This window comes from Engystomops pustulosus, chromosome 5, assembly GCF_040894005.1.
Source record: "Engystomops pustulosus chromosome 5, aEngPut4.maternal, whole genome shotgun sequence".
Classification (NCBI taxonomy): Eukaryota; Metazoa; Chordata; class Amphibia; order Anura; family Leptodactylidae; genus Engystomops; species Engystomops pustulosus.
Genome location: NC_092415.1, coordinates 169,630,313 through 169,698,261, shown reverse-complemented (window position 1 = coordinate 169,698,261; position 67,949 = coordinate 169,630,313). Strand labels below are relative to the sequence as shown.

At 41.5% G+C, this 67,949-nt stretch overlaps 1 protein-coding gene across 2 annotated transcripts; it reads left to right on the top strand.

Moving 5' to 3' along the window:
* Positions 1-36,947: 36,947 nt before the first annotated feature.
* On the top strand, positions 36,948-55,627 carry NPY (neuropeptide Y). 2 transcript variants are annotated; one of them, XM_072153772.1, is made up of 4 exons: positions 36,948-37,106; positions 37,653-37,840; positions 40,854-40,934; positions 55,121-55,627. In XM_072153772.1, exons 2-4 carry the CDS (start codon positions 37,653-37,655, stop codon positions 55,143-55,145), a joined length of 294 nt encoding a protein of 97 aa, XP_072009873.1. In that variant the 5' UTR covers positions 36,948-37,106; the 3' UTR covers positions 55,146-55,627. The 2 variants fall into 2 exon arrangements, with proteins under 2 accessions (XP_072009873.1, XP_072009874.1); XM_072153773.1 differs by lacking the exon at positions 55,121-55,627 and having other exon boundaries at positions 40,854-40,938.
* The last annotated feature ends 12,322 nt before the right edge of the window (positions 55,628-67,949 follow it).

Sequence of the window (67,949 nt, the reverse complement as noted above, 5' to 3'; positions counted from 1 at the left end):
CCACCCGAGAGCACGGCCATGATTTGTTTTAAATCGCCCGTGCCCCTGGACCTTGTGGGCCCCATAGCGACCGCTACAGCTGCTATGGCGGTAGTTACGCCACTGGATAGGGCCTAACTTGCTGATCAGTGGGGTCCCAGTGATGGGACCCTCAACAGAACACTAGAATGGGGGTCCAATGTACACATCTTGTAGCACGACCGAGGCGGAGCAGCACCACCGAGGCGAGCCCCATTCATATCTATGGAGCTGATGAAGATTCCCGAGCGCCATACTCCATCAGCTTCATAGAGATGAATGGGACACTCCGGCCATGTGTGACTGGCTACTTCAGCCCTCTCGGTGGAGCTACAAGGGGTGCAACGGGGGATAATTCTTTTTATATTCAGAATGGTCATTTTAATATATGGGGTTATTCATTGTAATGTACATTATATGGCTTTTAATTAAAAAAACCTTTTATTTTTAGTTCCCCTCAGGTGTTTAAACCCTATGGGGTCTGATCTCTCATACAATACAGTTGCGTTGCAGTACATTTCTAATATATTATCTCAGCCAGCCTGTTACAGTCACACTCAAAACTATCATAGCAAACAATCAGCATCACAGATAACATCACAGAGGGTGAGGATTGGGGCGAGATGAGGGCACCCATGCGCTGCCACTGTCTGTGGTAAATTTAACACCTGTTTCTTTTATGCCTGCACTGATTGGAAGTGTTAATGGTAGGTGTCTGCTGTACAAAACATCAGACACCTGCTCTGTATGGAGAGGGTTGTATCCCTGTTCTAAACCTTTTTCTAATATTTACCTGCAATGATGAGAGTAAGAAGGAGCTGATACTAGCGATATCACTAGTAGATATTAGCGCTAATACAACTAATAGCATAATAATAGTTCTGACACAATATTGACCCAACTATCCATGTGAAATGATCTGAAAATGCTAATAATACATATTTCAATTTTGCATGTATAATTGTAGCCCCACAACAGCTAGATTTCATGAAATATACGATTACATGAAAAGTTGCCTTGGGCGAGTACCGCAATAAGCTAATGAGCCCCTGGATATTTATAAATCAGGCATCATAATAGAAAATAGTACATCAAAATTCATGAAATGTAAACTAACATCTGCTCCTGAAGATACTTACTGCTTGGCCTTTAGGCTACTTCTTCTGAAGAAATTCATGTGATTACCTATGTATAACACAGGTAATCATAATCTCAGGCAAGTAATAAGGAAGAGAGTATAGTGTTATCAGGTGTGTGAAGGAATCATATTGCTCCCATGACGAGTAAAATGATACATGTATACTGTAATATCTAGTTATTCTAATGGAAGCCTTGTGTCCATTCAGTCTCACAATTTGATTGTTTATGTAATTAATTTTGTGCCCTTTTTGCATTTAAATAACAGAATTAAGTTTACTCACCTTGTGTAACTCCCAATTGTGGTGCTATCAAACAGTTACCAAACAGTAGCGTTGCTGGAGCTGTATTGCTGGATCGCCAGGATGAAATCAATGTAAGTACGACTTACTGGGGCACGCCCTAGTGGACTAAGAGTCCGCGGACCGCATTTTCGTTGGGTTACCTGACTTTTTACGCTTTGCGCCGCATTTAACTGGGGTTTTTGGTGCACGCAATGACACAAATCGGGGGGCATGTCTGTCGGACAATCCGACTGATTTGGACTAAGCGCGGGATTTAACATTCAAAATTGTGTCGCAAGCCGTGCACATGGAAGAAGAAGGTGAACTCCGATGGACCTGAGCAGGGAAGCGACACATGCAGGAAATTGGACGCACAATCTTAATGAATCACGGCAGCTCCGAATCCTCGTCAGACAACGCACCTCAGGGATCGCGACAGGACGGGTAAGTAAATGTGCCCCCATAGTTATAAAATCACTCAATGACAAGCCTATTTTGGGCCTTAACTCCTAAAGAGAGCAGAATAGTTTTGGCTTAAAAAATAGTTTTTCCATTTTTTCACTGTTAGTTTCAAAGAGCCATAAGTAGAGATGAGCGAACATACTCGTCCGAGCTTGATGCTCGTTCGAGCATTAGCGTACTCGAAACTGCTCGTTGCTCGGACGAATACTTCGCCCGCTCGAGAAAATGGCATCTCCCGCCGTTTTGCTTTTTGGCGGCCAGAAACAGAGCCAATCACAAGCCAGGAGACTCTGCACTCCACCCAGCATGACGTTGTACCCTTACACGTCGATAGCAGTGGTTGGCTGGCCAGATCAGGTGACCCTGGAATAGACTAGCCCCTGCCCGCGCTGCTCGGATCATTCTGTGTCTGGATGCCGCTAGGGAGAGAGCTGCTGCTGGTCAGGGAAAGCGTTAGGGTGTTCTATTAGAATAGTGTTAGCCCTTCTTAGGGCTACAATAACGTTATACATTTTTTTTTTTATTATTTGCTTGTGGCTGGGCTTGCTGGCACTAGTAGTGCAGCTAGTACCATATTGTGAGGAATTTGCAGGGGGACTTGCAACCGTTGTGTTTAGCTCTTAGTGACACACATATCCACCTCAAACACCAAAGTGGGACAATTTATTAGGGGTTTGATTAGAATTAGGCAGAGTCTGCTGATTTTTTTTTTTACCTTTATTTCATTTTATAGCTCAAACTCATCTTGCAAAGCAGTGTGCTTTCAGTGTAGGCTACAAAATAGCCATAGGAGAACCCCAACGGCTTACTTAGGCCTACAATACCGTTATATTTTCCTTTTTTTTGTTTGCTTGTGGCTGGGCTTGCTGGCATTAGTAGTGCAGCTAGTACCATATTGTGAGGAATTTGCTGGGAGACCTGCGACCGTTGTGTTTAGCTCTTAGTGACACGCATATCCACCTCAAACACCAAAGTGGGACAATTTATTAGGGGTTTGATTAGAATTAGGCAGAGTCTGCTGATTTATTTTTATTTTTTTACCTTTATTTCATTTTATAGCTCAAACTCATCTTGCAAAGCAGTGTGCTTTCATTGTAGGCTACAAAATAGCCATAGGAGAACCCCAACGGCTTACTTAGGCCTACAATACCGTTATATTTTCCTTTTTTTTGTTTGCTTGTGCTGGGCTTGCTGGCATTAGTAGTGCAGCTAGTACCATATTGTGAGGAATTTGCTGGGAGACCTGCGACCGTTGTGTTTAGCTCTTAGTGACACGCATATCCACCTCAAACACCAAAGTGGGACAATTTATTAGGGGTTTGATTAGAATTAGGCAGAGTCTGCTGATTTATTTTTATTTTTTTACCTTTATTTCATTTTATAGCTCAAACTCATCTTGCAAAGCAGTGTGCTTTCATTGTAGGCTACAAAATAGCCATAGGAGAACCCCAACGGCTTACTTAGGCCTACAATAGCGTTATATTTTCCTTTTTTTTGTTTGCTTGTGCTGGGCTTGCTGGCATTAGTAGTGCAGCTAGTACCATATTATGAGGAATTTGCTGGGAGACCTGCGACCGTTGTGTTTAGCTCTTAGTGACACGCATATCCACCTCAAGCACCGAAGTGGGACAATTTATTAGGGGTTTGATTAGAATTAGGCAGAGTCTGCTGATTTATTTTTTTTTTACCTTTATTTCATTTTATAGCTCAAACTCATCTTGCAAAGCAGTGTGCTTTCATTGTAGGCTACAAAATAGCCATAGGAGAACCCCAACGGCTTACTTAGGCCTACAATAGCGTTATATTTTCCTTTTTTTTGTTTGCTTGTGGCTGGGCTTGCTGGCATTAGTAGTGCAGCTAGTACCATATTGTGAGGAATTTGCTGGGAGACCTGCGACCGTTGTGTTTAGCTCTTAGTGACACGCATATTTATTAGGGGTTTAGTGGGACAATTTATTAGGGGTTTGATTAGAATTAGGCAGAGTCTGCTGATTTATTTTTTTTTTACCTTTATTTCATTTTATAGCTCAAAGTCATCAGGCACAGCACAAAATCCAGTTGTGTGCTGTCAGTGTAGGTTAGAAACGAGCCATAGCAATAGGATAGCATCGTTTTGTTAAAAAAAATAAATAAATAAAAAAAAAAAAATAAACACACAAAAAAAAAAAAAATTAAAAGTTTACACTTTAATTTGGAAAATGTTTAACCCGAGGGCTAGGGGTAGAGGACGAGGACGTGGGTGTCCAACTACTGCAGGGGTCAGAGGCCGTGGTCCTGGGCGGGGTGAGACACCACCTGCTGATGAGGGAGCAGGGGAACACCGCAGAGCTACACTCCCTAGGTTCATCATGTCTCAAGTTACTGGGACTCGTGGTTACTGGGACTGTTCTGAGGCCAGAACAGTGCGAAGAGGTGATGTCATGGATTGCGGACAATGCTTCTAGCCATTTGTCCACCAGTCAGTCTTCCACGCAGTCCACCCATGTCACCGAAATCAGCACTCCTCCAGCTCCTCCACCTCAGCCTCCTTCCCCCCAGTCTGCCCCCTCCCAGCAAAATTTGGCATTTGAACCGGCATACTCTGAGGAACTGTTTTCTGGACCCTTCCCACAGTCACAAACCACTTGTCCGGTTGCTGCTGAGCAATTTTCCGATGCCCAGGTTTTCCACCAGTCGCAGTCTGTGGGTGATGATGACATTATTGACGTAGTGGAAGAAGTGTGTAAAGAGGTGTCGGACGATGAGGAGACACGGTTGTCAGACAGTGGTGAAGTTGTTGTCAGGGCAGGAAGTCCGAGGGGGGAGCAGACTGAGGGATCGGAGGATGATGAGGTGACAGACCCAAGCTGGGTTGATAGGCCGGGTGAACACAGTGCTTCTGAGATGGAGGCGAGTCCTATAGCAGAACAGGTTGGAAGAGGCAGTGCTGGTGCATCAGCGCCAAATGTTGCCCGTAGTCAAGCTCCCGTGGCGAGGGCTAGATTTTCAGAAGTCTGGAGGTTCTTTAAAGAAACACTGGATGACCGACGGACTGTGGTGTGCAACCTTGCCAAACCAGGATCAGCAGGGGTTCCACCACTACTAGCTTAACTACCACCAGTATGCGCAGGCATATGAATGCTAAACACCCCACTCAATGGCACCAAGCCCGTTCACCTCCGGCCGGGCACACCACTGCTCCTTCCCCTGTGTCATCTGCTAGTCAGCCCCCTGCCCAGGACCACGGCCCAAACACCTCCCGTGCGAAAACCCGATCTTCGCCTCCACGATCATCCACAGCATCCACCAGCATTCAGCTCTCCATAACCCAGACGCTGGAGCGCAAAAGGAAGTATAGCGCAACCCACCCACACACCCAAGCCTTCAACGTCCACATCTCCAAGTTGCTTAGCCTGGAGATGCTGCCCTATAGGCTGGTAGAGACCGAGGCCTTTCGAAACCTCAAGGCGGCGGCCGCCCCTCGGTATTCGGTCCCCAGACGCCACTACTTTTCCCGATGTGCCGTCCCAGCCCTGCACAAGCACGTGTCAGAGAACATCATCCGTGCCCTGACCAACGCCGTTTCTGACAAGGTCCACCTGACCACGGACACGTGGACGAGTGCTGCTGGGCCGGGCCACTATATATCGCTGACGGCACATTGGTTTAACTTGCTGGAGGCTGGGACCGAGTCTGACCCTGGGGCTGCTCATATACTGCCGACGCCGAGGATTGCGGGGCCTACCTCGGTCCAGGTCTCAAAGGCCTACTATGCCTCCTCCTCCTCCCACCCCTCCTCCACCTCTTCCTCCTCCGAATTACCATCCGTGGGCATGGCACCATCAGTCGGTAGCTCTAGGCACAGCAGCAGTGCCATCGCTAAGCGACAGCAGGCGGTGCTCAAACTGCTGAGCCTAGGCGATAAAAGGCACACCGCCCAAGAGCTATTACAGGGCATCACGGCGCAGACTGATCTGTGGCTGGCACCGCTGAACCTGAAGCCAGGCATGGTTGTGTGTGACAACGGCCGTAACCTGGTGGCGGCTCTGCAACTTGGCAGACTGACACATGTGCCATGCCTGGCCCATGTGTTAAATCTCATAGTGCAGCGTTTCCTCAAGACATACCCCAATCTGTCTGATTTGCTCACGAAGGTGCTGCCACTCTGAGGGCAGCACAGCGCCGCCTCCAACTGCCCGCTCACCGACTGTTGTGCGACGTGCCCACGAGGTGGAATTCAACATTAACCATGTTATCCAGAGTTTACCAGCAGCGCAGAGCGATTGTAGACTGCCAGATGTCAACTTCCACCAGAACTGGTAGTCAGGTCAGTCAGCTTCCTCAAGTCTACAATGAGGAGTGGACGTGGATGTCTGATATCTGTCAGGTGCTGAGTAACTTTGAGGAGTCAACACAGATGGTCAGTGGCGATGCCGCCATCATCAGCCTCACCATCCCGCTGCTTGGCCTGTTGAAAAACTCTCTGGTCAGCATGAAGTCGGAAGCTTTGCGCTCGTCACAAGAGACGGGGGAAGAAGATTCCCTTGTTGATAGCCAAAGCACCCTTAGGTCTGTTTCTCAGCGCATATCGGAGGAGGTGAAGGAGGATGAGGAGGAAGAGGAGGAGAATGTTGGCGAGACAGAAGAGGGGACCATTGTTCAGTCCTTCACTGTTCAGCGTGTATGGGCAGAAGAAGAGGAGTTGGAGGAGTTGGAGGAGGAGGAAATGGGCAGTCAGGCCAGTGAGGGGAGTGAATTCTTGCAGGTTGGGACTCTGGCACATATGGCAGATTTCATGCTAGGCTGCCTATCCCGTGACCCTCGCATTCAAAGAATTTATTCCAGCACCGATTACTGGTCACTCTCCTGGACCCACGGTACAAGCAAAATCTTTCCACTCTCATCCCTGGAGAGGAAAGGAGTGTGAGAATGCATGAATACCAGCAGGCCCTGGTGCACAAGCTGAAACAGTATTTCCCTTCTGACAGCACTAGCGGCAGAGGGCGTACTTCTTCGGGACAAGTAGCGAGGGAGAGTAGGCAAGCAGGCAGCTTTTCCAGCACTGGCAGGGGTACGCTTTACAAGGCCTTTGCCAGTTTTATGTCACCCCAGCAAGACACTGTCACCTGTCCCCAGTCTCGGCAGAGTAGGGCTGATCTTTACAGAAAGATGGTGAGGGAGTACGTAGCTGACCATACCATCGTCCTAAATGATCACACAGCTCCCTACAACTACTGGGTTTCAAAGCTGGACATGTGGCACGAACTGGCGCTGTACGCCTTGGAGGTTCTTGCCTGCCCTGCCGCTAGCGTGTTGTCCGAGCGGGTTTTCAGTGCAACTGGTGGCATCATCACCGATAAGCGTACACGCCTGTCGACTGACAGCGCTGATAGGCTGACGCTTATCAAGATGAATAAAGCCTGGATTTCTCCGGATTTTCATTCTCCACCAGGTGAAAGAAGCTCAACCTAAATAATGTATGCACTCCTCCTCCTCATTGTCCTCCTTCTCCTCCTCTTTGTACACTAAAGCATAGGAAACTGGCTATTTTTTGCCAGGGCCAACTGGCTCTAGCTATAGTACTCTATGTATTTAATTTTTCTGGAGGGCCACCTACCCGGTCCTCTGTTTTAAGCAATTTTTGGGAGTGCCACATACAGGCACTCAATCTATTTAATTTTTCTGGAGGACCACCTACCTGCTCCTCTGGTTTGAAAACTTTTTTGGACTGCCACATACAGGCACTCAATTTATTTAACTTTTCTGGAGGACCACCTACCTGCTCCTCTGGTTTGAAAACTTTTTTGGACTGCCACATACAGGCACTATCCAAATTAAATTGTCTCCATAGCAGCCTCCACATGTCGTCTTTTTAGCTGGCTCCACACGTTGTCTCCATTGCTACCTCCACACGTCATCGCCATAGCTGCCTCCAAAAGTCGTCCATATAGCTGCCTCCATACATTGTCTCCTTATCAAACGAACTGTGTCAGGCAGAATTTTGGGTTGTTTTCATGGATTCCACATAAAACTTGTTAACTTTGTCGCCACCCTGCTGTGTAATCCACAAAATATACTGGCAAACTTTTATCATTTACCGATATTATTTCAGCGCTTCTTGCGCATCTGTTAACATTCCCCTCACCCGCCATATCCCAAACTTATAAGAACGCTACTACACTTGATCTTATACAAAAGGTTCTTAGAAGTGCTGTTTGGGGAGTAACCTAGAGACAGGGGCTTGGATTGGCGAAAGCTCGCCTGGCAGCGGAGCGCCAGCTCCATCTCAAGATCCAACTAACATAGTTTTAACTGCAGCACCTTTAATCTACTACTAGTTCACTGCCTCCATACATCGTCCCCTTATCAAACGAGCTGTGTCGGGCAGAATTTTGGGTTGTTTTCATGGCTTCCACATCAAACTTGTTAACTTTGTCGCCACCCTGCTGTGTAATCTACAAAATATACTGGCAAACTTTTATCATTTACCGATATTATTTCAGCGCTTCTTGCGCATCTGTTTACATTCCCCTCACCCGCCATATCCCAAACTTATAAGAACGCTACTACACTTGATCTTATACAAAAGGTTCTTAGAAGTGCTGTTTGGGGAGTAGCCTAGAGACAGGGGCTTGGACAGGCGAAAGCTCGCCTGGCAGTGTACCGCCAGCTCCAACCCAAGATTAGGCAGCCCCAGAGGCATCCATGCATTTCCTGTCCATTTTGCCTCCACGATCCTCCACAGCGTCCACCAATGTCTCATTTCAACTCTCTATACCCCAGACGCTGGAGCACGAGAGGATATGCAGCACATCATCCCCTTATCAAACGAGATGTGTCAGGCAGAATTTTCAGGTGTTTCACCAGATACATAGTGGAACTCGGCCCATCTGTCGCCGCCATGCTGGAGACCTGAAGTTGCAATCATAGCAGCGCAATATGAATGCCCCATACTGTCGCTCTTAATCATGGAAGTCGTCTCCATGGCTGCCTCCACATGTCGTCCCCTTATCAAAAGAGCTGTGTCAGGCTCATTTTTCGGGTGTTTCACCAGATACGTTATGGAACTTGGTCACTATGTCGCCACCATGCTGTGTTATCGACTAAATATACCGTCAACCTTTTGTTCACATAGGAAATCATTTCACCTCCTTTGGTGAAACCTGAGTCCATTTAGGGTATGTCGCCATGAGACTCTCTAGCCTGCCACTGCTGCCGCTGCCTCTGCATGCCGTCCCCTATAGTGTCAGGGTCAATTATTGGATGTTTTAGATGCTATCTAGCCTCATTCGGTCACTCTGTCATGGCCATGATGTTGCCCATAATTTTGGCATAATGGTGCGATTAAGCAGCCTCAGAGGCATCCATGCATGCTGCCCCTGCTGTTTCCTGTCCATTTCCGTGGTGTTTCCATCCTTTTCTGAGGTTCTCAGGTGTTTGGCCAAGCTTCCCTGTGCAGAGCCTTGGTCCTCTTGAAAAATGCTCGAGTCTCCCATTGATTTCAATGGGGCTCGTTATTCGAGACGAGCACTCGAGCATCGGGAAAAGTTCGTCTTAAATAACGAGTACCCGAGCATTTTAGTGCTTGCTCATCTCTAGCCATAAGTTATTTTTGTGAATGTAACTTGGATTTTGCGAAACAAGTAGTATTTTGTAATCTAGTTTTTGGATGCTTGTAACTTGTTTATTAAACTTTAGTAAAGCATTTTTATCATGTGGGTAAAAAAATTATTGGGATATAAGTATTAAAAAAATTATTGGGATATAAATACTCTTTTTTGTAAAATAATTATATTTTGTTTTGAGTGATATTATTTTTCAATGAAACCGGTATAAGGGCTTGTTTTTTGTGTAACTTTTTGTCAATACAATTCTGAGCTATGAAATAAGATAATGCGTCCAATTTCCTGCATGTCTCGCTTCCGCCATCGGGTTCACCGGAGTTGAGCATCTTCTTACTGGTGTATGTGAGTGCGTGCCTTGCGACACAAATTGATTTGTTAAATTCTACGGTTTGTCTGAATCAGTCGGGTTGTCCGACGGCCACACCCCCGTAAATATTCGGGAATACCGATGGAAATGCATCCAACGGACCCTTAGTAAATGTGCCCCAATGTCGGACACGCCAGTTTTGATGCACATTTTGTCGGATACGGTGCAGCATGACACAAAACTGATGCAGACAGTTTATAAATACATATGCAGGCAGTTTTCATGTACTTTCTCGTTCAAAAAAAGTGGTGCAAACACTTTAATAAATGTGGGCCAATGAGTGGTGTAATGTGTCCGAGTATTTTTATTGAGGGACCAGCGCTCTCTTAAACATAGGCAACACAGTAAATCACTTGCTTAATACTATGGAACCTTCATCTTTAGTAAATAGAGCACAAGGATACATTCATTAAAATGGCAAAGATTATCCTCCAGATAGAGATCATTACTATAAAATTCCCCTATTAGATGTGTTACATTACTCCCTTCATTTTTATGAAATGCATATGAGACATTTAATTAGAAAACCACATTTCTAAGCTGCACTTGTTCCACATCAGAGAATCAATGACTTCTTTGCAAGCTGAATTTTCGATCAAGTGCTTAAACCGGAATATCCACACTGCTGCCTCAGTAACTTTAACATGAAATCTTCTGACAAATACACAAAACCAAATTTGCTCTAAAGTAAATTGAATTTATATTTGACTGATGTATATTTTCAGCTGACACATTGAAACATTCAGGATCTAAGAATTTCCTAACCACTGACATTTGATTTAATAAACACAATAGTGAAAAAGATGTACAATATCTATCTATCTATCTATCTATCTATCTATCTATCTATCTATCTATCTATCATGTTATGTATAGATTATTAATAGTCCCTAAGAATTATTATGATACATGCTCTACATAAAATAGCACCAACCTCAAGGGCTGATCCAGCATCATGAACAGCAGTTGTTGTCTGGGAGCTGCTGACGTTGGTATTGGAATTAAGAATCCTTGATGGCATCCATGCCCAATTACCTCCAAAGATGTGGTGGTGATGGGGGGTTGCCATTACACATCCATTGTAGCCTGAAAACTTGTGAAGGGCCACAGATACATCAGTAATCCCCTAACAGACTCTGCTAGAGCTTCTGTTGACAATAATAATAATAATCTTTATTTATATAGCGCCATCAAATTCCGTAGCGCTTTATAAATCATAGGGGACATAGACAACTATATTACATTACAAAGAACAAACGGTCATATGGAACAATAGGGGTGGGGGATCTGCTCACAAGAGCTTACAGACTATGAGGATGAGGGTGTTGAAACAAGAGATTGTATAATGGTCCTGCCATTCTTTATAAGGGAACAATATAAAATAATTTAATAAATAAAAATTTTGCTGCTTGAACCAGCCCTCAGCACCCATCTTATTGACAACTGTTATAAAATATATATTGATTAGGTATCCTTGTAATTAATCAGAATACCCTAAACAGAGCCGGTACCAGAAGCCTCTAGTACCCGCGATTACATTAACCCCTTACACTTGTGACCGTGGCGTGCAAGGGTGTCGAGCGCTGAATCAGACCCCCCCCCCTCCCCGTGGCGCTTACCACGTGGGGGGGGGGGAGTTCCGATCTTCCAAAGTCATCCCCGGGGTCTGCTAGTGCCCAAGGAATACGCGGCTTCTTCCTGGAGCTGGGTCCTGCCTTCTGGCATTACCCGGCTGTAACACACTGAGCATGTATTAGGTGAAGAAGAGCTTGAAAAAAGGATTGCTTGTTCAAGCCAACCTGTAAAAGTACAAAAATATGTTAAAAAACACTGAATATAAACATTTATTAATAAAAATAATTAATTAAATAAAGTTCAAGTCCCCTAAACACAAACATTCCCTATACATATTTAATAAAGTAAAAAAAACACAAAATCACCAGAAAAAAACCACATATTTGGTATCGCCACGTCCGTAACAATCTGTACAATAAATCAGTAACATTATTGGACCCGCTTGGTGAGTGCCGTAAAAACAAAACCCGAAAAACTCGCCAAAAATGTACATTTTTCATTAAATCCCTTCACAAAAATGTTCTAAAAAGTGATCAAAAAAAGTTATGTACGCCAATATGGTATCACTGAAAAGGACAACTCAACATGCAAAAAATAAGCCCTAAAGCAGCTCTGTCAACCAAAAAATATTAAAGTTATATCTCCGTAAAGATGGCAATATGAAAATAAAAGAGATATTCTCTGTATTAGTTTTTCTTCTGTAAAATTGTAAAAATATATAAAAAACTATATAAATGAGGTATAACCATAACCGTAGTGATCCATAGAATAAAGATAATATGTTATTTTTATGGTACGGTGAATGGCACCAAAAAAGTACAAGAAGAAAGGAAACCAAAATTTACAAATTTTTTTCCTACATACATTTAAGAGTTAATAAAATCTCATTAATGAGCTAATGACCCACTTACATGAAGTATTTGTAAAGTGCTTCTAATGTCACAAAAAATAAGCCCTTATGTGTCCAAATTCCCCCCAAAAATAGATTGTATAGCCAATAAAAAGGGACAATGCAAAATCTGCTCTGAATGGCGCAGCTTCCCTTCAATGCCCTGGCGTGTGCCCATACAGCAGGTTACCACCACATATGGGGTATTGTTACACTCAGGAGAAATTGGGTATCAAACTTTGTGGACCGTTTTGGTATTTTATCCACTGAGAATTTGTTCATATTTTGCAAAACACATTCATTTAGCCAAAAAAATGTAAATTTCAAAATTGCATCCGATTTTGTTTTATCCCCTGTAAAATAATTAAAGGGTTAACAAACTTCATGAAAGTTTTTTTTACATACATTAAGGGGTGTAGTTTTTATAATAGGGTAATTAATGGGGTTTTACTTTTATTCAGGTCTCTTAAAGTGACTTAAAATCTAAGCAGGTCCTGCAAAAGCGTGATTTTGTGTTTTTTATGAAAATGTGAGAAATCATACCTAAAGTTCAAAGCCCCATAACATCCTACAAAAATGAGAGCATGCATAAAAAACCATGGATACATAAAGCAGACATTCGGTTAATGTTAGTTTTTTTGCTGTTATGATAACGTATGGAAAAAGTAGAACATTTTCAATTTCAAAAATAGAGACTTTTTCCAAATTTTCATAAAATATCTGTTTTTTTCATAAATAAACACAACACATACCACCAAAATTTTTCAACCAACATACGACTCCATTTTCAAACCTACACCCCTTGAACAGAAACTGCATTTAGGAAGATTGTTAACCTTTTGAGATTTTCATAGTAATTAAAACAAAATGGTGGTGAAAAGGTCTGATTTTGTCAGTTAAACGTTCATTTATCCCTATAATGTATCCATTCAGAAAAGATAAAGACTCAACTCATCTTAAATTTTGCAATGCAATTCCTCCTGAGTACGGAGACAACCCACATGTGATCGTCACTTGTTGTATTGGTGCACAGAAGGGACAGAGGGCCATGCAGCAGACTATAAAATATTGTTTTTTTCGTTACTGTTGCTGTGTAAGGGCTTATTGTTTGCGGAATGAGATGCATTTTTCAGTGATACTATTTTGGGGTGTTTATGTCCCATTGCAGAAAATGTATTAACTTGTTGGAGGGGGGATTTGTTGAAAAAACATCAATTCGGTCATTGAATATTGACTTTATTTAGTAACATGTTAGATTTATTCTACGGGCTAGTAGGATTGTGGCAATACCAAATCTCTATATTTTTGCTTCTGTTCTACTAATTTTGCAGAATAAAACCTAATGTGGGGAAAAAAATCTATAATTTTTGCATCACCATTTTCCAAGTGGCATAGCTCTTTTAATTAATGGTCTTTATAGCTGGATGAGAGGACAATTCGTTCCTTACAACGGTACAATTTTTGTATTGATATGTCTTTTAATCACTTTTTATTGCATTTTTTGTGGGACAAGATAGGTAAAAATCTAATTTTTGGTAGGTTTTTAAAAAAAATTTTATTGTATGGGTCAAAATTGTACTTTATGTGTGGGGTTTGTATGGTGATTTTCACTTTATTTATTTTATATGTAATTGTTATATGTAACAGGGCTTTGAGGGCTTTTTAATTAATTTGTTAGCTGACTTACTGCCTGTAGAGTCCCATCACAGACAGGACCTTACAGGCATTTACTATGGACAGCCCTGGGGTCTTAGCTCAGACCCCAGGGTTGCCATAGCATTGCTGGGGGCCCCCCAAAAATTCTTTGGAAGGTGCTGATCGTGCAGAGATCGTACAGGAATGTTAGCAGTAGAATAAACCGGCATTGGCTCCACAACTATTTCGGCACTGAGTGCTATTAGCGGGACTCCAATCCGTAATAGTGGGGAGTGCCTACAGGTTTATATTACAGTAACAGTATACAAGCTGCTATAAACAACAAGCAATCCAAGCCAAGAAATTCTTGTGTAAACAATACATTAAAGGTAAGTTGTCAGCTTTTACTCCACTAAACTCTCCCGTTTACCTGTAAAAATCCATCTTCAAACCATATGCAACAGTCACTTTTTGCCTGTGATTGGTCACGTTTAGAGGTCGGAGAGGCATGCCCCTATATTGTCTCAATGGCAATATATTAAAGATTAGAATCTAACGCTTCAGGGCAGTGGTTCTGAGAGCTACAGATTTGGAGATACAGGAAGTTAAAGAGAACCCGTCATGCAAAATAACCCCCCTAAACTAAATCTATTTTCATAAACTGCCATTAGAGAGCATTGCCTCTATCCCTTCATTGTCCCTCTACATGCCTGTAAACCTAAGCAATGAGGTCCTAAAGCTGTATGCAAATGACCTGTGAAATGTCCAATGAAGCATTAGCATATTCAAGCTGTCCACCTTATTCATGAGTGGGAGGCACAGCCACACCCCCAGTGCATGACTGACAGCCTGTATAATGCTGTGAGGCTGTATAATGATGTGCTTCCTGGTGCTGGTGGCCACACCCCCTGCAGCCTGTGTGTGCATGTGTGTGTGTATAGGAGAGATACAACAGCTCCAGGCAGCCATGTTATAGCAGAACATGTCAGATTCATGTGTAGCTGATGTCTGTGTCTCTCACCTGTATATTAGGAGGATGCAGGATGTCAGCAAATGCAGCACACACACTAGAAATGCTTTACTATACATTACACACAGACATGAGCAGGGGGAGGAGAGGGGAGGGGTAACAGGGGTGACATCACTGCCTCTGACCATGTGACCGGCCTCATTTACATGATAAAAAAATAGATGATTTTACAATGAATAATGTATGAAATAACTAGATAAAGGCTGGGATAGGATCCTTGTGAGCTGCTCCAACATGTAGTATTGACAGGACAAGTGACACAGACCTGATGACAGGTGTCCTTTAAAGGTAAAGAAGAGAAGTAGACCTTTGTCTGCAGCTTGCATTCTCAACTATGTATCTGTATCTCTGATTCTGTTACATGCAGAACTACAAGTCTGATGTGATTGAATTACAGCTCTGAAGCATTATTATAGAGTACTATAGAATGCATTACAGCATTGTCCAGTGACTCCTCTGAGGCAAAAAGTGACTCTTCTCTGCTTTTTACTTATGACTTTTATAATGATTTCATAGGTAAACAGCTGAGTTTGAACATAGAAGAGGGAATGCTCCCCTAAAGGGTAGTTGCATGAAAACTGTTAACTGGGTCCCTTTAAGGAATTGCAAAATAGCAGATCCATAATATAGGAATTTGTGAGATCAAAATATAATCATAATGCACCATTGTAATCTTTGTTTAAAAGCAAAGGACCCTAAATCAGAATGAAAGAAAAAAAAGTTATTCTCTAATTCCTGACAAAGGAACGGTATTGAAGGTATTCTTCTTACCAGGGGCTGTATTGGAGAGTTATGTTCTACCTTCAGTTCTGCATCTTCTGTATATAGAGGAAGTCATTTTCTCTATACACTTCTAAATATAATCCCACTGTAATTTTCTATTACCCATGAGTGAATAGATGATCCTCTTATAGGTGATAAGTGTTATAGTGCTTTATTTTATTCAAAGAAAAAAGGAACCTAGTGAAGGTAGTTATATGAGTTAATGTTCATTCCTTTGACGGGCAAATATTGTAGAGCAAAGTAAAGAGAAACCTATTTTTCCAGGGAGCATTGTCTAGCCTATACATTTCCCTGGGTAAGCTATTGTATGGTTGTTTCTGTATCCCCTGAGAACTTGAGTCACAACATTCTATATACTACTCATTGAAATAATTATCTAATTTTCTAACTTTTTTTTACAATGTTCACATAATATAAGTCAATTTCTTTTACTAGACTAGCAGTCATCAGCCACCATAAGTATATAAGCGCAAGAATTGCACCTAAAATGTTTCTAATTTGCATAAAAATGAGGGGGTGAAAAGGCACAATTAGGAAAACATCAGTCTGGTAAAAATACATTAGGAACATTGCAAGTGACACACACCAACAAACTTCTTCACACCTGGCGTAGGCACACAAGAAATGTCCAAATACTCCTAAAAAGGTGCAAAAAAGTGTGCAAAAATAAAAGACAAAAAAACAATAATAAAAGATGCATGTCATTCAGTGACTTGATGAGCGATGGGTATTATACATTTTTTAATTCAAAAACAGTGTGGGCACAAGTTAGTCTAGTGCTGTGGGAACTTTTATTAGATTTATAGTGATAACCTGATGAAAGGTTCCCTTTAAATGTCAGCAGAAAGTAGCCGGCATTTTACCTTATAGCTCTGTGGATATCTGGGCATGGAGTGTGCAGCTCTATCTAAGATAAAACAACCCACTAGGGCAGTGATGGCGAACCTTTTGGAGAGAGAGTGCCCAAGCTACAACCAAAATTTACATGTACGTCGCAAAGTGCCAACATAACAATTTAAGCAATAACTTATTGATCCCTGTTGTATCACAGGTTTTAATTGAATTGGTGTTCAGAGTTCACAACACAATAGAAAGATGGAGAAATTTGGATTATAGCTTCCCTCCAGGGTCCCCTGAAGAGGAAGAATCAGGGCACCCAGAGCAGGAGCTCAAATGACAATCCATCTCTATCCCGCTCCTCCTGTAGTCCTGGCAGCCAAGGATGTTGCTTTAAAATAGAGCAGAGCATGGCACGTCCTCGGCTGTATTGGATTACAGGAGAAAGCCTTGAGTCCTAGCTGGCAAACTCTGTGTTGAGGTGAAGGCCTGGGTGCCTACAGAAAGGGCTCCGAGTGCCACCTCTGGCACCCGTGCCATAGGTTAGCCATCACTGCACTAGGGGAACCTGTCACCAGGAATGTAAAAAAAACGAAAAGCTAACACAAAGCTGAACTAAATTCTTGACTATATTAAAACACTGTTCGAGTTTAGGTATATTATTATCCATCCTTGAATATCATTTTAACAACTTCTTGTGTTGCGTAAAGTGTAACTGTAAAGCTATAATGATTTTACCAAATTATTATATGTGATTCCCACTTTGAAAACAAACAGAGTGATGCCTACTTTGTGCTGCTCACCCTTTTCTTTCCAAAGTTATGGCATTTTCTGTTCTGAAAGTGTTTGACAAAAATCTTTCCCACCAGAGGTGAAGTGGTGGAGACTAATGTCTGTCGGCCTTTGCCCTCAGGCTGAGGCCAGCTAACTTGCCCACAGATCCCATGATGCCTTGTGTTCTCTCTCTAAAATAATTTAGCATTAAATACATTTAGTTTTCCGCAATTAAATCCACTGAACACTGCACAGTGCACATACAGGATGTATGTGGTGACAGCCTGGCAGCTTTCATCACATGGAGGAGCAGGGGACATATAATAAGTGAAAGAAATCATAAGTAAACCAGTTACATGCAGTCATGCATGCTGTGTGAACACTAAAGGTTAATAGCTTATCTGGACAGAGCTGATACTGCTGATGACAAGGAGAGGGAAGGGAGCAGCATGAAGAGCAGAGACAGACAGATTAGGGCAGATTTATCAAGCTGTCTGAAAGTCAGAATATTTCTAGTTGCCCATGACAACCAATCACAGCTCAGCTTTCATTTAACCAGTGCTCATGAATATTTTAAAGGGGAGCTGTGATTGGTTGCAATGGGCAACTAGAAATATTCTGACTTTCAGACAGCTTGATAAATCTGCCCCATAAACTTCTGTAGAATCACATACTTGGATGGCGGGACTGATAGGGAACAGGGAGATCATGTACCTCACTATTCTGTGCAGGAGACATCTGTATTCACTGTTCTGTTCATGTGACCTCCTCCCCTGTGAACAGGGAGCTGCAGCTCCCCCCTCCCATGAAACTTATAAGTACATGGAGAGGAAGCAGCCATTGCAGCTCTGAGGTAATCTGAGGGGGACATTAAGGAAGCTGCTGCATATACATAATAAAGATAATGGACAAGGTTGTTTTATATCCCAAGATCTATTGATTTGTGGAAAACAACCTTTACAGTTACTCTTTAAAGCAAATCTGTCACCAGAAATGTCATTTTTAGCTGGGACAGTTCCAATAGTCTATGCTATGCTGATTTTAAGATGCCTTTTTCAGTATTCTGAATCATTTCAGTTGTTCATATAAGTTTAATTCACATGACCTGTCTTCCTGTCAGCAGCTTGTGATGAGTTCCCAGGGAGGAGGCAGCTGCAGCTTGTGTGTGCCTGTGTCAGTCTCATGTCCACCACAATCATCCAACTCCCTCCCTCTCCACACTTACTGTCATGTGCACTGAGCAGATGGGCTGGAAGGGAATGGTATGGAGGAGAGAAAGAATGCATGAGGAGACACAGTCTACAACTGCCCCTCCCCCACGACTCACCACATGCTGCTGGCAGGGAGCCAGGTAATGTGAATTAAACTTATATAAGGATCTGAAATGATTCAGAATGCTGACAAAGGCATTTTAAAAATCAGCATGGCATAGGCTACTGGAACCTATCACCAGCTAAAAATGACATTTCTGGTGACAGATGTGCTTTAAGAAGTTGTTGCGATAAAAGATTTAAATTATATTCAAGGATGAATTATAATATACCCAAACTTAAACAGTGTTTTAATACAGTCAAGAATTTAGTTCAGTGTTTGCTTTAGCTTTGTGAGCAGCAAATCTTATCACATCTAGTAACTGAGTTTATTCGTATTATAATAATTGTTATAAAAGCTTTTCGTGATTACTTACACTTTACGTGAAATGCTCTTACTTCGTGTTCTTTGACATAAAATGTCTTTTTTTTCTCTGGAATGTTCTTCTTACATGGTGTTCTATGCTGTAATATTTTATACACCCAAACAAAACTAATTAAATGAAGAAATTTAAGGATCCTGTTATCTATAGCGCTAAGGCTTAGTCTAATTCATCCGTGTCCCAGACTGGAACATTTGTATGTTTCTCTTCTACAACAATTACTTATGGTAATGGAAAACTGAGAAGTGACATTTTCCAGATTCGTCTGTTTCCTAGGCAGATTTAGGACACTAGGGGAGGTATTTCTTTCATTCTCTTACATAACGTGATATCCCTTTCAGGACACATTTTAATCACATTGTCCCCAGAAACAGAAATGTATGAATATACGTCATATTAAAATCAAAGCTAAAATAATCCTTCGCTGAAGAGATGCTTTCATACTCTTAAACCTTAGCATTACTTTCTACAATAAGGCAAAAGGGACTTCACAGCTACCGCCGCTTCATGGGTGAAATGTGTCACTTTTTAGTAGTTGTTCAGCTGTCTTTGGTAATAAGATTGATGTTATATAATTTGTTTCTTTGTCTGTAAGCCGTCTGTTGATGTTAGTGAGACTAGTAGCTCACACTTCTACAGGGATGAAATATAAAGGGCAGAGAATGTCATGGAGGTAATGATATAATACAGCCCTATACTAAACTCTTACCGCCACAAGCTATGAAATGTCTTTGTAATAATTGTAATATGAAGGTGAATGGAGAAGCATTTGTGAACTTGTGAGGGTACTCCAGGCTATAGCTGCCTTTCTATTAGGGCCATTTACTATAGGACTCATCATGTGATGGGATTCAGATTCCCTCAGTTTTGGAAACTATAAAGGATCAACATGGAACTTGTTTTCAGATTTCTAGATTATCACTGTATTATGATATCACTTTGGGAATTAAGGCAATACTTTGATATCATTGTGTACAGTATACAGTATACATTGGGGCACATTTACTTACCCGGCCCATTCGCGATCCAGCGGCGCGTTCTCTGCACAGGATTCGGGTCCGGCTGGGATTTAAGATGGTAGTTCCTCCGCCGTCCACCAGGTGACGCTGCAGCGCCGAAAATAATCTTAACGCCCCGGAATGCACCATCCCATAGAAGGTGAAGGTGAGCGCTCCCCAAGCGACACATTTCCGGTTTTTAAATGCGGCGGTTTTTCCGAATACGTCGGGTTTTCGTTCGGCCACGCCCCCCCGATTTCTGTCGCGCGCATGCCGGCCCCGATGCGCCACAATCCGATCGCGTGCGCCAAAAACCCGGGGCAATTCATGTACAAGCGGCGCAAATCGGAAATATTCGGGTAACACGTCGGGAAAACGCGAATCGGGCCCTTAGTAAATGACCCCCATTGTGTTAGTATACAGGTACTATATATATTGGAGCTTATTTACTTATCCGATGCCACACTTTTGTTGTTTTTGCAAAGTTTTCGGGATTTGCGCCCCTGGGACAGGTATTTAACTGGGGATTGTGTCGTACGCCATTGGATTGTGGCGCAGCTGCGCTGGCTTTCTTGCGACAGAAATCGGAGAACGGGCTTTCGGATGACCCGACTGATTCGGACTTAGAGCGGGATTTAAGATTCAATTTGTGTTGCATGATAATGCACTTACATACACCACGAAGAGGAAGGTGAACTTGTTGGGACCTGATCGGGGAAGCGACACATGCAGGATATCGGCCGCATAATCTTAGTGAATGCACTTTCTGGGAACTTCGCGGACCGGGTAAGTAAATGTGTCCCATTAAGTCCATAAACCCATATGCATGTCAAATGTAACCAGGGTTGGATTATAGGGTGGGTCCAGAGCCCACACCGCTTTTGTCCTGAAAGGCCCGAATTGCCCATGATATAGTCGGGACCTCCACAGCTTTTCTTTACCGACTGTTACAATAGCAGTCGGCTCAGAGAACTAGACGGTAGCTGATAGACCTGTGTCTATTGAAAAACAAGGGGGCAATACGCTCCCTGTTCTGCCATAGGCTACAAAACGCATAGAACGTCAGCATCCTGGTGCAGACGGACAGTGACATCACACACTGGCCTGCACTAGACTGATTCCTGCAGAGATGGAACAAGCACATTGCATAACCCTTCTCCCTTTTTTGACCCTGAAATCTACAGCCTGCATCTCCTGTTGCCTCCTGTTTCAATTTACAGTTTCAGGACTGAGGGGGAGGGCCTGAGACAGCCAGAAAGCAGAGCAGGGGCAGGTAAATGGATGCAATAAGATAATGAATATATATTTAAATATGTTAGTTTTCAGCTGTTGTAACTATAGAGAAAACTTTATAAACTTTACAGTTACGCTTTAAGGGCATGTTGGAGAGATTGGCGTCTTAGGTAAACAGCCGAACTAATCACCAGGTTTTCACCTTGGGTGTGAGCTCATCAAAAAGTCATAGGGCCATAACTACAAGCCTGTTGCCCCTGTTGTCCCTATAGCACTACAGAGCTTGGGAATAGACAGTAAATGATGATTACATGTGCATATGAAAATGGATCTGTGTTATATTTCTCTTATTTTGTCTGTATCTGATGAAAAGCACTCTCTTCAATTATAATGTACCATATATACTCGAGTATACGCTGAGTTTATCAGCACAAAAATCGGCACGCTGACATCATAGTGTGCGTCAGCCGATGCAGATGGACCTGTCGCTGCTAACGGAAGGAGAGTAGACCTGCGGGGGCGCCGAAAAGGTGAATTTTTACTTTATTTTTTTAAGTGGTACCGATAAGGCTATATAAACGGGGGAAGCTGGCTATATATGGGGGTAGTAGCTGGATATATATGGGGGCAGGAGCTGGCTATATCAGGGAAAGGTGCAGGTTATATTGGGGTCAGGTGCTGGCTATATAAGGGGGCTGGCTGTCTAAATACAGGGGTAGGTGCTAACTATATACTGGGAACTGGCTGGATGGCTATATACTAGGGGGTTGGATGACTATTTTCTGGGGGGCAGGGGGCTGGCAGTCTATATATTGGGGGGCAAGTGCTGGCTATATACTGGGGGCTGGCTGGCTATATGTTTGGGGGTTGGCTGGCTATTTCCTGGGGGAATGGGGGCTGGCTATATACTAGGGTACATGGGCAGGGACCAATGCTTTTACCACCTTAGTTTTATACTTGAGTCAATAAGTTTTCCCAGATTTTTGTGGTAAAATTAGGTACCTCGGCTTATATTAGGGTCGGCTTATACTCGAGTATATACAATATTTTTTGCTATTAGACTGTGCTTGGGATGTTTCGATTAAGCAGAACTTCTGTGGATTAGACACAGATCATTTAAAGAGAACCTGTCACCTCATTTTCACAAATACAGCTACCGACAGGTCCGCATAGAGCCCTATTATCTAACTGGCACCCTTTTTTAGCTTAAAATTGTTTCCCTAACATTCCCATAAATCAACTTTATCTTATATTAGCTGGCATCAGAGGAGGTGTCTCCTGCTAGATTGACCCCTCCCATCTACTCCTACTCTATTTCCCATGCCTCTTCTCAACAGTCAACACTTAATGTCATGTGGCCAGGGTTATATCATCTAAGGTCCTTTACCCAGCTATGTTTGCAACGTCCATGTTTGTATCTGATCACATGAAATAAACAGCATGCCTCCATAGACGCCTCTTCTCCCCATGCCTCCATGGAGGCATGGGGAGATTTTTAATGTGATCAGATACATAAATGGTCTAGAGGTTGAAAATGTAATAAGACCTCAGAAGACAAAAACCTGGTCAGATGACATATAGTGCCCAATAATGTAACAGAATTCTTTCTTAATGTTCCACACAGCAGCATGTCCTATCAGTGAGACCTGTCAATCAGGGAACAAGAAGGCAAGACTGTGCAAGTGAAATCTACTAATCAGAACTCACTTAGTGTGATGGACTCACATCAGGTGAGTTGCATATAAGTTTACAAACTGATTTTTTAAAATATTGTAGCCATGGAAAGGAACCTTTTAGGGATAAGGGCAATCATTTTTAATCATAGCTTTTGATGAAGTATTTATTTTGGGTGGGTTAATATAAATAGCAGGTTCACTTTAAATATCTTTGTACCTTGAAATACATGTAATTGTTTTCCCCTACATCTATGTCATTGCTTTACATTTCCCACCCGGGAAAACTTAAAGGGAACAGGACCTGCCCTAATAAATCCCTACCAGTATGTTTTCAAGCATTTGAACACCGTCCTGACCTAGTGTGGTGGCATCATCCAGAAAATCAACTTTAAAGTTAGATGCAAGTTAAATTTATAAAGTCAGGGAGGCGGACATTTTTTTTTTAATCAACTCTTTATTTTTGTATTTTTTCATAAAGAAAAGAACAATCATATATATGCTGATTCGCAAGAAGCATACAAAAGTATTAAAAAATACTATTAACTCTTACATTTGCAAAATGTCAATAAACAATAAGAGGAACACATAAAGAAAAAAGAATGGGAACAAAGTAACAATCGTCACATAAATAAAGCATTCCTTATGGCACAGCGTAAATGTGATAACATCTTAAATAATATAATCACTCCTAACGTTTAGGAAATCAATCTAGTGTTATATAAGTCCCATTGAGTCCAGGTCTTCTCAAATTTATCTGTGGTATGACGAAGTACAGCCGTAATATATTCCATTGATCGGAGGTCCCTAAGACGTGCATACAAATCCAGTAAACATGGAGAAGTAGGGCGTCTCCAATTCAGAGAAATCAAGCACTTCGCTGCTGTTATTATGTGTAGGAACAACCTGGCACTCGGACCCCTGAGAGAGCTAGGATATAGATTCAGTATATAAATTTCGGGGTCCAGTGGGACTTGCACATTAAGGATCCCCCCAACAAGGGACCTAACCTCCAGCCAAAAATGTAGCAAGGCAGGGCAACTCCAGAAAATATGGAACAATGTAGCATCAGGTCCTCCACATCTCCAACATTTATTAGGAACAGATGGATAGAATTTGTGTAGGAGCTGGGGAGTACGATACCAATTTAGTAAGATTTTGAGTTGGTTCTCTTTATACAGGGTGCAGATAGACGATTGGCGTGACCGTGCCCAGACTCTCTGCCATTGTTCAGGGGCGAGTTGTTTACCCAACCACGATTCCCATTTACTCATATATGGGTGTGATACATTAGTACGTTCATTTAGAAGGGAATACAGACTGGAGATCAAGCCCTTGGTAGAAGGACCTTCAGAACATATCAACTCAAAGGGTTTGGGTCTGGGTGGGGTTTCCGCTCCCAGCAGAGATGAAATAAAATGTTTAATCTGATGGTAAGTGAAGTCCGCCCCCGCCAGGCATGGATATTTATCCACCAACTCCCCAAGAGTGAGTATCTTACGTGTAAGGGGGTTTAATAAAGTTCGAATTTGAAATGTACCTGCCTGAACCCAGGGTCTATAGCTACTAGTGAGACTATCTGGGAGGTGTGATGTAAAAAGAATTGGGGTAAGTAAGGATTGCAGAGGAGCTAATTGGAAACGTACCCTACATCTAAACCAGATATCTCGGGTAAATTGCATGGGACCTAACAAAGAGGATACTGTGCTGACAGGAGGTGGACCCCAAATTAGCGTGGCCGGATGTAGCGGGGCTAGCCAAAGTTTCTCCAGCTCTGTCCATCTATTATATGCCTGCATTGTGGACCATGAGGTGATATGTCGGAGATGAGTCGCCAGGTAATAAAGCTTAATATCAGGGAGGGCTAATCCTCCACTAGTAGTTCCTGCCGTTAGCACCGCTTTGGATATCCTGTGACTCCTACCTCCCCATACAAACCCCAAACACATTGATTGCAGTCTACCCAGGACTGCCATCGGGACCGCCACCGGAAGAGCCTCAAACAAATATAGCAATTTTGGCAAAATAGACATCTTCACGGCCGCTATACGACCCAACAAGGAAATATGTAGAGGCTGCCACTTAGTTAGAAGGTCCTGAATTTCCTTAATCATTGGTGGAAAGTTTGCTGCATATAGGGTCTTATATGTGCAAGTTATCCTGACCCCCAAGTACTTCAATGACTCTGTCTGCCATGCATATTTAAAAGAGCTCTTAAGGGTGTTTAGCTCCCCTGAGGAAATATTTATGGGAAGGGCTTCCGTTTTATTATTATTGATCTTATATCCCGAGAAGAGGCTGTATTTATCCAATAATTTGTGAAGATTTGGGAGACTTATTATAGGGTTTGTAAGTGTCAAAAGTACATCATCAGCGAAAAGAGAGATCTTAAATTGCTTATCCCTCACTCGTATCCCGGTCACATCAACTGATGAGCGAATGTATGCTGCCAACGGCTCTATACTCAATGCGTATAGCAGGGGGGAAAGTGGGCATCCCTGCCTGGTTCCGTTGCGGATTGCAAAAAACAAGGAGTTAGCATGGGGAAGACGTATTGCTGCACTAGGAATGGAGTAAAGCCCCTGTAGAGCCTGTAAGAACGGCCCCTTCATACCAAAGTGTCGTAGAGTCGCCATCATAAACCCCCAATCCAGGCGATCGAACGCCTTTTCAGCGTCTAAACTTAAAAGGAGAGCGCTCTCGTCTGTTTTTCTAATAACCTCAAGTAAATCAGCTATCCGCCGTGTATTATCCCCCGCCTGCCTAAAACGCACAAATCCTACCTGATCCTTGTGTATAAGGTGCGGGAGCCATTCCCCTAGTCTGTTCGCCAATATTTTAGTAAAGATCTTCAGATCGGAGTTCAATAAGGATATAGGGCGATAGCTGGTACAATCTAGGGGATCTTTTCCTGGTTTCGGGATTACCGTAATAAAAGATCGCAACATAGCCTCAGGGATTGGAGTGCCTGTCATAAAAGCATTAAATAGCTTGATCATATAAGGGGTCAGAATGTCCGTATACGTTTTAAAATAGGCATATGGCAAGCCGTCAGGACCCGGTGATTTTCCATTTGGGAGGGCCTTAATTACTTCCCGTATTTCCTCCTCTGTAATCTCTTGGTTCAGTAATCCTAGAGCGGTAGAGGACAATTTGGGGAAGTTACATTCATTAAGGTATTGCTCCAATGACTCCTTTCGGGCCTGGGAACCTGAGGAGGGACGGGTATGAAGATTATACAGATCATGATAATAAGCTTCAAATATTTGTGCTATCTTCTCAGGTTTATAGTGGGCAGTACCTGTATTATCCCTGAGGCTATGCGGGTTAGTTGCCACTGCCCTATCTTGGAGTTGGCGGGCTAGTAGGGTATGGGCCCTGTTACCATATTCATAGAAACGCTGGCGGGAGTATCGTAGCAGCTTTTCTGCCCCCACTAGATCTATCTCTCTTAATTGGGCCCGGGTGGCTAAGACTTTTTGCAAAGTCGTGAGCGATGGGTGGGCAACCAACTTGTTTTCCAATGTCCTAAGCTCCTGTACACATTGTTGTCGCACCGCCTCTACTGCTTTCTTTTTATAGGCGCCCTGGGATATAGCATATCCACAGTAAACTACTTTATGTGCTTCCCATAAGATAGGCAGTGAAGGGGCTGATGGGGAGTTATCGGCAAAGTATTGTAGTAAGGAAGTGCGTAAGGCTTCTTTGGTAACATTGTGGGATAGGAGGGTCTCATTGAGTCTCCAGTGGAGAGGTCGAGGAGGGGGATTTAGGAACGACAGTAACCGGTGCATGATCTGACCAGGATATTAGGCCTATATCGGCAAGGCGTAAACTGCGAAGGATCGAGATATCTCCCAAAAAAAGATCTATACGTGTATGTGTCTTATGTGGGGGTGAATAGTATGAGTATCCCCGGGCAGTGGGATTATCTACCCGCCATAGGTCGAAGAGGTCGTGTCTACGTATCAATTTCCTGAAGCCCGATGAGAGTCTACACTGTTGTTGCGATGGAGGGACACCCTGTACGGACATACGGTCCCGGATCTCAGAGAATATTACATTAAAGTCTCCTCCTAATAATAGTGGTGTTGGTCGATATTGAGCTAAGTGGGACAGGACATTTGATAAAAATCCCAGCTGCCCAGAATTCGGAGAGTATACATTACATAAGACAAGCTGGCGTCCCCCAAGGGTCCCCTTCAGAATAATGAACCTCCCCTCAGGATCTGTATAGGTATCTAGTACTTGAAAAGGACAGGAGCGGGCTATTAGTATAGCCACTCCCAGCGTCTTTGTTGCTGCATTGGCCTGAAAGCTCTGAGGGTAACCCCTCCTGGCAAATCTGAACGAACCAGATGCCGTAAAGTGAGTTTCTTGCAAAAATGCTATATCTGGTTTAAGTCGCTTCAGCTCCTGCAGCAGTAACTGACGTTTAGTATTAGAGTTCAGCCCCTTAACATTTAAAGTAATAATCTTCACCATTAATTATGATATAAAACATAGCTAAGTGCAAGTCTATATATAAACATGACATGATGCGAAGAGTGCCAGGTTGATTCCCCCGCTCAGATGGTATCATATAACACTTATGAACGCTTATAGTGATGTTAACCTTAAGAACATTCAAAAAAAGAGTAACAATACAAATCTCAAACTTAACAAAAACAGAAGTGGTTTTAAGCCTTGGGCATCTTGTAGGAACATAAAAGTCCCCCAAAAGGTCCAAGGTATGGGTGATGCATCCATTCGTGTTATGATCCCGAATGCGGGGCCAACACAGAAGGAGGCAAACAAACCCAATTATGGGAAACGTGTCGGACATCAAAACCTCGACTCAACTCCTAAACAGTACCGACCACCACGGGCTAGCATCTTAAACTTGAAAAGGATACCGTAGGTGACAGGGAGCCACCGCCTAAAAAAACAAAGAAAGAAGAAACCCCAAGTCACTGGAGTTGTTGCAGTGCCGTGCAACCCCTCTTCCTTTAACTTTTTGGACCTTTCGGTGCAGTGCGTGGGCGTGTGGAGGTCGAGGGGGATCCAGACGACTCCGGGGATCTTCTGCGCTGTTTTCTATTAGTGTTACGTTGCCAGGTCGGTGATAATGGCGGGTCCGGTGAGGGTAATCTCCATTCTGGGATCACTGGAATCTGCAGGTCCAAGGTAGTGCAAAAGTCAGTCAAATCGGCTGGAGAGCGTAATATGGCTGTTCTGCCATCCTTACGGGCCGTCAGGCTAAAAGGAAATCCCCATCTATAGGATATATCAGCTTTCCGCAGTGTCTCCAGTAGGGGGCGTAGTGTTCTCCTCCGCTGCAAAGTGACCCACGAGAGGTCTTGGAATAACTGAATCTGCGCACCCTTAAAATCAATATGTGGCCTGTTTCGTGCTTTAGCCATAATCTCCTCTTTCAGAAGGAAATCTGTAATGCAACAAATAATGTCTCTGGGGCGTCCAGAAAGTGGCTTTGGCTTAAGTGCTCGGTGTGCTCTATCCATTTTGATAGGATCCTCTGGGTTCCTTCCCAGCAGGGATGAAAACAGGAGATTGAGAACCTCTGGGACATTTTCGACATTCTGTGCTTCCGGAACTCCCCGGACTCTGATGTTGTTTCTGCGACCTCGATTATCAAGGTCTTCTATATGCGACTGTAGATCTTGAATTTTCTCTGATTGCTCTAAGAGGCGGGAGTGGAGAGTGTTCACTACCATGCTTCTAGAGGAAGCATGGTCATCTTCTAGTTGGTCCACCCTGTTAGCTATTGCTGTTAGGTCTTGTCGCATTTCAGCTATAGCCGACCTGCATGTGTCCTTAACTTCAAGTATCAGCGCCTGAAAATCCTGTTTAGTGGGTAACTGATGCACATGAGACCACCAGTCTGCAGGCGTATGTCGCTGTGGACCTGATAGTGAAGATTGATGCGATTCTGGAGACCAGTCTCCGGGACCCAGTTGGGGTCTTAAGGCAGGGGGTGTATTAGCATAATCCATATCTTCCAATTCCCTATTAGAGGGACTCTGTGTATGGTAGTATTGTGGCCTCTGTGGAAGAGGGGAAGCTGCAGTAAGGTCAGATGATAAGGCCTGGTGACTAGGGCTTGGCTGCAGGCATGTAGCTCCTGCTGGTGTGGCTAGGTCAATGAGCAGGGGCAGCTCCCCTGTATGACCCCCCTCAGATAGGGATAAAGAGCTCTGGGCCGGAGGGTGTACCTTAGGAGGGCCGTTCTCCCACTGCCCTCTGCTGTCTCTGGCTGCTCCCCGCTTCTCCCTCTGGTCTCCGGGGTGCAGGGCCGCTGTGACAGGTGGAGGCGGATCCTCTGTGCCCGCGTGTAGCGGAGCCTCTGCGCTCGGCGCCATCTTGGGTCCGGCGCGTGTCTCCCGGACCACATACTCGTCCAGTGTGCGGGGAGCAGGAGTGCCGGAGCGGTCCGGCGAGGCTCCCTGTGCCTTGCCACGACGGCGGTTCCCCATGTGGCGGCGGTTCAGGGCCACTGTGGGTGCTTTTTAAGCAGAAAAAAGGCCCGGGTGGACGGAGCTCCTGTCTCAGACGTCCGTCCTGGTCTGCATCCGGACACGCCCCCTGGAGGCGGACATTTTAACATTTAAGTCATGCTCCCCTACATCTGAACACCTCCTCCCATGAGACTGACATCATGCACCGGACTTCAGGAGATCTGATCAACAATGTCCCTGGATGCAGCACCATCACACTATGCCATGACAGAAACATCTAGAAGCTGCTCAACTGCTTGACAACATACTGCTAGTGGTTTATGAGGCCAATTTCTGATGACAGGTTCCCTTTAATTGCATATTCACATCCCAAAAATGTTGCTTACTTGCTTCTTTGTTTCATTCCTGCTTGCCCTATGCCAATGAATCGGGTGTAACAGGATATAACCATATACTATGTCGTAGACACATTTTTTGAGGTATAATGATGGCTCCAAAATTAGTTATTTTTTGGCAAATCTATTTATATTGAAAGATAGCAAGAAACACAAAGCATACAGTATGCCACAAGAATTGAGGCATGACATAGTGTATGAGCATCAGTATGCAGGCTGCCATGCAGGTGAACATGAAAACCTTTTAGGGGTACAGTGTGTAAGTATTAAAAAAAGAAACACCCATAGAAAATTATTAATAAAATACCCATGTTACGCATGTTTGTCAAAGATAAGCAAACAGCCATAGTGCCGCACAGAAATAAGTAAGGAAGAATGAGCTATGGGTGTTCAGAATCCCTAAAACTGGAACCTCTAGAGGGGTGACAGAAACACCTCAGAAGGAATGTGTGTGTGTGTGTAGGAGAAGAGGGCTGAATAAATATAGTAACAGGTGCCCCTAGGAAGCCTTTAACTGTAGCCAGGGCAGTCAGGTGGACCTCAACTTCCAAATAATCAGTTACAAATGATGTCCAATTTGTCATACCAGCCAAGGATAGAGAATGGGTCACCGAACTTCTACAACCTGAGCAGCTGTGCTAATATGTACTATGATCATTCTCTTGAAGCTGGTAAGAGCCACCCGTTAACCAAATCACAATCAATAAGGTGGAGCAGTGAGATTTTCCTTCCTTAGACTTTATTTATTGTCCCCTCCCCTTCCATCCAAAAAGGTTGCAGCCATGAAGCTCCATGACAGGTCATATCCCCTTTATGGGAGTTGCTTCTCCAGCCTAAGTTGGAAGATGAAAAATGGATAGAGAAAAGGAAATCAGGCATTCTATACTACCTTGTTAGTACCTTATAGGAATATTCCCATATCCTTAAGCACATGGAGGAGCTTTGGGAATATCTCGAAATTGTACATCCTCCCTCGTAAAGCACAATGGGGCACATTTACTAAGGACAGGGCAGTCTGTACTATGAATCTGGCGCCCCATGCACTGCCCTGACAGAGAGCACCACTTTTTTTTGGTGCACCTTTAACATGGGGCATGCAAAACATTTTTGTTGGACTTTGCATGTTAAATCTGGCGCTCGGTACGACTGAGCTGACACTTCTTAAATACCTGTGCAAGCAGTTTACACCAAAAAGTCAGACAGAAAACTGGTGCTTGACCCTTAGTAAATGTGCCCCAGTATGTAGAAGGTTTATAATAGAAGGTGATTAATTGTTACAATAAACAATACAACATAATTATATCTGACTATGTAAAACTATTACTGTGTGACTTGATGCTACCATTACACCGAAATGTATATTATATGTATATTATATGAATATATAAATATATATATATATATATACACTCACCGGCCACTTTATTAGGTACATCATGCTAGTAACGGGTTGGACCCCCTTTTGCCTTCAGAACTGCCTCAATTCTTCGTGGCATAGAATGAACAAGGTGCTGGAAGCATTCCTCAGAGATTTTGGTCCATATTGTCATGATGGCATCACACAGTTGCCGCAGATTTGTCGGCTGCACATCCACATCCCAAAGATGCTCTATTGGAATGAGATCTGGTGACTGTGGAGGCCATTTGAGTACAGTGAACTCATTGTCATGTTCAAGAAACCAGTCTGAGATGATTCCAGCTTTATGACATGGCGCATTATCCTGCTGAAAGTAGCCATCAGATGTTGGGTACATTGTGGTCATAAAGGTATGGACATGGTCAGCAACAATACTCAGGTAGGCTGTGGTGTTGCAACGATGCTCAATTGGTACCAAGGGGCCCAAAGATTGCCAAGAAAATATTCCCCACACCATGACACCACCACCACCAGCCTGAACCGTTGATACAAGGCAGGATGGATCCATGCTTTCATGTTGTTGACGCCAAATTCTGACCCTACCATCCGAATGTCGCAGCAGAAATCGAGACTCATAAGACCAGGCAATGTTTTTCCATTCTTCTACTGTCCAATTTCGATGAGCTTGTGCAAATTGTAGCCTCAGTTTCCTGTTCTTAGCTGAAAGGAGTGGCACCCGGTGTGGTCTTCTGCTACTCTAGCCCATCTGCCTCAAAGTTCGACGTACTGTGCGTTCAGAGAAGCTCTTTTGCCTACCTTGGTTGTAATGGGGGGTGATTTGAGTCACTGTTGCCTTGCTATCAGCTCGAACCAGTCTGCCCATTCTCCTCTGACCTCTGGCATCAACAAGGCATTTCCGCCCACAGAACTGCCACTCACTGGATGTTTTTTCTTTTTCGGACCATTCTCTGTAAACCCTAGAGATGGTTGTGCGTGAAAATCCCAGTAGATCAGCAGTTTCTAAAATACTCAGACCAGCCCTTCTGGCACCAACAACCATGCCACGTTCAAAGACACTCAAATCACCTTTCTTCCCCATACTGATGCTCGGTTTGAACTGCAGGAGATTGTCTTGACCATGTCTACATGCCTAAATGCACTGAGTTGCCGCAATGTGATTGGCTGATTAGAAATTAAGTGTTACGAGCAGTTGGACAGGTGTACCTAATAAAGTGGCCGGTGAGTGTATATATATATATATATATATGAACTAGGCAGTGGCTCCAATCATGTCTTATTGTCATTTGTACTACACGCACATCTAGTTTTCACCCACGGTGGAGCAAAGCATACAGGAATCATGAAAATGAGTCAACAATTGAGTGTCTCATGTGAATAGAGAGGCCATGCATATGTTAAACCAATACAACATTCACTACTATAGGGCTGCGGATGACAACGATCCTGTAGTGGCCAGACGTGAGAAAAAACAATGGTGCTCCCAGGGATCAGACATTTATATTCTGTCCTTTAGATAGAATAAACACTCATATTTAATTTTACTTACTCTCTAACTTTAGATAGAATGAACTGTAATGGTTTGATGGGCACCTGCAATTTGAAGACAACATCACTCAGATGCACTCTAGTGCAGTCTATTAACTTTCTAACAAGCACACTGCCATATGTACAGGGTCGGCTCCAGGTTTCAGTAGGTCCCTGGGCAACAGAGCATCAGTAGGCCCCTGGGCAACAGCGTCAGTAGGCCTCTTTGCAGCGAACTCATGTGGCAGCATTAAAATTTCAGAAACTAAAACGGTTCTCCTGTTCCCTAAAATATTCCCAATTTATCTCACCAAAAAGCCCCCTCATGGATATTTTATATAAAGCCCCCCTCACTCCCATATATTCCTTATGTACAGCCTTGTGTGGGCCCCCCCAGCAGGTCTGAGCCCCCGGCACTTGCCTGGGTATGACCAGTGCTGGCAGCGGCCCTGCACACGTAGAACTGTGGCAGTTCTTCATATTGGAGCTTAATCCAATTTGTTGAAATAAATCTGAGACAAACACCATTTTTCTGATCTTCGGGGGTGCAGGGTATCAGATCCCAGTGTGCCTAAAATTAAGGACCATTTTAAAAACATGGAAAACCTCTTAAAGGTTTGTATGTGGCTCATGAGCCTTATTACAGGCGGTCCCCTACTTAAGAACACTCGACTTACATACGACCCATAGTTACAAACTGACCTCTGGATATTGGTAATTTACTGTACTTTAGTCCTAGGCTACAATAAACAGCTATAACAGTTATCTAATGTATCTGCAATGAAGCTTTAGTGTTAATATTGATTCTAATGACAACCCAACATTTTTAAAATCCAATTTTTGCAGAGACCAAAAAAGTTCTGGCTGGGATTACAATGATAAAATATACAGTTCCGACTTACATACAAATTCAACTTAAGAACAAACCTACAGTCCCTATCTTGTATGTAACCCGGGGACTGCCTGTACTTGTTTGCCAGGTCTATGGCGGCAGGAGAGGCCCTGGAGGGAGGCTCACATTACCCATTAGTAACCTGTATTTAGCCATCATGAGCTAATCTTTAAGCAGATATAAACTTAGGTAATAAAACATGTTCGTATTGATGTGTTGTATAAATGTGTACATATTCCATCTCAGATGTATATAACTATAATATTGATAATATACAAAGCAGATTGATATAAACTTAATTTAGAAGTCCAGTAGCTCCTGCTCACATGAGGATAATGGAAGCTGTTTCCTTCCACTCTCTCTGAACATTAGAACAATTACAAGCCATCCACTTTCAGCCTTTCACAGATCACACTAACACTGTTCCTGTCATAATTGTATCTATACTTATCATATTCTACTTTAAATTGACTCTTCGTTCCACCGATATAAAATCAGCAGCAAGGACATAGCATAACCAAGACATTGCATTTAACAAGTAATGAAATCAGTCAGGTACGGTACATTAGTGCTATGCTGCGTGTGTGTACTGGTAGAAAGAGAACAATTGCTGACTCTGAAATAACCACATATTATCACTCTTTGGGGGTTTTGGACTTGTTTGATTTATATTAAAGATTGATATATAAGAAAGCTGAATCTGTGGGGTTTTTGCAACTTTTTATTCAAAAGACGCACAAAACTCGCAAACTCTTCTAAAACCCCTTCTAAAATTTTTCCTATGCTTGATCAGGAGATTATTTGCAATATTTAACTGTGATTTGTGACAAAAGTGTGCCATTTTGCTTGTGCACATATGGAATTTTAAAATATATGAGGCGCAACACTGAAAAATTCTTGTGCGTCTAACTTTGCCAGGTGATTGGCTAGGGCACTGATGGCAAACCTTATAGACGCGGAATGTCCAAACTACATCCAAAGCCCACATATTTTTTGCAAAGTGCTGATGCGACAATTTAAACAGTAGCTTATTACTCCCTGCTTTGGTTATCATTGTAGCTTCCTTCTAGGGTCCTGGGCTGCCTGGGACTGCAGGAGGCCTTGAGTCCTGTCTGGCCAACTCTGCGGTGGGGTCATGGCGCGGGTGCCCATCCAGAGCACTCTGATTGCCCCCTCTGGCAACCGTGCCATAGGTTCCACCACTGGGCTAGGGGCTAGGCCCCTTTGAATTCAGTTAGGAGACATACATTTCATTTACTTAGTTATTTAACTCCTTTGTATCTTTAGAGCTTTTGCCTTCACATGTGACAAAAGTAGGATATTAATTCTGGTAGTTCTCCATTTGGTATCATTGGCTGTACATGGATTTTGGCTTCTTACATATGAAGGGGAAGAAGATGATTTGATAGTTATAGAGAGCATTTACATTCAGACCCATGTTTACATTTCCTAAGTTTTACTACTTCAACACAATGAATATAAAAATATTTTTCAATGACAGAATTTACTGTGGTTTATTTCTATGGGTCAGTGTTTATTTTTCACAATAAAACACTTACAAGTTGTATGAAGGCATGTTTTTTGTGGAATGGGTTATCTTTATTTAATATCATAATATCTTTAGTATTTTTTTTTAGGTAGCATGTAGATTGAGCTGTTTTTTTTCAGAGTGCACTGTAAAGTAATGTGATGGTTTTGGAAAAGAAAATCAAAACTTTTAATGGGGAATGTTTTATTATTGTATTTCCCCTAGAGTACTTGAACTATCTAGGTGGCAATGTTTATCTCAGACTGACATACCAACAATTAATATATATTTATCAGATGGTGGGGGCCAATGGCATAACCAAGAGATCCACCGTTCTACATAAACCACATAGACTTATAATTAAACATGAATTTCAGTATTAATAGCAGAGGTAATGCTTTCAGGCCCGAATGTGGAATAAAGATTCAAGTCTACAATGCCAATCAATACTGTTGATGCTTCCCTAGGTGTCCATAGGGTTCTGTGAGGAACCATGCCCCACAAAGTACACAGTTCTGGGGTTACACAAGACGCTAATGGATCTTGTGTGTGTCTTGCCATTACGGCAACTTTCAATTACATGGACCCAGCCACCAGTTTCTACTGTGATGTTACCAGGACCTTTACGGCTTCATAAAGGAACAGAAAGCCCTGCCCATAATGTATACCAATCATCACAATTCCCTGCCACTTTCCCATGTGAATATCCTGAAAGATAAGTGTTAGTGATAAGATTAGTGCCATAGTTGTCTCTAATTCCCATATGTACCCTCTGCTTATGTAGCACCAATTGATGTTTGCTTACATTATCATTATACAAGAACTCACCTAGACCTCAGCCTGTCCCTTGATGACATTTTTCCCTAAACCACAGGGTTTACATTGCCCACACTTTTGCCTTTCCCATTGGGGCAAAGTAGCTGCATATCTCAAACTATAGGTCTACACGTATAGGTGGTTCCCCTGTAGTCATATCAGGATCCTTTATCAGATTTACAAGTTAAATACAAAATTGAATCAATTTGGTGATAAAGTGGGGTTATACCCACTGCATTACAGTTGATTTTTGTATGGAATCTACCGAAGTTGAGCCTGAAGCTTTAGAAGTATAAGACAAATAAATATTCATCTAGAGCAAATTTACGTGTAATATGTGAGTCTTATTTGTAGAATAAACCCCATATTTCATCCGGCAGCCTGGCACACAGTAACCTCCTATGAGTAAACACTTATCAGTTCCCATTTATATTCGGTTCACTCATCACTAACCCTATTTTGCCACAGAATTAAAAATTCAACATTTTCCAAGTCCAAATCTTCCATTGATGGCTTGATGAGTCAGAGACTCGTCATAGTCTATATGTGTAAGTTTGTGTGAGATTTGCAATAGTAATAGGTTTTCGGCTGCTGCAGCTGTATGATATGCTAATGACGAGGGACAGGAGGGGTGAACTCCTGGAACATCTTTCCTTTGCGTAGAATTGTAGCTTTAAAAATAAAATTAAATGTATGTAAATGTATAAATAATCACAGTGGGGGTATGCTCACAGGTATGCGAGGGGACGTCACTGGGGGAGCTGCATCCTAAACATTGTATGAAATTCTCCCAATCTTCAGTCATAACTCATTTTGACAAGTCAAACAATAAAAGGGATAATTGCCCTCCTTTTTTGCATGACCCATGTCTGCAAGGTCTCACCTATTAGTGACGTGTTTGCTGCTCAGAGGTAGGAGGAGATAGTAGATTTTTAGTCATCCACTATTACCCCCCTTCCTAGCCCCTCCTGAAAAAGAAAGACTATAAAAGCCACAGTATGGCAGAGAGCCGACTCAAGCTGGGGATCAGGGAGAACAAAGTCTAATTACGGAGAAGAGATACATAAGAAAACTGTCAGGCAACAGAAACAAGACACGTCTGAGAGAAGACACATTCACAGACAATGTAAGTACTCAGGAGCTGTCCCCGGTGCTGAACCTCAGCCTCCTATTACTTTACTCCTCTCTTTGTGAGTTTGCTGTTACCATGTTTCTTGCTTTTTATATCCAGTAAATATCCGAATACTTCTAAAATATACAGAATAGTGATAAAATGTAACAAACAACTGAATGATTCTCATACACATTCGTTCTTATAATGTCACTTTCTTTACAGTGTTATTTACAACATTCTATAGCAACTAAATTTATTTTCAAATATAGAGAGATTATTCCCTTTTAGAAAACTTAAAGATAGAAGTATCTGCGTATACAGAGAAAGCAAGACTGATTTTGATTTTGACCTGGGGTGTTTTCCATAGGAATCCAATTTATTATATTTTTTACTATGAACTAAGGTTGATTGCCAATTTGGCAATGTTATTATGCCTGTCAGCATGTTAAGAAGAAATACAGTAAAGGTTTAAGCTTATATATAAGGTTGATGTATTATTGTACTGTGTTCACATTGCTTAGCACTTGTTGAAGTTCTGATTCTCTGTTACTTTTTCAGATGCAGGGAAGCATGAGGTTGTGGATGTCAGTGCTGACTATAGGTCTATCCTTGCTGATCTGCTTGGGGACTTTTGCAGAGGCTTACCCTTCAAAACCAGACAACCCTGGAGAGGATGCACCAGCAGAGGACATGGCCAAATACTACTCAGCACTGAGGCATTATATCAACCTTATAACAAGGCAAAGGTAAGGTGTTCTTTGTTGCTTATTGGGGATCTTGAGGAAAGAATATTCAGTATGTAGTGTATATAATATTCAGTATGTAGTATATAGTGTACCAATAATGCAAAGATGTAGCAGAGCTGAATTTGTCTGTGACCTTTCACTGTGATTACCAGCAATCTTTTGTTAACCATATATAACACATTGTAATATTAGGAAGTATTCTGCTACAAGACAATCTCAGCACTGCTACATCAGGAATATAAAGTATAATAGTAATAGTAACATCCTCAATTATACAAATTTTACAATTTATGTATAAATTCTACCAGATGAAAGTTTCTTCTTACTGTGAATAACGCCGGCACGCTACAAACTTATGTGTCAGCAAAGTAAAGGTATTGCAGAACTAGTCATTAATTATATAGGAGCCATGCATTGTAAACAGGACTTATTTAGGGAAATAAGATAGGGCTTCTGCATGTAGATATAGTAGAGCTTAGTGTGTTACTTCTAAAAGTTATCATGAAGCTCCAACACTGTAGCTCTCAATTCAACTATAGATGTATTGATAGCAAAGGTCTATAAATGACTCCTTGGATGTGTGGATGTATACTTTTTTTGTAAAAACTCTTAAGTTTATTAAACAACGTAAAATACAGATAAAATATAGAAATAATAGGTTTGTACCTGTAGATAAAAAAAATTACATTTCTGGATATTCCTTGCATAAATATTTATCCCCCCCCCCCCCCAAAAAAAAAAATAGAATATATACTATATGAAATGGGTAAACATATAGTATATAAGCAGAGATTGCGAATGTGGTATAAAATATAAGAAGTCCCTAGATATATGGTATGTGGTATAAGTGAACGATAATATGTACCGTAGTATATAATAATTAGGTGTATGTGGGCAGGGTGGATGTGTAACATATACTTTAAATATATAGTGTATATTGCAATAAGAAGGAGAATATATAGCATATTCCATCAGAGTTAGGCAGATAAATGCTTATTAGAGATCTATAGAACTCTTATTTTATTAGAGATTGATCTTTTGCTGTATAAAGAATCTACCTGAGGGTATACACAACATTAAGTACATACTAAAATCATTTTGTATATACAATATGTACTATAGGATGGGTTAACATATAGCACATACTCTACTATTATAGTAAAGCGTAAATATGTTGCATTTGATAAGAAGTAGGTAGAAACATGATATACACTACATGGTTGATCGCCAAACGGGATAAACAGGTATGTGCATATTACATGTTAAGTTGGGTTGTTACATGCCCTATACATTTTTTATTCATGTAATACAGTATATAGTGTAAGCAGTGGGTGAATATATGATAAGAGGCGGATGTATAAATAATATATAATACATAAGTTAATATATTTTACATCTTTTTGGTGGATATATATGCATTCATATATGCTATAGACAAAACTATAAGTAAGTTTATGGAACATAATCGAAATGTTGCATAAAAATAGCATATAGTCCATTAAAAGTTGTTGAATATATATTGTATATGACATATAGGTGGATATTTGATATTTATGGTGGGTGGTCTACAATATATAGTATAAGAGATATAAGTATAAGGATTGGGCGAATACACAAGGTGGGGGGGGGGGATATCTATTCTGATATGGAGATTGGTCATGGAATGAACTTCTGACTTAACTAGATTTCTGGTGATTTTTTGGAGGATTCTGAAATGATTAGTGTAAAGTGATGAAGCGAAGCAATGGAGATTTATGCATTGTGACACACCGCTAGCGAAACACTGCGATGACTTGATTAAAAAATACAGAGGAAAATGACACATTCTGGAAAGTCAGAAGTGCCTGAGAGCACTGAAACATGGAAGGAAATTGTCCCCAATTTTTATCTAAGCTTTTTTTCACATCTACAAGCCACCCATTATACAGAGAAGGAGGCTGACACAGCATCCAAGAGATGATGATAGCTCTTAAGGGCATTTAACACCCAAGTGATTATGCAAAAGAAAACTTAAGACATAATAAGGGAGTCAAGTTGTGAAGCTCCTTACTGATAAAACTAAGGCAAATCTCAAAGCTTCAAAGCAGGTAGAAATGTATGTAAATAAAAATAAAACCCAAACATCTAATACATCCCTATAGCATCTACATAAATACATAAATAATAAGACTACTAATACATCCAGATGCTCATTTGCTCCGTATAATCATTTCCCTCCTGGCATGGACTGCATGTGTGTTATAGTTTGCGGGTAAGCGAAATACATTAACAATAGACATGTCAAGTTCTTTACTTGGTACATTAAATTTCTCAATCCTGAGAAGTCTTCATTTACATACTCAGCTGATTTATTAGCATTTCAGCTACATCTCAACTACTTTGGATAAATGAGCAGCCTAGCAGCTTGTGGCTCCAACAATTATCCCCATTTGGTTAAATAAACCTTAAAATCTATATTAGTGAAATTAGCGAGACAAATTTCAGAGGAGGCTAAAACTGTAAAATAAAATGATAAAACAGGTGTAGATTAAGGGGGAAGCTAGGATTGCATAGATTATGATAGCAAGGGGTGAGTATTTTAGATTTGGTAGCAGAAACTGAAGGATCAATGATCTGATCAGTGCAATTCATGGTAATGAATGTTATACTGTATGTAGAGAAGTATAGACATAATGACTATGAATGTGGTCTTAAAGACACACATGTGAAAATGCTTTAAATATTCAGGCTTTACATCCCATTATTACCCTCCTTACTAGATGATATGTGGAGGAAAGAATTCACCATTATTCCACTAAAGGGTCATAGCCTCCTAGCGCTTTCCTTCCCATCGATGCCCATATTTTCTATGCGTAACACATCATTTTTTTATGTTCATGGATCTGGTAATGCTGCAGTGTTGTGTAATTGTATATGTATTTTGTTTAGGGTAGAATCTACAGTATATGTTTGTCCTGCGTTACCTATCATCACACCTCTAGATGTGGTTTTACAACTCTGCTTTCTGTTGCAGATATGGGAAGAGATCAAATCCTGAGGCAATGCTGTCAGATGTTTGGTGGAGAGAAAGCACAGAAAATATTCCACGATCTAGGTAAGAAGGGATCTGTATTTATAAAATATTGTATTTTGAGTCATTAAGCTTTCTTTATATATCAATATATTGTGGTCTGTAAATACAGTTGTCACCATTTAAAACTTCCACCCAACATTTCTACTGCAAAATATTGCATCATCCTGAATTTTGTAATAAAAAGTAAACCTTAGTCATTGATACCCTTTACAGGCAGTCCCCGGTTACGTACATGATAGGTTCTGTAGGTTTGCTCTTAAGTTGAATTTGTATGCAAGTCAGAACTGTATATTTTATCATTGTAACCCCAGCCAGAATTTTTTTGGTCTCCGTGACAATTGGATTTTAAAAATGTTGGATTGTCATTAGAACCAGGATTAACAATAAAGCTTAATTGCAGACACCTGTGATAACTGTTATAGCTGTTTATTGTAGCCTAAGGCTAAAATACAGTAAATTACCAACATCCAGAGGTCCGTTTGTAACTAGGGGTCGTCTGTAAGTCAGGTGTTCTTAAGTAGGGGACTGCCTGTATTGGACATCTAAGAAGGACTCTCAATTTCCATCTATCCAACGGCTAACACTGTACAAAGAATATTTTACATTTGACAATGTTTTTTATCTCGATCCAAGAATTAGCTTAGAATTTGCTTAGAGGGTCAGATACAGTGACAGACCATCACATCGAGAACCACCATATCTATACCAGATTTCCCTAAGAAGTTTTTGGTTCCTCCATAAAATATGCATACTGGCCATCTTCTCCGAGACTACCCTAAAAGAGTCCAGTTTTCATTTGCAGAATATTGTTTCTTTTTAATGTTTAATCTGTTTTACAGAGTTTTGTTGACCATAAGAGCAGTAAAAAGCATAAATAAACAAGATAGAGACAAGTACATCCAACATGGCAGAAATAGTAATGAGGGACAGGAAATCGTACGTAATCCCAGGTATGCCCCCAGGAATTTGTAAAATGACTTCTACCTCCATAAGGGAAGGGGAGGCTGTAACCACAGGACTGAGTGGGAACGATAATGAAAAGATGGAGATAACAACAAAGCAAAGAAAAATTAGACATGCAAATGTGGGTGGGGGTGAGTTGTGAGGATAGGATGGAGAGGTAAGGTGCTTGGTAGGAATAGAGAGGGGGGGTGAGTGGAGTCAAAAGAGCTGATATTTCAGAAGTTTTGACACTGATGGGTATCCTGGGAAAGGTATACAGGGCTGTCACACCTGATAAAATTTGCCTGGATTGGGAGAACCCACAGCCTCCATCCATACACTCAATGTACATTACCGCCTGAATCCTCCAGACTACTATAAGAGGGTTTTTTTAATTGCCCAATAATAATAACTTCTCAACCGTAGGACAACCACAGCAAGTATGTAAGAAAAATAAGAAAGTAGAACAAACACAGCATAAAAATGTACAAAACATTGTCCCAACAATAATAATAATAAATAATAATAATATTATTATCATTATAGCCTCCTGGTGCAAGGTCCTCAGTAAATGTGCCCCAATGTGTTTGAGGTGTGAAAGGAAAACACAAAAATTCAAAATTCATCACTATCGTTTCTGCGTCAACTTTGACCAATCCATAGATACAACAAGGTTAACTCTTCAAAGATCACATTCAAACTTGAATTTTTACAATACATTTTTTGCACTATAATTGGTCTAAAGTGATTGAAGAACTGACTATTTGACTTGAAATATAAAGTTGCCTAAATGTCAATGGCCATTAGAAAAAATTGAGCTTGCACAAAAATCTAAATGTATAAAGCCAGGAATAGACATGAATAATTAATCAGCCACAAGCCAGGCTCCGCCGAAATAGGATGCAAGGAAACATGAACTTCTTCTTCAATAAGAACTCATAGGACCACTTTCAGTGAAATTTTCTGATGGTTATTCCAGTGGCTGTATTAAGGGCTCTTACATTTTAACAATGAGAATAATGATACAATAAGGAAATAGCCGTTTGTTCTACTTGCGACTGATATGACATAGTTCATAAATGTTCTATGCACTATACATTGATCTTTTTTATTCACTTAATTCTTTCTATAATTTCTAGTTTTTCACTAGCCCTTATTTCACATAAAGCTAATTAATTATGGGGCCAACATGGGGAGAGAAAAAGAACTGGACTGCACATCCACACATCACACAATTATCTACTGCCACTAGGCTACATTATATAACGAACTCGAGGTTCTTAGTTACATTTTGATCAAATTGTATAAGCCCACCAACCACTTCACAGTGACCTCTTTATGGTGGGTCCCTACGCTATTATGTGCGGCATCACATGGCGTCCACCACCGCTGCAGCACAGCGCCGGCAGGGACCAAGACCCGGTTGCCCCCCAGCACCCATACTGGGGCATATTTACTAAAACAGTGCAGTCTGTTCTATGTGCAGTTAGCCTGTGTGGCGTGCAGAGGACGCCACCTTCATGATTAGCGGCACCCGTTCTTCATGAATCTGGCACTCCCGGCATTGCCCCAACAAAGTGTACCAACTTTTTAGGTGCACCTTTAATAAGGCGGTATGACACACTTCTGTCTGAATTTGCATGTTAAATGTGGCTCATGGTCCGACTGAGAACTGGAACGTCCATTTCAATTATGAAATTTGTGTCGCGTGAAGAGTAGTGCAGCCGCAACACAAAAGGGTCAAGTTCTCTACATTTGCGGCATGAACAATTCTTAAATAACTGTGCAAGCATTTGCACATAAAAAACCATGTAAAGTCCAACAAAAAACTGGTGCAAGATCCTCAGTAAATGTGCCCCAATGTGTTTGAGGTGTGAAAAGAAAACACGAAAATTCAAAGAAGTAGTGCGATCACTAACATCACTATCAACTTTGACCAATCCATAGATACAACGCTTCAAAGATCACGTTCAAACTTGGATTTTTACAATACATCTTTTGCACTATAATTGGTCTAAAGTGATTGAAGAACTGACTATTTGACTTGACAGTGTTTTAACCCTTTACTCATTGATCAAAATGATATAAAAAGTCATGGCATATACTGATAAACTGATATTGACTGAACTGATGAAACCTTTCACAGATCTATTCGGATACATTCCCTGGCAAAACATACTGCAAATGGCAAGTAGTTCAACCGTATAGATGAAGATCTCACACCTTTCTGCGATGTGACATACTATAAAATGTTGTCCATCTGCACATCCTTCAAGGCTGACATGTTTATGTTGGGAGCAGTCTTTAGAGTAGAACCATTGAGTCTCTTAATATTTGAGGCGAGTGAAATGGATTATGTTTGCAGAATTTCTCAGTAGGAATTGGTCACCACAGTAACGTATTTCCCATGTTATAAGCCTTCTTTTGTATATCCGCTCTTGTGTATAAGACTAGTTAGCTTTGGTCAGCACTTATGATTGAGTCGGGAAGAAAACGTATCTACAGCGATAACAGTTATTACCATAATGAGAGAGAGTGCTGGAAGTTAGAGACATGGGCAAATATTAATGGGATGTGCAGGCTTTAGTTACTTCTCTTCATATCAGCTGCTTCATGAAGCTGCAAACAGAGATAAACAGTATGACACAGAGTTAAACTCCATGTCTCCTAAAAGTTGACGTTTCTGAGTTTGGAAAAGAACAGATGTTCAAGCAGGAAATAAACTGGAAAATTCTGGTCTATTTAAGTAAAAAAAAATCTGCCGAAATATAGGAAATATAGAAATTGGATCAGAGCTTTAATTTCATGAATTGATTAGCACAATTTTTCTATACCTTTATTAGACCATGGAATAGCTGGATATGGTGTTTTTTTAAATATTGTAAACTCCTGCTCATAGAATATGTGTGTCATGGCAGTCAAGTGAACAGGGCTGAACTGTCATACCCGACACCACCCAAAAACTAGAATGGAACTGGAAGACACAATTATATTAATTCTTAATTACCTTTACAAAAATTTATTTGCTTGATGCTCTTCTGGGTAGTCTGGGTAGTCTTGGACAGTGCAGACATCAGGCACATCCCACCTGATAGTAGTAAGCCTAATTAGCATATTGATTTTCAAAACTAATGACACTTGCAACTGTTCTAGAATTAAAGGAGACAAACTTATCAAAGAATAAAAGGATTTGCATTGGTGGCAGTAGTGAATGGTCCTCTTTAAGGCCCACCCCTATTGTGACTGACTTGTCCTGGAAAAATCTGAAGTGTTGGCAGGTATGCTACTACCTTCTTATTCAATGCCTATTTATATATAAGAAGAGGTAACAGTGTTATAGTAATACATTATAAATAGTATTATTATTTCCTTCTGCCACAATGCCTCATTATTGTAACACAACTGGAGCCTATTTAGTGCCGTACTTATGGTAATAGGTTCATACTTGTAATATTATTGTAACTTTTTCTTCCTCACCTTCTTTCACATACAGTCCTTTTTATGGTTCTAAATACTTACCAGTCAATGAGACCAAAGCTCAGAATTTGTTACTTATCATTTAATTTTTTTTTTACCCAGCCTTTTGATACAGGTAGGACTTTCTCTAATTACCATGCAAATAACCACAGATCCTCTTCCTTCCCTATACATTGCCTTTATTTGCAGTTGCCTGGACGCCCCTTTATTACAAGCAATTGTAACCTTAAAACTTATTAAGTGGGAAGAATTAGGGAGCAGATGATGTCTGATTCCCGTATTATAGGGGCAGGACGAGGGGAGATAAATAGAACTTCAGAGTATGGAGCTAATACAAGCAAAAGACCAACCTAAGAAACACGGTCATGTGACTGTGACCACACTGGTTTCTGGGGGAATTTTACAGCAAAAAATAGATGAGAATGTTTCATTCTCCACTTATGAGTCACTTCTTCTCCCAGCTTCACTAAATTTGCCTTAAGAGGCAAAACAGACTCACTGAGGATTACATGTTCTCCATAAAAGTCTATGAGAAGGGGGCTCCTTAAAGAACAAATACACATAAATGCTGACGCTGGGTCTTGTACGTGTTCTTTCTCAATCCAGTGTTGTTACCCTGCCCAATACTGCTGTATAATGTTGATTCTGATGCTGTTCTCCTCATTGTGTGCAGTGTATAGAGAACATAAAAGTGTAGCTGCTAGCTCAGGGAGAGCTGAGAATTGGAAATACTGGATGCATATAGGAAACTAGGCAGCAATGGTCAATTTCCGGTGACCTCCAGGGAACCTGTCATGTTGAGCATGGTATTTTTTTGCAATAACTTGCTGGTTTTCTGTAGCTTAGTGGGGATTTCTGTAAAGTAAACAGTTTTTTTTTTTTTTAAGTAAAAACTAAATTAAACCATTGAATTTTTCCAAGTTTAAAGGGGATATCCTAGATTACAAATTTGTGGGCAAGCAGGAGGGCCAATGTAAAAATAAAGTTACCGTCTCTGATCTCTGCAGTTCTGCCTGCTGTGGGCCCTCCCATCAGTGCCAGTATCGGTTTACAAAGAAAGGCTGCAGCAGTGATGGTATGTGACTGTAGTAGTCTTTTACTGACCTCAGCGTTGTTCTGCTGCGTCCATTATTAGGCTGCAGCAGTCCATCAAATTGGTGGGGATCTAATGACTGGCATACCCACAACTCAGCTACTCAAACACAGAGAATGGAGGAAAAGGAAAGATTTATCACTGTATCAACACACATGGAGTGAAGGAGGGGGGAAAGTCATGAAGCAGCAGGGAGGCATATGATGGATGACTCCCATATATAGTTATATCAGTTTTAGGTCTATGCTAAGGTTTACAAACAACTCTCTCAAGAGGGACTTTGGCGCCTTTCCCTCGAACCTTTTGCCTTCAACTTTGTCTGTTATCCATATGCTTATAACAGCATTTAGATGTTATTGCCTTGGATAATGGGTTGCAGTGGGGTATGGAAATGTGACTATTATCATTTGGAAACAGATCTGTGGGGTGTCCCAGACCCACTCCATATAGAATAGCCAATATAACAATATCTCTATGGAAATAAGGAACTTCCTTCTTCTTGAGAAGTCCTTATGAGAAAGACAGTAAAAAGAAAGATACTAAAAAAGATTTTTCTTTATTTTTTTTCTGTGATATGAAGTGCTTAAGAGCTGGAAGACTAAAGAGCATCATTACTATTCACTGCAGACTATAATTTTTTTTTTTTCACAGAACTTAACATATCAATACTTTTCACTATGAGCGCTAAGAACCATAATTAGAATGACGGCAGGAAAAATTTTATAACATGTTAATGGAAAACAAGGTATAAAAACTTTGCTGATTTTAATGTTTTCTTTGCTATTCGCTAAATGAGAGGCTGATATTATTGCTGTTCTGCTGCCTTTTCCAGGTTGTTATATGTTACCGGAGAATTCTTAATTAATAATCATTAGCGGGGTTTAGACAGCTTAATGGACACTTTAAGGCAGGTCTCTGCATTCAAAGGTCAAAATGAATGTGAGCAAAACTGAACTGAAGGTTTGTTATTATATACTCATGAGGAAATTCTAGCGGAGGAGGCTTTTCAGACATTTGTAGATTGTGGAATTTATTCACCTGTCTTATGATAGGATGCAGCCTGCACAGCAGTGAATGGGTTTATCCACCAGTTGAATAATATTGAATAATATTGTTGCAGATCATTTTGGGAACCATCAGTATCTTTAAAATCAATTGCATAGCATCAGTGCCATTCTCATGTCAGTGCATATTAACATGTTATTTTATTAACTTTTATATAATAGGTGGTTCTATCTTTTATACCAAGGAGCATTAAACTGAATGACAAACTGTATTTGCCATTTTCCCAATGCTCTGCATGTTCCTTAAAAAGACTTGAACAAATCCTTCAGATTGACTGAAGAGGAAGGGGGTTTAGACAGGAAAAAAGGCTTATTAGGGGTTAATTATCATTGTCTTTTTTATCTATGTGTGGCGATGCTGTTTTGCTTCTTTTTATTGCGCCAAATGAACATAGGACAGTGCAATGTCAATTTGACATTATTTGCATAGACCAGTTTTCACAAAAGGACAAAATTCATTATTTGCAACTTTCCGTTTAGGAGGAAGTTTTGTCACAAGTAGACGTCAGTCCCTACCCCGGTCTATGTTCTGAGATTTTTTATGTTTTGTATGCATAAGACGATGTCAGCAGATTTATCAAGGGCCAAAGTAACTTAAATGAATCTGACTAAAGCTGAGGTTTAAAGACAGACATAGGGGGATATTTAGCATACGCTGGCGCAATAGGCTGTTGATGTATCTGGCGTGGTCCCACACAGTGCTTATATCTACACCAGGCCCTGCCTGGCGTTGAACTAAACGCAGCCTTCAAATATTCACATATTAAAATTTGCTGGCTGCAGCAAGTGCACAGGCGTGGAGACAGTAACACCCTGTGCTGGCCCACTCCCGGCCAGCCACACCCTCCACTTGGCCGGCCACGCCCCCCTTCATGCCCCTTTCTAGCTTTTTCAGCTAGTGCAAGTTTTGTATGGAATGAACTTTAATAGTGTAATTAATCAGTATGTCAGGAATTTTAGAGATCTTTAATACTGATTGACTGTTTTCTAGGTAAAAATAATTGAACTTTTGACATACTGCAATAGTGATGATGCAAATACTATTTGCAAATACTATTTGCATCATACTAAAATACTAATATTTTAAACAGTCTCTATAGGCATCGAAAGGTGTTTTCTTCTATAAAATGTACTATAGCAGTTAAAGGGGTTGGCCACTTTACCTCTTGTTTTTTTGTAATGTGTATATAAGTGTGTGGCGCAGGATATTAGATAATTTACCAATATAGATCTATCAAAAGTTCTGCAATGTTTTCTTGATATGTAAAGTGAAGCCATAAAATGGCTGCAGATGAAAGTTTATATGATCGCTATCTGTCCATGAACAAGTGCCCTGCTAAGACCTTATGATGAGTATTTATAAACATAAGATAAAGGTCCTGGCAGGGTGATTCTTCATGGACAGATGGAGATCACATGACTCTTCATCAGCAGCTATGTTATGGTCAGGCTTCACTTATCAAGAAAGTGATTGAGAATTTTTAATAGTTATTGGTAAATTACTTAATATCCCACCCCCTCAGTCACACACAGATTTATTTTCTATGTTTAAAATAAAGAAAGTTTTATACTTTATACTAAAACTATAGATATAATACTGAGAAATATGTGAAAGGGGCCTAAAGCTAGAATCACATATCCAGCTATTGTGGCAGCAGTGAATAGTAAAGAGCGTGCAAGATCAGATTTTCTATTATACTTCTCACATCCCCTTTCCATCATAATCTTGAAATAAATTCCTGTCTGTGGCTAGAAAAACTGCATTCTTGATTCCAGCCAAAGTTCCCCAGCTGGATAGAAATGAAATTGCATTAGCTGAGACCCCTAATTCTAAGTTATCCTATTACTGAGATCTATGGATGTAATAGAGTTGTTGAGGACTAACCTTTTTCACATTTATCACACTATAAGAAATACTTCATTCGGAAACCCTGTAACAACAATCACTATTCTGATAGGATACAATATTAATAATATATTATTATTATTATTATTAAAATTAAATATTTAGATATTTAAAATGGAAAATCAGAAAGGTTGATCTCCCTTTCAGCAGCTGTGCCATACGTCACTTCGGCCTCTGTTTGTATACTGTCCTAAACAGTGTCCCCGCTACAGTTTTGTCCCTGCTACAGTTTTAGGTTACGCTCACACTGCCGTTGCCCGCCATACCGTAGCACGGTGGGCACACAGCAGTGCCAGGGAGAGGAGGAGGGGGAGAGCCCCGCCTTTCTCCATAGGAATATAAGGCGCACGGCGCCGTACTCCGTCAAAAGATGGGACAAGTCCTATCTTTCTACGGGGTACAGAGCGGCTCCCGTTGGGCACTGTGTGCCCATTGCTGTCCATGGGGAATGTATATCGTATACGTATACGTATGTTCATTACATGAACAGAGCATCCAGCTGGATGCAGGAGAAAGGAAGGGTAAGCCCTCCTACCCCTCCACTCTCCATAGAAAGACTAGTGGTTGGCACTGTAATATTTCAAAACATAGAATATGTCCGTGTATGGTCACGGTGCGGTGAGACAACGTGTGCTCACCATGACCAGGTGCCACAGACAATGGGGACCATGATCCAGCCGCAAATCGTGTTTGTGTGCATGAGGCCTTAGTGTGCAGCAGACACACAATGCCACTGCCAGCCTTGCCAGATGCTGACAGAAATGGACCACACATCACCTGAAGGGGAGTGCATAAGATGTTTATTATCTTTACAGCCCCCACCCCAGCCATTTATATATAATTTTTTAATTCTGGTAAAACCTTTTTTATTTACAGTAAAAAGGGGGAACGTGGAAACCCATGACTAAACTTTTGCTTTTAGTCAGGCATCATGAAGATATCAAGGAGATGTAAGGATAAATGTCTAATTTCTGAGGTACAAGCTCTGGGACCCCTAGTTTGTATCTTTATGCAGATGATCTACTTGATGATCCAGTAGTTTAAGGACAAATAAATACATCAGACACTTTACAGACAGCAAAGTATGTACAGACTAAGGCTACATTCACACACATTCACCTCTCCGCAGCGCCGATGTATGCCCGCCGTACTATGGTACGGCGGGCATACATCGTGTAAATGTAGCCTAAGGCTTCCTGCATACAAATGTAGAAGAGGGCTGCGCTAGGCCCCATTCATTTCTGGAGGATCATGCCCATGGCGGATCCATTGCACCAAGCCATAAATTAAGGAGAAGGTGGCTGGCTATTTCAATTGTCATTGGCGATGACAGATGTGCCAGAAACAAGTGTTCATGTTTCCATGTTTTCAGCCCACAAAATGCACTTTTATAAACATGTGGACTGTTTGAAGGGTCAGAAATCATTTTGTACTACTCTAGACAGCCACTGCACAGTACAGTGACAAGTAGGAGGAGGGTAGTAATGGCTGATCCCCAAAAAAACATAGAAAAGGAGATTTATCAAGTTTCTGAGGTAAAACTGTTCTAGTTGCCCAAGGAAACCAATCAGAGCTCAGCTTTAATTTTATAAACCGCTGTGGGAAAATGAAAGCTGAGCTGAGATTGGTTGCAATGGGCAGCTAGAATAGTTCTGCTCTAAGAGACTGATAAATCTCCCCCAACACATTATCTTTATGTAAAGTATTTCTTAGTTTTAACTGAGAAAAAAATTAACTAAAGGATTAGGTGCAGGAAGTGATTGGTCATTTACTATTTTTTCTGTGTTTAGTGTTGTTTTGAGGAAAGTAAAAAATAGAATTAGGTCGCAGGCCTCAGACACACAACCATATTAGCTAGCCGAAAAAATGTCAGCTAGTTCACGTGACTGAGCTAAGCAGCCACACTGCAATGCATAGAGCAGGTCCTATCGCTGCATTGTTGTTGCGCAGCCTCTCAGCTTCCTATGGAGATGGTATCTCCACCCTGGTGAAAAATGGGCCACAAACCCTGCTTGGTTTGCGGCCCATTTTGTACACAGCTTTGTGGACGAGGTCTTAAATTGTGTTTCTTTTTTTTTTTACAGATACTGTATGGTTTTTACATTCAACAGGGATCTATTAACTATTCAAAAAAATTTTTTTAAAAAATGTCACTCTATCTTTTTTTATATGGAAATCATTATCACTGTGATCACCCTTTAAATAAAGAAAATCAACCACTGAAAAACATTAAAAAACCTAGAAATACTCACCTCCGCTCCTCTTCATACACCAGGATCAACTAGAGAAGAAATTTATAATTAGCAACACCGAGCACTGCATGAGATTACCTCCTTCTCCCATTATGTGAGAGAGAGGTGGCAAAGGCCTTCATAATTAGTAGCCGGAGCTCAGGACATCTTGTCCCTGCGCACCGTGCTGCTAATTATAACTTTCTTTTCTAGGTGATCCCGGCATGTCATGTTATGTTTTTTTAGTGGTTGCTTTCCCTTAAGCATCAAATACTTCATTATTCTGCAGCAGTTGATTATCTAGATGATCATCCATTTACCATATTTTTCGGACTATAAGGCGCGCCAGGCTATAAGGCGCACCACCAATAAATGCCTGATAAGACATCTTGATTCATATATTAGGCGCACCAGATTATAAGGCCCGGGTTCAAATGCAGTAACTAAAAAAGACCTGTGCACAGTTCAATTAGCTGAAGTTCTCGGGAAACTTGTCTCCAGCGTGTCATAGAGCTCCGATGTCAGAGGTATGGGCGGCTGGGGGTCAATGTTGCAAGGGTGATACAGCAGGGGTTAAGCTGTCTCCCTCTGCCCCTTCTCTTTCCCCCCTCAGGCATGGTGTTATTCCAGTGGGGTTCCCTGTGGCTCCTTCTCTTTCCCCTGTTACAGGGCTGTCAGGTATGGGGGATTGCTACTGCTGCTGAGGATTGTCTTTGGTCGGCACTATGGCAGCTCCGGTCACTCCGTGTTACTGGAGGGCAGGATGGCACAATGTTGGTTGTGGTGCCAGGGCACTTTAGGAGCCAGGGACCCTGTGTACAGTGTGGGCAGTAGCAGGATATTGCTGGGGGTGGAGATCTTAAACACTGTTAAATGTACAGTACATCTTGTCTGTAGTATAGTTCATATATAAGGCGCACGGACTATAAGGCGCACCTTTGATTTCTGAGAAAATCAAAGGATTTTTTGGGCTGCCTTATAGTCCGAAAAATACGGTACTCTTAAATTACAACATGTACAAAAGTTTTAATAATCAAGAGGCTCATAGGAACCCTCCATCCTGCTATCTCATCTTTATATTGATTCTTCTATTCATCTGTTGTTATAGTTATTTTGTATAAAAATAAGCCTAATTGTATGCAGAAACACCTAAAAATTTTATTTAGTATTTTTTTACAATTTATTATTGTATGGTATGCTTGACACTTCTACGGGTCAGATAAGCTTAGTGCAGTCTGTTTTTATATATATTTTGTTCTCTTTTTTTGTGAATCCAGTTACTTTCATAACCTCTTTGCTGCTGGTCTCATGTTTGATTTTTGGTTTGTGGCAAATAGTGCATGAACTAATGTGTGAATAGTGCCTGTCTTTACTTTTTGTTATGATAATCTAGAATGTTGCGGGGCTAGAAGAAGAATGATCACAGAGAAGCAGAATGGCATATTTACATCAATAATAATTTTGGGCTGTCCTCTATATTTCCTATCTTTACAAATAATTTCTGATACATCGCTTTTCATTGTGGAACTGCATATAATGGAAAATTAATGCCGAATTAAAGAAGAGTTGCTAGTTTTTCTGTGATAGAAAAAGAATGTAATTTTGACTTTATTGTCATTCTTAATGCTTCATCCATATTGGTGGAAAGTTGTACACCACCCACCTACTAGAATGTGACAGTACCAACCTACTGGAGTGTGACTGTACACCACCAACCTACTGGAGTGTGACTGTACACCACCCACCTACTGGAGTGCGTTTGTACACCACCAACCTACTGGATAGCGACTGTACACCACCAACCTACTAGAGTGTGACTGTACACCACCAACCTACTGGAGTGTGACTGTACACCACCCACCTACTGGAGTGCGTTTGTACACCACCAACCTACTGGATAGCGACTGTACACCACCAACCTACTAGAGTGTGACTGTACACCACCCACCTACTACAGTGCGACTGTACACCACCTACCTACTAGAGTGAAACTGTACACCACCCATCTACTAGAGTGCGACTGTACGCCACCCACCTACTGGAGTGCAACTGTACACCACCAACCTACTGGATAGCGACTGTACACCACCAACCTACTAGTGTGACTGTACACCACCAACCTACTAGTGTGACTGTACACCACCCACCTACTGGAGTGTGACTGTACACCACCCACCTACTAGAGTGCGACTGTACACCACTCACCTACTGGAGTGCAATTGTACACCACTCACCTACTGGAGTGCAATTGTACACCACTCACCTACTGGAGTGCGACTGTACACCACCTACTGGAGTCTGACTGTACTCCACCCACCTTTCAGAGAGCGATTGTACACCACCCACCTACTGGAGTGGGACTGTACACTACCCACCTATTAGAGTGCAAGTGTACACCACCCCCAGCCAGCACTTGCAATTATTTTCCCCTCTCTGCTACCTTCACTCCATTGGGCGTGAAGGGGCATGAGAGGGGAGCGTGGCCGACCCGAGGGCGTGGTAGGCTGGGAGTGGGCCCATGCGGGTCGTTACTGTCCCCGCGTCGCCGCAATCGCTGCTGCCGGTGACTTTTCATATGACTTTTCATATATAGTCTGCCAGCCCCCTTTATTGTATAGCCTGCCAGCCCCCTGTAGTAGATAGTCTGCCTGCCCCCTGTAGTATATAGCCAGCCCCTCCTGTAGTATATAGCCTGACAGCCACTTGTAGTATATAGCCAGCCCCTTGTAATGCATAGCCTGCCAGCCCCTGTAGTGTGCAGCCTGCCAGCCCCTGTAGTATATAGCCTGTCTTTCCCCTGTAGTATATAGCCTACCAGCCCACTGTGGTGTATAGGCTGCCAGCCCCCTTTAGAATATAGCCTGTCAGCCCCTTGAAGTATATAGCCAGCACCCGTTCAGTATATAGCCTGCCAGCCACTTGAAGGATATGGCCAGCACCCTGTTTAATATATAGCCTGCCTACCCATAAAGAACTAACCTGAGTACTCACCATTCCCATGCCTAGGGCAGCTCCTCTTCTTTCTTCATGTGTGCCGGCTCAAAGTCAGCGCACAACTTTTATTTTTTTATATATACCCGAGTATAAGCCAAGTGGGGAATTTTCAGCACAAAAATTGTTATATCCATATTTCGCTGTACAATGTGATTTATAACCATTGTTGAATCAATCATTTCCATAAGGTTTGGGAAAGCTGGGCCTTCATAATGACACTACCGTGGTGTAAAAGGACAACCATGACTCAATAAGTGGATTTTATTAAAAAAAACAAAAACACCCATAGCTAGAGTTGACCGTTGAGTCAAAAGTTAAGAACAAGAATTTCTCTTGCGTACTTGTATATTTGAAGAACTGAAAGTTATATTCAAGATAACATTTTATGTAGAAGTTTTTGTTTATGGCTCTTTCCATCTATTTAAATGCCCTATCCATTACATACATAGTGGAATACCCATATAGCACTAACACATGTTCATATTGTTTCTATGTTTCAGGTATGAAGACCCTCCAATGTGGTGATGAAAACGGAATCCCATCTTCGATCTTTTACAAAGTTTTTGATTCACATTTCATTGCTATATGACAAATCAGACTTTTATCAACCCTCCAAAAACTAAGACCAATGCATGCAGACATTTGCTGAATTCTGTAGAATTGTTTTATTCTTCCACCACATTTGTATTAAGATATCTATTGTTAAAATGATTAAGTTGTGCTTTTGAAAGTCCAACAAGCAGATGAGAAAACTGTGCCTCGTATGGGCTGATCATACCTCAGAGGGATGGGTGATTTGTTGTAATACTTCTGGCAGTGAAAAGGTTAAACGAATCTACAGATGTGATCAAGTATCATTCATTTCAGTCCACTTATGTAACATCAATGACTGGATCTCCTCCATCATGTGTATCTTTTCTGTGGAAAAAGTAAGATACTGTATGTTAATGGTAATTATGTCAAACAATTTAGCAAAATAAAAACCTTTAAAACCCTTTTCAAAAACAGCCTTAAAAGTAAAGTGTTTATTATGTGTAAAAAATCCATGGTGCTGAAAGATGGCCTCAACTTCAACAACATTTTGAATACAACTTGTTTTTCCAAGGTATTATTCTTCTGCAATTTTATGGCAATTATTTCTTCTTATTTCTAATTGCAAAAAAATAAGGGAACCTGTCATCAGGTTTTCACCGTAACACCCAATGACAGGTTCCCACAGATGTCTTATCACTGTTTCTTATTCGTTTTATTATAAAAATCCATTGCTCATGAGACATGTTTCTTATTTTTTTTCTTTGGTTTATAATTGAGACTTTTGGCAGGTTTTTTTTTGCGCCTTATGTATGATGTCTTTTTTCTTGTGATACATAGTGAATACTTGTGATACTTTGTGTTTTCCTGTCCTGGCAGGTGCAACTTTTGGGGTTTTTTGAGCCTTTTTGGTGCAAATAAGTAATGTTAACATGTGTTAACATTACATTAACACATGAGTTTTGTAAATGCCATGCTGACAACAATTTAGAAAGGAGAATCTGCTCTTCTCAGCTATTGAAATGCGTTTGAAAATGCAAATGTTAAAGCCACATGTGACCGCACCCTTAGAAGTAACCAATAAGTAATCAATAAATTTGTGAAAAAAAATGTGAATGCAAAAATATATAAAGGCTATCCCTGGCTTACGTACAATCTAGGTTCCTTGGGTTTGTACTTAAGTTAAATTTGTATGTAAGTCGGAACTGTATATTTTCCCAGTTACAATTGGAGTTTCCAACTTTTTTGCTGTAATGGGACCAAGGATTATCAATAAAGCTTCATTACAGACACCTTACAGCTGATTATTGCAGCCTGGGAGTAAAGTAAACCATCCAGAGAGCTTCACCAGAGGTCACAGTGGTCAGAAGGGTCCGTCTGTAACTAAGGGTCGTCTGTAAATCAGGTGACCGCCTGCACATTTAAAAAAAAAAAGAAAAACAGGCCAAACCTTTAGTGCCCAACAGGTTTATGTGCAAAATTTCAAACATTTAAAGCATGTGAAATAGTCCCAATTTGCATGTTAAAACGGGGTCCATAAAAAAAATTCTTCCTCTGCGCCCTCCCTGGACCAGGTGTAGATTTGAGCCTATAAATTAAGCAAAAAAGTGATACATAGGTGAAATGTTGCTCGGAACATCTGGAAAATAAAGAAACATAAGGCACGTTGCACAAGGTGCAGACTATAGCGTACTTGAAAAACGACAGCAGAAGTCACAAAAAGGCTAAAAGTTGCAAAACATTTACCAGAAATAAACAAACATGTCCTCCACAGAGTCACAAGATCTATGTTTTCCCTTCTACAATATTTCCCTCAGGACTCTCATTCTCCCCTCGCTCAGGAATATAAAAGGGTGAACGAGGGAGAAGAGAGAGACATTGTAGATGAGATTCGGTAAGTCAGCTACTTTTAAAAAAAAATCAATTTAATAAAGATATGAGCTATGAATTTTTATAATACTAATGGAATGGGAAACAGTGAAAAAAGCCTTCTGTGGGAACCTGTCATTAGGTTTAATGGTGAAAACCTGATGACAGGTTCCCTTTAATTGTGTCCATGAGTCAAAATGTGTATGTTAAAAGTATGTTCCTTTGAATGACCCAACTAAAACTCTGTTTTAACATAATGACTTGTTGGTTATCAATTGCTTGCTGTGGGCCTGGGAGCGGAAGATGAAGACTGCTCTGGTCACACCAGGAGAAAGCTGATATTAAAAGGCCAAGTTAATTATTTGACACAGAGTGATGCTTAGCTGCAGTTCTTCAGAGGACCCATCAAGTGAAATAGACCTATTGGTATTTTTCAATATTTGACATACTTGCAGGAAACATTTATCAGGACGTGTATGGCAGTTTTCTGTCATACACGTCCTGAAATCTCCAGTAATTGCAATTACTTTCCCCTTCACGCCACCTCTACGTAAAAAGTGTGTGGAGGGGGCAAAAAGGAGGTTGGGCCGTCAGAGGAGAGAGCTGGTGCACACTTACTCTAACCTGCAAGCATTCACAGTTGAGCAATCACAGGTTTTTGCACAAATCTACGCCAGACAGGGCCCACCGGATACATTAGGAGGTCTAAGCCTAAACCTGAGCCTGGTTTATCAGCCACAGCAGGGGGGAAGGGCTTCCATCATACGACAGCACATGAGCCTCAGCATATGATAAATTCTCTCCGTGATATATAAGATACCAACAGTTGTTATTTTTACATGTGTTGACTAACTTTTGATTTTAGTTGAAAAATTTGGGGATTTTCAAACTGATGATCGGGGGCCTAGAAATTTGGGTATCTTTTGAAATTTTAAAGACCAATGTAGACCAGTTTTTGCATGCAAGCACCAAAATAATCACAATCCTGGTACACAATATGCAATCGTTGCTTAGCAACTCTGGCAGACACACGGAACAAGCTTGACAGAACAAGCTTAACCTAAGTGTGGACAGTGCTAGACGAGAAGAGCAAAACTGTAAGCCACTGATAGATAAAAATAAACATTTATCACTAGCACATTTACTTACCCGGTCCCTGCACGATCCCCAATCCGGACTGTCAGATGAGGATAAAATCTGCCACGATTCATGAAGATTGTGCGCCCCATTTCCTGCATATGTCGCTTCCCTGATTAGGTCTGCCGGAGTTCACCTTCTCATTCCTGGAGCTTGGCTTGCGACACAAATTTAAATGTTAAATCCCGTGCGTAGTCTAAATCCGTGAGATCGTCGACGGCCCGGCCCCCGATTTGTGTCACTCGAAAGCCGGCATGATCGCGACACAAAACAATCGCGTGCGACACAATCCCCGGCGGGAAAAGCTGGTAAAACCAACGAAAAATGTGCCCGCGAGACCCTTAGTAAATAAACCCCATAGTCTTTGTTGCTCCGCTGGCCCTCAGTTTTATCATTGTGGCTTTGACACTTTATGAAATCTGGCAGCAATGTTTTAGTTCTGTGATTTCTTTTAAATAAAGTCGCGGTTTTGGGACTGGACTTTTTCATATTCACTAGGGATGGGGGACTTTGCAATCTTTTAAAAATTGCAGTTAAAAAAATGCAGCCTTGCTTAACATTTCCCTATTTGGGATCAAATAGTCACAAAATCATGATGAGACTTTTTTTGCAACTTTTTGATGTAAAAAAAAATCGCAGAAATCCGAAGATACTTTTTGACTATAAACTCCAAGAATTAGTAGCAGCACCCATTTTGGTAAGGTAAAAAAGGAATGTTACTCTCTTTGCTATATTGTAATTTTAGTAAATACCTGTTTTCCTTGTAAAATGAGAATTATAGAAATTTATTTTCGCATTACTTTTTGCTGTTACTCTGTTATAATCAAGAAATCAAAAACTGGGTATCACCATTTCCCATGTCAAAAGGAGTGTAACCACAGTCTGTCCCTGTCAGCATTGCCTGGATGATGTCAGCGCATATAAAGACAATTGGGAGCAGCTTTCTAAAATTGAGCTTTCTGCTTTAATAGAAGTTTTATGCTCCATCAGAGCTTCCAGCCAAAAAAAAAAATTGTTTAGTTTGTTTTTTTATCTGTAAGCTTAGAAGTGAAGCCTATAGACCAGTCACTGCACAGGCATATGCTCAATATAACAACATATCAAACTTCTTAACCTGTTTTATACACCTAATTGGAGTTGTTTCTGCAGCAAGTTCATGGATTTCTGTAAGGTTCCCATAACTTGGACAGTATCAGAAGTTGAAAATACATGTTTATGACCTACATCAACAAGTCAGAAGCTGATTAAAAACATAACAAAAATTTCTTTCATAATTGTAATTGTTTTCTTTGTGCCAAATATATATATAAAGGAACCAACACAAAGCAACATTTATTTTTCATGTAAACTAAGAAGTTGTGCTATTATAATTTTACATTATTTTATTCAGTTAATCATTGATAAAAGAATATTTTAAATGCCTCATTTTGAAGATATTTGGGAAATAAATCATACTACTGTAAGCATTTTTATGCAGTGTTCAGTTTATTGTTCGTTTGCCTATCGAAAAATTTCTGTCATCAGGAAGATGCAATGTAACCAGTAGGCAGCAGGTTATAGAGCAGGAGGAGCTCAACAGATTGTATATACCTTTGTTTTCTATCTGCGGGCGGCATGTTATGGAGTATGACAATCTGAGCTGATTGTGTATAGTGTCCAATCTGCATACTGTACGTTATGGAGCAGGAAAAGCTGAGCAGATTGTACTTAGTGTCCCATCTGCAATCAGCATGTTATAGAGCAGGAGGAGCCAAGCAGATTCTAATTAGTGTCCTATCTGAAGACAGCATATAATAGAACAAGAGGAGTTCAGCATTTTGTACATATTTTTCTAACTGCAGTCAGCATGTTATAGAGCAGGAGCAGCTGAGCAGATTGTGTATGGTGTCCTCTCTGCAGACGGCATTTTAGGCAGTACAAGGAGCTGAGCAGATTGTATATCAAGGTGGACTGCTGTTTGATAAACTGGCTGACTGATTATCTTGATGGTAGACCTCAGCATCTTTGGCTGGGAAATATGTGGTCCACAGAGTTAGGCCTCATGCATACGATGTATGCTACGACCGGGTCCTGGCATATGTTCATTTGGACAGTTAGAGAAGTTAGTGCTGCTCACCCCTCCCCTCTCCATAGGGACGCTTGTAGCCCGGCTCTACGTAAGGGAAAAGATACAGAATCTCATTTCTGGGTGCCATAGACATCTATGGGGACGGATATCTATTTGTGGACATGGAGCTTTAGTCTAAATACTATTTCATTTACAGCATCATACTAGTATCAGTTCTATTTACATCACTTTTAACTTACAGTACCATTCTTAGTACTATTTGTATAAGTGTTACCTTACAGTATCACTCTGAGTACTCAGCCAATCGTAGAAGAAAAGTTGGCACTCACCATATCTTTAAAACTTCTTTCATTATTGGGTCATCTTTAAAACGCCATTTTTTTGCAGGTATGAATCTTTTTGCGCTAGAACCAGCGCTTCATCTTGCCTACTATTTGCATTAGTTTTACCTTTCAGTACCAGTCTAAGTACTAATTTTATCAGTGTTACCTTACACTACCATTCTTAGTACTATTTGCACCAGTGTTCCCTAGCAGTACCATTCTTAGCACTATAACTTACTATTATTGTAACAGAACACTGAGGGGCATATTTACTTACTAGTCCCTGGCGCGTTCCCCGATCCGGAACATCCGACTGGAATGCATTGTGCTGCGATTCACTTAGATCGTGCGCCTGATTTCCTGCATGTGTCGCTTCCCCGATCAGGTCCATCTGAGTTCACCTTCTTCTTCCTGGTCTATGTAAGTGCATGTCTTGTTACACAATTTTAAAGTTAAATCCTGTGCTCAGTCCGAATCCTTCGGATCGTCTGATGGCCCACCCCCAGATTTCTGTTGCATGAAAGCCAGCGCAATCATAGAGGTGCAAATCCCAAAAATTTCCAAAATCCCACGAAAGTGCATTCTGCGGACCCTGTGTGATGGAATAAATACAGCCTTGGCTACATTCACACGGACGTATGAAAACAGCCATATCCGTACCGTTTTTTTACGGGTTACATACGGCCACATTAATTTCAATGGATAATACGTCTGACCATTTATATTGCCGTTGTTAACTCTGTTCCGTACTGTACCGTATACTAGCCGTATAAAAATATAGAGCATGTCCTAATTTTTTTCCGTATTTCAGTTTCGTATGCCCTAGAAGTCTATGGGGACGTATAAAATACGGGTTACATACGTGCTGCATACGGATGAAAAACGTCACGTATATACGGGCTCATAAGGCCTGTAAAAACGGGACTGGAGAAATCATACGGTTACACTACCAGTTTAAGTAGTATTTGAATCACTGTTACCTTACAGTACCGGTCTTTGTACTCTTCGCATAATCCCAAAATACAAGGTAAGGTATAGTACTAATTTCATTTATATCCTCATACAGTACTACTTTTTAGTGTCGTTATTACTAATTTCACCTATATGCACATGCTGTGCATATAAAATGAGGAAAGCAGGAATGAAACCCAACTACATGATGAAACCCAACTACCAACTGCTATGGCAGTGGTGAGAGCTCCAGTGGTAGAAGATGCCAGGGGTGATGACAAGGTCTTAGACCCAAGAAGGATCAAAGGCAGTGATAGATGGGATGAAGAGGTGGTGGTCAGGAAGCCCCAGTCAGCCAGCTGAAAATGCGAGAGGGTGGCAAGGCCCATAGTCATGACTTTCTCCCCTATTGCCTTGGAATTCAGCTGGCTTGCATGGGGTTCTCAGTGTGGCATTAAAGAGTGGCCAAAATCTGAGCACCTCGTGTATGACCAGGCACCTGCAAAGTAAACATGGGCTGCACTGTATTACACACCAAAAAAAACTGCAAACGCCTAATGCTCCCTCTGCCGTCCTTTGAAATGCTGCCATTCAGGCTGTTGGAGACAGACAGCTTTAAAGATCTTACGATGGCAGTTATCCCATAGTATGAAGTTCCCAGCCTTCACTACTTTCCTTGGTAGGCCGTGTAGACAAAATTGATGCACCTCACAATTGACACATGGACAAGTAAACATGGAAAGGGATGTAACATTTACTTAACTGCCCACTGTAATGTAGTGGTGGCTGGGTCAAAGCAGGAGCTGCTTTGGCTCACATTTTGCCAACACTTAGAATTGTTGAATTTAAAATTTTACTCCAAATTTAACTCCAAATATAAAATTTTAATATTTGCTGGATTCAAAAGTGAAGCTGCCAAATACCATATCTGCTGAATTAAAATTTTAAACTGTCAAATTTGGCTTTCACAGGATTCAAAATTTAGACTGTCAAATTCCATATTCGCTGGATTCAAAATTGAAGCCGTAATATTCCACTTCCACTTGACTTTAAACTGTCAAATTCCAAAATTCAGTAGCTGCAAGAGCTGGATTTTAACCGCAGTGAGAGGAAGGGTGTGCGGTTTTCCATAGCTCATTTTGACGTTTTGAAAATAAGGCCCCTTCTACACTTGCGTTCTTCACGTGCGTGTTATGTGCTTCCTTTTGACACACAGAACTTGCATTGCACTCTGACCCATTGTAATCAATGGGCTTTTTCAGACTTCAGACTTTTTTTTTCTTGCACACACACACGTTTTTTTTAACGCACATTTAAATCTCGGCATGCTCTAATTTTGCAAGTCACGCGCGTGAAAAACGCACCATACAAGTCTATGGAGATGCATCAAAAACGCATTGCACTCTGAGACACAAGCAAGTCCAAGCAAGTGCAATGAGTTTTTCACACATCAATTGCCATAAAAAGAGACCTCTGCGCGTGAAAAACGCATTGAAAATGCATTGAAAACGTGTGTAAAAAAACTGAGACACTGAACAAACTCTGAATGAAAACTGATTGAACTTTGATATAAAATGTCAGTTTTTCACTGACCAGACCCTGATCGCACCCTGATCAGACTCTGACGTGATCTGCAACGCAAGTGTGGAAGGGACTTAACAGGATCTAAACGCCCAGAGCGCATTTTGATAAGAATCATTCTTTAATATAATAACTGTGTCTGAACACCTAGAGCAGCTTTAACCTCAATTACATTAAAAGCATTTTTTAAATTAATTTTTATTATTATTTATTTGCTTAGTTAATTTTTTATGCTATGCTATTATTTTAAGTACCTAACCCATTCAGGGCTGCCATGTTATTACCACCATTCTTCAACCCTCTACTCATTACTACCTCCATTTTACAGCCATTTTTGGATGTTATTAATGAAATTTACTTGCACTGTAACGGTACATGTTTATGGCTCTGATCATTAGTGGTAATGGTGGTGATATAGTCCTGTTATGACCTATGGTGGAGTTTTATGCTGTCAGAGTGGCCTGGGCTGCTTCTTTTCAGATGTTAACATTACGATGTACAAGGAGTGCAACATTTGATAAATCTCCCCCATGGTCTCTCCATACAGGGTGAAAGGTGCAGATTCACTTTATTGCTAATGCACTGCAAAACAGTGGTACTGCAGTATATTGTATGAGCAATGCACTCTACTAGGCCTCAAATAATATTAAACTGTAAAGTATCATGAAAACCTAAAAGTTCAAATCTTCCCCATATAATACAAACAATATAAACACATCATAATCATATTAGTTATCCCCAATTCCCAAAATGGTCCAGCATACCCAAATATAATGAATAATATGATGAATAATGGTGAACAGAGGCAGATTAAGTAGACCATATACCCTGGCTTGTCCTATCCAGGGGTGGATTAAGCCTGCCATGGGTCCTGTATGAATATTATAGCCCTACAAGTCTGGAATTCCTTTTCTACATATGATACTAGAATCAAGCTTTTTGGGGAGTAGGATATGTTTCCCTTTTGTCTGCTTTCAATCTGTGGTTTCAGGACCTGTGGAGGACCTCCAAAGGTTCTGAAATGGCTTGTGTATGCAACACCCCTGCCAACGTATAGGCAAGGTAGGAGTTGCGAATAGCGCCCTCTCCATGTCAGGATCTATCTGGTGAGCCTGTGCAACTCACCCAGAAGATAATGCTAGGAGAATATAGTGTAATTGCAGCTGTAGATTTTGCCTGGAAAGGCAACAGTTAAATTGGTGTAAGTAATTATCCAATTATGTGGCTGTATTGTTAGCTGGAGTGTGATTGGAGAGGTGCTACAACCTCACCAGGGGGAGTATAAAACCACATGGTCTGTCTTACCACATGGTCTGAGTGAAGAGAGAGACAGTGGGGCACATTTACTAAGGGTCCTGCGGCCACGATTCCTTCAGGTTTTCCGAATAATTCCATTTTGCACCGAATTGCACCGGGTTTTGGCGCACGCGATTGGATTGTGCCGCATCGGCAATGCGACAGAAGTCGGGGGCCTGGCCGTCAGACAACCCGATGGATTCCGACAAACTGCGGAATTTAAATAAAGAATTCTGTCACAAGATCAGCACTTACATGCACCACCTCGGACCTCGGCACAGCAACGCGCTGCAGGATCGCTCCACCTCAACTATCCCAGCCTGCATCTAGCCTATGAAGCCTGCATCAGGCTTGCACAACATTGCCTCTGTCTGATCCGTGGATACAGCTGCTTACCACCACGGACTCCCCCATCCATTACCCAGGGATTCATTCTACAGACACTCAGGGGTTGTCCCAGGGATACCAATACATCAGCCTCTGTAGTCTACCTGCACAATAACATATGCATTCTTGGCCCACAAACAACAAACCTTTCGTCTGTTGTTTTCAACCCATGTGTCACTGAAGTGTGAGTACAGAAACGCATGATGACTGTAGAATAGACTGACCGAGCTGCAAACACAGAGAGAAATAGGTCCTGCTCTATGATTTGCAGCTCTGGCAGTCAGCTCATACATGGGACCATAGAAACCGCAGCTAGATAATATAGGCAGAGGGAGCAGGGGAAGAGGGAGACATGTTCTGCCCATTGTAAACAGTCTGAATCTGCAGCACTGAGGGGGCTCTGGAAATAGCCATCTAATTAGCATAATTATAAAGGATGATTTTAGAAGGAAGGAGGCCATAGGTAACACATATAAGAAGATTACCACAGTCATGGTGCCTGGATCTATGATTGGTTGTCTCTGGTTTATCATGAAGGATTTTAATGGTAGATTTCCTTTAAATGATCCTTGAGGAGAGTCATGAGCAAGGGATAGCCTATTTGAAATTTAATACTGCATATGGTGACAACCCCTTTAACCGTAGAAGAATACTTTGAATTTTAAAATGGCAATATTTCTATTTTTCCATATTTTCTTCTATGAAGAATATCATACAAAATTTTTTTTAATTCCAAAGCATAAAGACAGATTTTCTATATAACTGGTCATTATATCAGATCTTTTGGTGATCTCTATATAACTGCTATGTGAAATATACATCATACTGTATGTCACTGAGCACAGCTGCCGGTAGCTGGAAATGTGTCATTTTATACTATTTATTTGAGCTCATTACCCAGAAATCTCTTGTATACCACTGCTGAAAATATATTTCCAAACACTGGATCACAATTTCTATAAACTTTGAAGCTTACACATTGTAAAGCCGTAACAGCCAACACATGAACACATCCATGTGCATTAAAGAATGTAAAATACTTCTGGTCGAGGAAGATAAGCCAGTCAATTTAAGCAATTTATTTCAACCAGTTACATAAGTAGAAGTCATTTCAAATGTAGATTTAAATTAACCTCAAAGTGTTGAATTTACAGATTACATTTTTTATACCAAGCTAATTTCTCAGTCATCAGAATAATGGATTTCTTATCTTCACTTCATTTAAACACAATCCGGAATAGTCCCGGGAGCTAATGACGCTATTTTCAGGCTTGGATCCAAAAGAATGGATATCACTTCTAATTGATCTGTTTACGAGTGCTGACGGAAATCGGCCTTTGTTTTAAACCATTGTTGAATATTTATAGATAGAATGGTATCTGAATGATGCAGGCTCAATCGCTTATGCCATTCAGAAGGGTCACTGTAGTTCTTTCTACCAGTTGTGATGTAAAAGGATTTTGATGTGCCACTTCATTCAAGAATTATTCTTTTTCTGAACTAATGATTAAGACATGAGAAACTGATTCTTAAATCTGATATTCTAATAGATAGGCTAGGATAATTCTATATCTTACTACTACTGTAGTGCATTGTTAAGAGTTTGGTCCATTTTAGTTTCAGTGTAAATTATTTTAGAAAAATGCCCCTTTTGTAAACATAGTTGCAATTCAGGGTCTGGAAAAACATGGACCATACACAGACAGTGAGCTCCAAATCTATAACCACCACACTTGCCCTGCCTAATTACTAGAAACCATTGGCCAGTAACTTGGCGATGTTCCCTCCCTGCTCCAAAGTTCAAACATGGACACATGGACAAAACCACACACAGAGAAAAGAATGGTCTTAAGAGCCAGGTCGTAACAGAGAGAGAAACATAGTACCAATCTAAGAAGACATGTGGCATGAAGGTCTTTTCCAGAGACCCATGTCCACTCCTTAGGACCATAATCCTTCCAATAAACCAGATATTGTAGAGAATTTTGGACCACGCAAGAATCCAGAGTCTTTTCAACCGTATATACGAGTTCACCATGGACCACGACAGGAGCCGACGGGTCAGTCACTAGTAACACAGGCAGAACACTTTTTTTAGAAGGGTTTTGTGAAAAACATTGTGAATACAAAGGGCATTTGGTAATTGCAATCTTAAAGACATAGGATTAATGATTTCACTAATAGCATATGGACCAATATATTGTAGAGCACATTTCCCAGATACAACTTTGAGACACAGATTCTTGGTAGATAGCCACACTTGCTTCTCCGTGCTTCTGCTCCCCGGTATCTCCGTGCTGCTGCTCCCCGGTATCTCCATGCTGCTGCTCCCTGGTGTCTCTGTGCTGCTCCCCGGTGTCTCTCCGTGCTGCCGCCCCGATGTCTCTCCTTGCTGCCGCCCCAGTGTCTCTCCATGCTGCCGCCCCGGTGTATCTCCGTGCTGCCGCCCCGGTGTCTCTCCGTGCTGCCGCCTTGGTGTCTCTCCGTGCTGCCACCCCGATGTCTCCATGCTGCTGCTCCCCGGTGTCTCCGTGCTGCTGCTCCCCGGTATCTCCGTGCTGCTGCTCCCCGGTGTCTCCGTGCTTCTGCTCCCCGGTATCTCCGTGCTGCTGCTCCCCGGTATCTCCGTGCTGCTGCTCCCTGGTGTCTCTGTGCTGCTCCCCGGTGTCTCTCCGTGCTGCCGCCCCGATGTCTCTCCTTGCTGCCGCCCCAGTGTCTCTCCATGCTGCCGCCCCGGTGTATCTCCGTGCTGCCGCCCCGGTGTCTCTCCGTGCTGCCGCCCCGGTGTCTCTCCGTGCTGCCGCCCCGATGTCTCCATGCTGCTGCTCCCCGGTGTCCCAATGCTGCTGCTCCCCGGTATCTCCGTGCTGCTGCTCCCTGGTGTCTCTGTGCTGCTGCTCCCTGGTGTATCTGTGCTGCTCCCCGGTGTCTCTGTGCTGCTCCCCGGTGTATCTCCGTGCTGCTGCTCCCTGGTGTCTCTGTGCTGCTCCCCGGTGTATCTGTGCTGCTCCCTGTGTTCTTCAATGTGTTCTTCACACATATATATTGTTCTTCACATACTATTTTGTTCGCTCCGTTCCGCGTGTATCTCCCGACAAGTAAGCAGATGTGCCGAACATCTGTAATCTATTCTTCACTGTGTTTTTCACTGTGTTTTTCACTTAAATGATCCTGTGTTCACTGTGT

Excerpts from the sequence above, each read along its gene's own strand:
- NPY (XM_072153772.1), top strand. The coding sequence starts at position 37,653 with ATGCAGGGAAGCATGAGGTTGTGGATGTCAGTGCTGACTATAGGTCTA. Across the intron at positions 37,841-40,853 it reads AACCTTATAACAAGGCAAAG|ATATGGGAAGAGATCAAATC; the intron begins GTAAGGTGTTCT and ends TTTCTGTTGCAG. Across the intron at positions 40,935-55,120 it reads GAAAATATTCCACGATCTAG|GTATGAAGACCCTCCAATGT; the intron begins GTAAGAAGGGAT and ends TCTATGTTTCAG.